Source organism: Apodemus sylvaticus, chromosome 1, assembly GCF_947179515.1.
Source record: "Apodemus sylvaticus chromosome 1, mApoSyl1.1, whole genome shotgun sequence".
Lineage (NCBI taxonomy): Eukaryota > Metazoa > Chordata > Mammalia > Rodentia > Muridae > Apodemus > Apodemus sylvaticus.
The window spans coordinates 129,405,375-129,475,870 of record NC_067472.1 but is presented as its reverse complement, the minus strand read 5'-3'; the positions used below and the strand labels follow the sequence as shown (position 1 = coordinate 129,475,870).

Sequence of the window (70,496 nt, the reverse complement as noted above, 5' to 3'; positions counted from 1 at the left end):
TATTAATTCATGCTAAAACATGGGTGGACCTTGAAACCATTATACTAGGTGAAGGGAACCTGATATAATTTGCCACATACTGTTTGACTCCATCATATGAAATATCCAGAACAGACAAATCTATAGAACTAGGAATCAGGTAAGGAGCTTGGAATGCTTAGAAGGGTATACAGTGGTTGCTAATCTGGATTTTTTTTTTTTGCATGGGCAGGGAGTTGATGAAAATGTATTAAAATTGGGCAATGGTGACAGCCACACTTCTGAATGTACTACAAACCGTTTTAAAATAGTAAACTCTGGCCGGGCGGTGGTGGCACACACCTGTGATCCCAGCACTCTGGGAGGCAGAGGCAGGCAGATTTCGTAGTTCAAGGCCAGCCTGATCTACAGAGTGACTTCCAGGACAGCCAGGGCTACACAGAGAAACCCTGTCTCGAAAAAACAAATCCAAAAAAAAAAAAAAAAAAAAGAAAAGAAAAAGTAAACTCTGAAATCTGCAGGTGGCTCAAAGAATCTGATGGTTTTTCTACAAACAATTTTTCTACAAACAAAATAATTGAGTTCTTCTTCACAGCTGGGGACGTTCCCGGTTCACACACGCCATGTTTTCTTTCTCCAGTCCTCTGTTGTTGCCCACCCAGGTTGGTTTCATGATTTAGTGAATATGAATATTGCTAAAATTGATTGATGTGCAAGTAGAGATAAATTAGCTGAACAAACAGGCCTGGGGATGTAGCTGGGGGTGGGGTGGGGGTGAGGTGCTTGCCTAGCATGTGGGGAGGCTTTAGATTCCACCAAAAGGAGGAGGAGCAGTGTGGGGGAGGGGAGGGCAGAAAGAAGGGGAGTCATCCTGCCCCTGTCTGCAAGGGACAACGGAGAGATGGGTAGTAGCCTCCTCTTCCCCAGTGGCCTTCCTTGGGGTCTACATTGTCCCTAAAAGCCCATTCCTTGAGCTCAAAATGTGACGGAGAATGACCTTGAACTTCTGTCCCTCTGTTCTCAACCACCCTGGTAATGGGGTTACAGACATGCACCACCATGCCTCATTTACTTGTTGCTGGGAGTCAAAACCAGGGCCTCAAGAGGGCAAGGCACTTTCCTGACTGCGCTATACCTTTACACTCATTTCCTTTAAAAGATGTCTTAAAGGAGTGGTGAGACTCGTTCACTTCATCCTTCTTTCTTTTCTTTTCCTTTTTTTTTTTTTTTTTTTTTTTTTTGGTTTTTCAAGACAGGGTTTCTCTGTGTAGTCCTGGCTGGCCTGGAACTCACTCTATAGACCAGGCTGGCCTCGAACTCAGAAATCTGCCTGCCTCTGCCTCCCAAGTGCTGGGATTACAGGCGTGGCCACCACACCCAGCTCACTTCATCTTTCAAACCTCCTCCCCATGACTTCCTTAACCTAGCTGCATCTTGACCTTCCCACCTAGACAAAGAGACTAATAAAACTACAGGACATAGATCATGGGGTTCAGGGCAGTGAGTAAAATTAGTTGTATTAATAATTATAATTGGGATGTGAAGTTCTTACCACTCGGCCTGAGAAAGCTGGTTATGCAGCAAAAGACAGCCTCATGATCCCCCTACCTCAGCCCCTCCAGTGTTGGGATTATAGGTAATGTCACCTAAGTGAGATTGGTGACTCTTATTTGGTTGTTACCAGTTTAGACCACTTTGCCTTTAAATACTGAGGGTTTGTTTCCCCGTTGAAGTACTCCTCACAGGTCAGGACGGCTACAGACCCTACTCACCACTCCAGACCAAAGACTCTGACTTCTCTGTGAGTATTGGCTCCTTTGCTATATTCCCAGATGTGAAACCTCAGTAAAGCACTTATTCCTAGTTGCTTTTGCATCTGTGAAATGGGTACATGTGGGGCTAGGGTATGGGAAAGCCACTGACTGTATTTATGAAAGAACCAATTTTTATATGAGTTTTAAATTAGTCAAATATAAATATGTGTCTTAGGGTTTCTATTCCTGCACAAAAATCATGACCAAGAAGCAAGTTGGGCAGGAAAGGGTTTATTCAGCTTACATTTCTGCATTGCTGTTCATCACAAAAGAAAGTCAGGACTGCAACTCAAGCAGGTTAGGAAGCAGGAGCTGATGCAGAGGCCATGGAGAGATGTTACTTACTGGCTTGCTTCCCTGGCTTGCTCAGCCTGCTCTCTTATAGAACCCAAGACTACCAGCCCAGGGACGGCACCACCCACAAGGGGCCCTCCTATTATTCACTAATTGAGAAAATGCCCCTCAGCTGGATCTCATGGAGGCACTTCCCCAATGGAAGTTCCTTTCTCTGTGATAATTCCAACCTGTGTCAAGTTGACACACAAAACCAGCCAGTACAATATGCTTACAGTTTTTTTTTTTTTTTTTTGTATAGTGGGGATGGAACATGGGGCATTATATATACAGGGAAATGTATTTTTACTTTTAATTTAGAGATAGAGTCTTACTATGTTGCCTAGGCTGGTCTTGAATGCACTCTGTAGACCTGGCAGGTCTTGAATTTGTGATGCTGACTCTTGAGTAGCTAGGATTGCATGTTTGTGCTAACAGCAAAGTTTTGTTTTCTTTTGAGACCAGGTCTTCTGTAGCTCAGGTTAGTCTCAACTCAGCAAGATCCCAGAGGGCTTTCAGCTTCTGATTCACCCTCAACCACCTCCCAAGACCTGAGATTACAGGTATGAGCCACACCATACCTATTTCCCACCTAAAGTTTTAACTACAAAAATAGTGCAACACCACGTTACACTGGTAAAGTGTAAGTAGAAGCAGAGACAATAGAACACCCCCCTCACATGACAGGCCTGCCCCTCCCTCTGTAGTTAGAACCAGCTACCCCTGCAGGCCGTTCTATGAATTAACCTCTTCAACGTATGAGCACACACAGTTCTATTTAATAGTTTTCTTTCACTTATGCTCTTAATTATGAAAAAGATTCTGACGTAGACGCTGTTTTGCAACCAGCCTTTTTTGAATATCAGTGTGTTTCTAAGATTGCCCTTTGCTGCTACCCAGAGACTTAGCTCAGGCGCGCTGCTCCACAGAAGCAGTGCCATCCGCAGGCCTGATGGAATGATTTTTCCTGGGGCTCAGTGGGTAAAGGCACTTGACACACAACCCTGAAGACCTGGGCTCGTCTCGACTCCTGACAACTGTGATCTGACTTTCACATACATGCCTGGCAAGCACATGCCAACACCATATATGGTAGGCATGCGTGTACACACACACACACATACACACACACAAACAAACAACTTTTGTTTTGAGATAGAGAGAGAAAGAGAGAGAGAGAGAAAGAAGAAAGAAAAGAAAAGAAAAGAGAAAAGAAAAGAAAAGAGAAAGCTCTCCTTCAAGCATTAAAGTTTCTTCCAGAGCCGGGCGGTGGTGGCACATGCCTGTAATCCCAGCACTCTGGGAGGCAGAGGCAGGCGGATTTCTGAGTTCGAGGCCAGCCTGGTCTACAGAGTGAGTTCCAGGACAGCCAGGACTATACAGAGAAAGCCTGTCTTGAAAAAAAAAAAAAAGCAAATTCAAAAAAACAAAAAAACCAACCAAACAAACAAAAAAAAGTTTCTTCCATAAGACTAGGGACATAATGACTTTCTTCAGCTGGTAGAAAGCTTGCCTAACATGTATGTAAGCCTGAGGTGGGTCTCCACCACTGCATAAAACCAGCATGGCAGGAGGACATCTTCCAATACAGAGTGAGGGACAACCTGAACCACACAAGACCATCTCTAACGATGAAGAAGAAGAAGAAGAAGAAGAAGAAGAAGAAGAAGAAGAAGAAGAAGAAGAAGAAGAAGAAGAAGAAGAAAAAGAAGAAGAAGACAAGAAGAGAATGAAAAAAGGAAAAAAGTTTTCTTCTATTTTCACTATTAAAACATTCTTCTTTTCAATGAGTGTCTTTGGTTATAGACAGCATTATTACAAAGTTACAAGGCACAGGGTTATGAAATCATGCCTGGTGGTGTAGCTCAATTGGTAGTGTTTGCTAGCACATACAACCCAGGTTCAATCCCTGGTCCCACATAAACAGGGCAAGATGATGGTGCATTCATTTAACCCCAGGATTCTGAAGACAAATACTGCAGGAGGATCAGAAGTTCAAGGCCCTTCTCAGGTACATAATATATAGATTATGAAACTTTAAAATTAGACATTTAAATAAAGTTTTAGCTCGTTCCCTCGATGCTGTCTTTGGAAGTGGTAACTATCTGCTACTCAGCAGCAGGGCGGCCCTCAGAATTCTGGTGAAGATCATAAGAAAGAGGAGCAAAAATTCCACCTGTCATAGTCAGTCAGATATGTCAAAATTACGGAAAACTGGCAGAAACCCAGAGTTTTTATCAACAGGGAATGGAGAAGACTCAAGGGCCAGACCCTGACCACCAACACTGGTACAGGAAAAACAAGGAAACAAAGCACTCGCTGCTCAGTGGCTCCCAGGAATTACTGATCCACGGTGCCACGAAACTGGAAGGGCCCCAGGTGCCTATGAAATCTTACTGTGCTGAGATCATGCATGTTTCTTCCAAGAACCATCGTGGAAAAAGAAAACCATCATGGAACTAATAGCCCAGCTGACCATCAACACTGAGCCCAACACCAGGCTGCCCAGTACAGAAAATGAAAAGACGACTCACATGTGCACTTTATTTATGCTTAAATACAGCCACAAAATTGTCCCCCAGAGATGCCGATGTAGCACGAAGGATAATAACCTTAATTGAGTGTGTTAATTACAAAAAGATTGATTCAATTTGCACTCTCATTTCAATTGTTCTTGCTCATTCTTTATATCGCAAATCTTTCTAAAAACTGTATCACAATTATTTGTATTGTCTGTCTGTCTGTCTGTCTGTCTGAGTTTATGTGTCACAGTGAGAGAACAACTTGCAGGAGTGGTTTCTCTCCTGCTCCGTGGGTCCCAGGAATTCAACTCAGGTCATCAGGGTTGAAAGCAAGCACCTTAATCTTCTGAGCCATCTCCCCAGCCCCACGTCATAAACCTTCTTATTTTTGGCAGTTGCATTAGCAAAAGAAAACATCATATTGTTCAAATGTGTGTCTCCCTGATTCCCGGTGAGGTAAGCTCTTTTTTTCTCTCCTAGATACATTCAGGATATTTAATTTTCTCCTTCGAGTTATTTTTGCATTGACTTCTCCCTGTTTTTTGAGTGACACATCTTTTTACTATAGGCTTATGGGAGCTATTTATATATTAAGGTGTGTTAGTATTGCACCTTTTTCTATGTGAAGCTTATTCTTATCTTTAAACTTTCTCTTTAATTATGTCTTTAGAAACATCTGACCTCTCATTGCCTGTCTTGCTGTTAGCCAATTTAGTTCAGGGCCCAGTGTAGGGAAACCACAGTGCTACACTTCCTGGAAGTCTGCTAACAGGAGGGGAGGCCCACACTGTTTTTGCTCCCTGACTCTTCCAAGAAGTGGGTTTTATTTCATTGTAGCAGATGTTACTGCTGTCAGAGTACAATGGGGCTGACTAGAGAGCATCCCGGGCCAAGGCAACCTTACAGGTCACTAGAGGGACTTGGTTTTCATAAGGAAGTAAGAGAAGGAGTCGTAGGAATACTTGGAGTTGGGAATCGGCATAAGAACGTGTGTTTTGGGAGATTTGTGTTGGCTGCCATGGGAAGAGGGGGCCTGAGAGGACAGGCTAAAAGCCAAGAGCATCTCAGAGACCCTGTAACAGTCTACAGGATGCTGGCGACCAGGATTAGGGTGACAGGATGAGAAGTGGTCCAGATTTTTGATAAAGTGAAGATGGAGCCAGCGGGACTTGACAATGGATTGGATAAACACCACGAGAGAAAGATGTCAAGAATGTTCCGATACTTGACCTAGGTAACTAGGAGTGTTCGGACTCAGAAAAGAATAGGACATTTCCTTTGGGCTAAATTTGATGTCACCTTCTTGAAGATTGGTCCCTCCTCTTTCTTTTTTTTTTTCTTTCTCCCCCAGCTGCATGCCCCAAGCCCAATGCAATCCAGGGCACACAGACACTCAGTAACTATTTTCTAGATGCTAAGTCACAGCCTTTTGTACAAACAGGCAACAGGGTGGCCTTCAAACACACCAGGTGACACAGTGGCTCTCTACATCCCTCCTGCTTCCTCCTCTGTGCCCAGAAGATGCCCCAGCCTCAGGAATGGCAGAGGGGGTGGCAAGGAGGCTTGAAGGATTTGCAAACCTTTTCCATGCTCGCTCTATTCTTCTGCCAAGGCTTTTAGCCTGCATTAGCCTCACAAAGGGCAGACAGGAACAGCAGGGTAAGAGGCTCTTGTCCTTCCTCCCTCTCTGAAGAGGCCACTGAGTGCTTCTTGCCTCTCCCTGTTTCTTCCCTCAGCATTATGGAACTGCCACCATCCTCAGAAGTCTGTGAATCCTAATAATCACAACCATCATTTAGTAAGTATTTTCAGGATGCCGGATCCTCTGTAATTACCTCACCCACATTATCATGTTTAATCCCCTTGATGACTCAGCGAAGCGGGTGTCATTATCCCCATTTTACAGATGCACCTCTCCAGCCTCCTTTCCCAGATCTCCCTGTCTCTGCTTCCTTTCCATCTCACCTCTGTCCTCTCTCCCAGGAAGGAGGGGAGACCCACCAAGACCTGACCCCCACCCTGCTCACTTCAAGCATTAAGAACTACTCAAAGGGCAGCTGGGAACCATGGGTAAGAGGTTCTTGCACTGTCCGTCTTTCTAGAAGAGGCAGACACTTGACCCTGCCTGGCTTGCCTGCCCTGTTCTTCTGTGCAAGACTCATCTCTTCTTTGCTATTTGCAGAAAATGTCAGGCTTCTGCTTGCCATGGCTCCGCCTTCAGATTTCAAAACAAATTATTGTCGGCTGTATGAAGACCTTCCCTCCCGAAATGCTTTCTGTTCAGTGCTCACTGCCCTTGATTTGCTCTGCCTTGTCTTTAGTGACCCTGAGACTTCGGTCTTTGTTAGATACTCTCATCCCATGTCTTTTATTGATCGGTGCTCAGGGAAAGCAGATGAGTTCTGTTCTGTTTGTTCTGTGGAGAGAATAATATCTGGTATGGGGGTCAAGGGAAAATGGAAGCTCTGGTTTAGGACATTCATTATTTTATTAGTTGCTTTCCCTAGATGATATTTCTCTGTCCCTGTCTCTGCCTCCCTCTCTCTGTCTCTCTGTCTGTCTCTCTCTCTCTCTCTCTCTCTCTCTCTCTCTCTCTCTCTCTCTCACACACACACACACACACATTTCTCTTCACTGGAAAATGCCACAGTTGAGGGGTCACTGTAAAGAAACTGACAATATGCGCTTCATGATTTAGTCAAGGTTTTTATTGTAGGAGAGAGAGAGACAGAGACAGAGAGAGAGAGAGAGAGAGAGAGAGAGAAGTAGATGGCAGAACATGGGCAGACTGGACATAGCCAAGACTGGAGAATGAGGGAACAGGAGAGAACAGGGGTGACAGTGAGGTAGCAAGAGATGGAGACTGGAACGTGGCAGGAGACACTAAGAGAATGGGTGGGAGTAAGAATGAGCGTCTGGGAAGGAGCTGGGGGAAAGGAGGAGATGAGAGGGGCTGGGATGGCGGCGTGGGGTTTGAAATATATAATAGATGCCTATAAATAGGGCCTGGGGGAACCTGAAGGCTGGCAGGGGCTTCGATATGCAGCCACCGGTATACGTCAATGGAGCCATATGTCCCTTCTGCCAGAGGTGAGGGAAACGGCTCCTTTTAGCAATTGACAACCAGTTTCACAAGTTCCTGGGGAAAAAAAATGCTGCCTTTTATTGAGCCACCCGCAATCCTCCTATAGTCCAGCTCGAGGTCATTTCTGGATATTTGGACAGCCACAAATGCTGTTTCATTGCCTCCGCTCTCTCTCGGCACAGAAGAAAAGCGTGGACTTCGGTATCAAGCTGAGTTGCATGTGAACAGGCTGCCTCTTGCCATTCCTAAGATAGGAGCTCAGGCCTAACAACATTAGGAATGAAATTAAGTCCATGCTGCTTCAACCTGGGGTCTGACCAGGGGTGTGTCAGCTGGGAAAGGTGTACCTCACCCACTGGTCCCCCAAGAAAACCTGCTTTGCAGCCCATCCCCTCTGGAGGCAGCCTTTTCTTAACTCCAGCAGGCAGGACAACCGTGGCTCCAAACAGCCAATGACTTCAGCTCTTGACTGCTCAGCCCATAATTTTGGAAGCCAGGCTTTGTGCTGGGCTGAGGTGGCAGAAAACAGTTGAGAAGGTCACAAATCTACTCCCAGGTATGGAGAAGGAGGTTTATTAGAGATCAAAGGAAGAGCATCGTCAGAGGCGGGGACATCTGGGAAAATCCAGAGTGAACATGAGCCTGGCCATGTGAAGAGAGGGGGTAACGACTAGAGATTAGCCAAGAGAGGAAAGGGTAGACAAAAGGGATGGGTAACCAAAATGGCTGGATTATATAGAAAAGGGCAGCTCAGATGCTGGGCTGGAAAGGTTTACAGGGGTTGGAGATGAGGGTGAAGCACGGCATGCTTACCAGAAGGACTCTATAACAGCTATAATCAGCTGTAACAGGTAGGGACCCAGGGACGCTGGCAGAACCTGGCAGCCAGGTCCGCTTTGATATATTACATAGGCACCTCAGCCATTCGTCCCAGGTTTCAGACCTAACATCACATAGCTCCCCTCCATCAGCAGGTGGAAAGCACCAACCAGAGACACTTATAGCCAAGTAGATGGGTAGATGGCCATTTAATCTAATGCTCCAAAATAGATGCTAAGGGGACTGAGGGAAGGCCCGCATTAATAGAATGTTTGCCTAGTATTTGTGAAAACCTAGATCTACCCTTCACACCAGTAAAACTGGATGCTGTGGTGCAGAGTATACACACACAACGGGGGTGGGGGGGAACAGAATCAAACGTTTAAGGTTTTCCTCCCCAGAGTTTCAGATTTGAGGTCAGCCTAGGATACGTGGAGCTCTATCTTAACAAGGGGGCGTGGGAAGGAAGACACTGAAATACGTAGAAGAGAGCACTGGAGAAGAAAGCACAGACCGGGGTTCCTGTAGTGACCTGGGCAGAGGTGTGAGAGAGGTCTAGCGCTCTAAGGCTCACCTTCCTCTTTTCAAACAGGTAGCGCTATTGCCTCTTGACTATGCTGGGCCAAACTAATAGTTCCACACCTGCATAGGCTTGAAGCTCCTCCAAAATGGAGACCAAGTCTTAGAATTAAGGCTGTGACTTTGCTTTACCCATGACTTGTGTGCTAAGTGGCTTTTGATTGACTGGTGCCTCTAATGTGTATTAGGTGAGTGGTGGGTCTACTAGCTTCCTTCATCCAGTTGCTGTGTCAAAATCTCATGACCAAAAGCAAATCTAGGGGAAAGGTTGATTTCCAAGTATGGGTTGCATTTTATCATTGAGGAAAGTCAAGATGGAAAACCAAACAGGAATTTGAAGTGGGACCTATGGATGAAATCTTCTTGCTGGCTAGTATAGGTTCATACTCAGCTATCTTCCTCCTATAGCTTAGGACCACCTGCACAAAGAAAGGTACCACCCACCACGGGCTGAGCCCTCCTAAATCGACTAATAACAAAGACAATCCACCGCAGACATGCCCACCGGCCAATCTGATCTGAGCAATGCCTCAACTGAAATTCCCCTTTCAGGTGACTCCAGGGAGTGTCAAGTTGACAGTGCTAACCAAGACACCAGCATGGTGGGTCACCTTTGTAATATCAGCATCTGGGAGGCAGAGGCAGGAGGGATGCTACACGTTGGAGACCAACTTATATCCTGTCCCAAAGAAGTCATAAAATAAACAGCGTCACAGGCACCTGTCAGACAGATGGATCAATGGAGCCAGTCTGAAGGCTGGTGATCACCTGTTTCGAGATCCACCTAGGATGCAGGTCTCTAGAGAATCCTGTGAAGTGTTTTACTTAAACCTGGGTCCCAGGGCACTTCAGCGACTTTCCTTCCCCTTCCCCTCTCAGGGACAGGATGAGGAATGAAGACTGAGCCTTAAGAAGCCAAGGGTGAGGAGCAGGGGGAACTCCAGGGTAAGGACGGCTCATGCTGCTTATGGAGGGAAAGGAAGAGGCTGGGGCTGAAGAGACAAAGAGCAGGGAACATAACATAATCTTAGCTGCAGGAAAAAGCTCTCTTCTACCCAATGAAATTAGAGGCAATTGTAAGACACTAAAATTCGATAAGACCTAGAGAGGCCATCAGGTGAGGGTAGCCAAGACTGGCTGGACGGTGAGCAGCTGTTCTTCCCCTCCGGCACTGGTAATCACTGTTCCTATGAAGACTGAAAAAATAGTCCTCTCTGGATCAGCATCAGTGCTGCCTATAATGGAGGCAACTCTGAGAGCCAGAGGAAGCAGGCTGATCTGGATGCCCACAAAATACAAACCTTCCCCCAACCACTACCACAGGTCTTGCCTATGAGCCCCCAGAATATGTCCTGCTCTCGGGGTGGGAGGCAAACAGGAGTGGTTAGGCTAGAACTAACATACTCTCCCTCTATAGTCTGCAGGACACCAAAGGCCCTGGGAGGAACAAAGTGACACTGTGTGCTTGGTGGCACAGGACATTTTCTCCTGGTCTGCCCCTCTCTTGTCGTATTTTTCACTTTCTGAGGATATAGATGGGAGCAACTTACAACATAAAACAGATGGAAATACAGAAAGCATTAGTTAAGAAGCACAGGGCCTTGTAAACATGTAGCAGGGACAAGCCACCCCTATGGCCCTTGGTTCCAGCAAATGTCCAAGAAGAGAGGTCTCTAATCAGGTCTGAGGTGCACCTATGTGGGGATAACAAGGGGGACCTTATGAGAAAAGGCACAAGATACAAGACACCTTCGAGATATTGTAGCTGACTCTGAGAGACAGATTTTTGAAAGACATTGCTGAAGCGACCTCAACACAGTTTGAGGAAAGGTACCACTAACTGTCCAGGAATCATAGGCTCGACTTCAAGATGATGGAACTGTGGGTGCCAAATCTGCCAATAACCAAAATATCCCACAGCAGGAAAGGCATGTTAAAGACCCAGCAAAGCCAATGATGTGGGTTTTATTTTATGAGTTTATGGTGAGCTAAGTGACAACGTGGAACCCAGACCGTATACACACACCAGGTCTAAAATACGTTAACAAAAATGTATACGGAAGTTCTGCCATGGTGACACATTCCTATAATCCAAGCACTTGGAATGCAGAAGCAGGAAGATCAAGAGTTCAAGTTAATCCTCGACCATAGAGCAGGTTGGGTTGGGTCAGCCAGGGCCACGTGAGACTCTCCCTATAAAAATATTAGCAAAGCCATATAGGAAGACAGCAAATTGACTTTAAATGTAACTGGATGTGGTAGAAAGCAGAGAACAGGGAACATTGGTGCTCTGAAATCTCTCTCCTTCCCCCTTTCATTCTGCCAGGGCTTCTATCACACAGTGTTGCCACGTTCTGGATGGGTCTTCCACCCCTGAAAACACAGAACAGACACAGCCAGACTCATGCCTCACTAGTGAAAGGGTTTTGCTGTAAAAGAGTATCTTGGCCATTAGGCCATGGAATGCCACCAAAAAAAATGTACCATGCAACAGACCTCATGCAAGAGATTTATTGAAGGAAGGGGGAGACAAAATGGCCGCCTCTAAGATGAGAGAGGACCAGGTCATGAAGGTGGACTTCATATGGGGTATGGAGCATGCGCATAGGGGAAAATATGTATTAGCCTTTAGCAATGATGGAGCCTCATCACTGAAGACAGGGTTAGGGAGCACCTCACTCTGGAATGTGGTCCATTCTTAGTTGAGAAACAACTGGTCTCCTAGATGTTTCTAAATCTGGTCAAGTTGCCGATGAGGGCAAACTATCACAACACTACAAGAGAAAAAGGGGGTACATTCAGTGTAGGGTAGAGCCATCAATGGTCTTAGTTCAGCTCTTTACAACAAGGTAGGCAAGGTAGTTTAAGTACCAGAAATTTATTTCTTATAGTTTTGGAGGCTGGAAATTCTGAGATCAAAAACAAAGCCAAGATCCCATTTGTGATTGGATCCTCTTCCTGGTTATTGTTAGATTATTTTTTAAAAGGTAGTGGAATGCACAAATTTAACCTGTGAGCCTCACATGCCCAAGGACCAGGTAACTTCCCTGGAATGCTGGGAGTTGTAGTTCTTGGAAAGTAACAAGCGCTTCATGGCGAAGAATGTTGTCTTCATAAACCTCTGCAACAAGTGTCTCAGGGCTACTCAGCTGGAAAATTCCAGGGAGTGGCTCTGACCAAAGTTCATCTCTTAGTCAATATTTAAATTTAATTTTAGCCCAAAATGGTAGAATTGGGTTTTTCCCCCCATTGAATCTCAGGATTAACAACTGTAGAGAGATTAAACAGAAAGAAAGAGGCTTGGTCTGACCTTGTTTAAGGTCAGGGTGACCATGCTTATTTACAGGAAAGAGCCATCTTTGTCACTCATGTGTGCGGACAGCCAAAATGCCTACAAAGGAAGAGGGAAGGTGGTCCTTATGGGGCAGACATGACTCCTATCATCTGAAAAGGGAAGCTGGGAAATTATCAGTTATGACCTAAAGTCACTAGGGCAGGGAGTAAATGGATCAAGTTCTCCGGTCTCTTCACACAAGGTCACTGCTACCATCCTGCAGATGCTGCTTTCATGGCCTAATTACCTTCAACCACCAGTGTATTGGACATTAAGATCTAAGCAAATAGATTTGGGAGGTCATACAAATATTGTTTCACAGCACATGGGTCATAAACTGTCAGCACATTTAGACTGGGGTCTGTTGACCGACTGTAACTAGTGAGCAGAAGAGTGAGCGTTACTTTCACTTGATTGACATCTCTGTGTTTGTTGTTTGCACATGCGCATGGATGCCTGTGTGTTTGTGAGGAGAGTACATGCTGTAAGAAGGAAACCAAACTGAAGCCATTCTGAATAATGGAGTCAAATAAAATTTGAGTTCCCACGACCACTCTGGGTAGCTGATAATACCGTGGCTTGGCAGAAAGAGACATGTATATGGGTAACTGACACCCTGGCTGGCAAGTTGGGACATGGATGCCAGAGAAGCCACCCTGCCACAGATGAGTAACCCAACCAATGGGAACAGGATAAATGTACCACAAAGATCTGTTCCTGAGGAAGTCCCTTATCTCTAAATCCTGATTGGTGGACTAACTTGGCACAAATGTTTGTGGATTTCATGCTTAAAAATTCTGTAGAATTCTGGCTCTGGCTTGCAGTTCAGCTCTAGAGTCTGTTCTGTGGCCCTGATCAACCAGCACTGGCCCTGAGTACAATAAAATTTTATCATCTGCTTGAATGCTCACTGAGACCAATGTTCGAAGGCTCAGCTACCAAGTCTCTGCTGCTGTTGTCCCTTATTGGTTGGTTTTTGCTGCCTGATTCAAATCAAAACCTTGCTTTGCTGGAATCTTGAGCCTGCTTCAGTTGATTTGGATTTTCGGACTCCAACAATGTATGTACATAGGTGTACATGGTGGACAGTTTCAGGTGTTATTCTTTGGGAACCACCCACCTTGTTTTTTGAGGCAGAGTCCCGCACAGGTCTGGAGCAATCTGATTAGGCTAGGCTTGGGAGCCAGACAGCCTTTGGGATGTTCCTGACTGCCTATTCTATTTCAATAATCAATAAACTGAGTAAGATATGCTTAGAATGATTTTAAACACTAAAAGAATGTAGATTTGGAGAATATATATATATACACACACATATATACATATATAATATATACATATATTAATACATTTCCTCTTCTTCTTTAGGACAATGCCATTCATGAACACAGTGTCTCAGCAATGACAGATCTTTCCTTCCATTCTGCAATGCAGGCACCCTGTGTTAGGCTAAGCATCAAGTCATCTGGCTAGGTATTATTATACCTAGCTACGCCCCCCCCACCTCATCCCCAGGTGGGAATGAAGACAGGATACAGGAAGACCAAGAGGGCCCCCACATCCAGTTGACCTGATACAGGATAGGGGAGGGGATTTAGTTATCAAAAAAAGGGTGAGAATGGTGGGAGATCATCCTTGCTAGGTCTCAGAAGACTGCAAGGAGGTCAGAGGTGTGAGCGACAGGGTTGGAGCTGGTCCTCAGGAAGAGCAGGCAGGGCCCCTGGAGAAACACTGGAATACCCAGTATGGATACTTCCTCTTCTGCTCCCTCAATACTGCACCCACCATTCAGAGAGGCAGAAGCTAAGGGTGTTCTGCATCCTAGGTGAGCCTGGCATGCGGGTTCCGGAGGGAGGTATCCTAGCAACCTCTGTGATTGCCTAGCAGGCTTCCCTTAGGGCAGCAGGCAGGGGGCTGGCTGATTCATCCACTTCCTGGCGCTGGATGTTTGTGAACTAGGTGCTTCCCAATCTTGGCTAACCAAAGGACTCAACGGAAGTATTTCTAAAATACTGAGTCCTAACTGGGACTGTAGCACAGTGGTAAGGGGGCCTTCTTAGCCTGCATGAATTATTAGGTTAGATAGCCAGCATTGAACAAAACTGAGGTGTGGTGGCAGATAGATGCCTGCAACCCCAGCACTCAGGAGGTGGAGGCTGGAGGATCATGCTCAGCTACACAATGAATTGAAGGGCAGCCTGGTATACACGTGACTCCAGCTCACAAAGAAAAATGGAGAGAAAATAGGCAGCCAGAGTTCCAGCCCAGGGCTCACTGGAGAACTTCCATGGTTTCTTGTGTGCAGTTAGGAGCCACTGCCTTAGAACACTGTCAAACACATGTAGATTCCATGGCTTTGTCTCAAATTATCTCTTCCACCTTTTCCTGGAGTACACACCAGGGACTGAGTTGCTCTTTATATGAGCCTGAACCTGGAAGCTTTTAGGGGAAGTAACAAAATCCACTGCAGCATTCATAGCTCAGCAGCCTCTGCCTACTATTGCCCCGAACTTTCTGCCCTTGCCCCACCCCCACACTTCCCCACCCCCCAGGCCCTGATCCTTCCTTCATTCCGTGTATATTACTGCCTTTCCCATAGAACTTGATGAGGGAAAGTGTGTGTGTTCCCAATGCCACCTAACAACTCTCAGGTCCCCCTTCAGCAGCTCAGCAGTCTGTGGGAACTGGAATACTGAGAGAGGTTGTGGCCCTGGAATCCAGGTGAATGCCTACATATGCAATAAAAAAAAACCTTTGATATATCCACTAAGAAGCTGGGTTCAACCATAGCGAGTTAATATTTGTGGTAGATAGCCAATAACTACAGTAACTGGACACAAAACTTGGTCTCTCTCCTTAAAGTGAGGCCATCTACAATTGTTCCCCTTTGCACCCACCCAACATTTCCAAGTGGCCAACAAGAAGTCAGAGGCCAGGTCTAGCACAGAAGAACAGAGAAGCAGAAGAGTAGAAGTTTGGGCAACAGAACTCTTGTCGGGTTTTTTTGGTCAGCCAGAAAGGGGTTTTCCCCCACCCCATTTTCCAGTCAGTTTGTGAGTGGGGAGCTGAGGAGACCACCAAAGTTCTTCTAGAGGCCAAGTGGTGGATGGGGAAAAGTAACAGTGAACGATTGAGATCCACCTGGATGGTCCTCTGCTCAGCGTGGGAGGGGCACGGAGAGGAGAGGGAACACCTTCCCCTTCACTAATCAGGATTGTGTGTGGGGGCTGGGCCCAGAATGCATCTGATAAGGCTGTTATGTTAGCAGGCACACCTGCCTGGCCATCTGGCACTTCCATTCTGCAGACAAGCCACCCTGGGCCTCCTTTGGCCCAACTCTTCAAAGGTCAGGGCTGGAGAGAGGGTCCCGAAACACCTGCTGGGGGAAAAGAGGGGGTCTTTCTAAACCCCAATGTTGTAAGTCAGCCTTCTGGGTCCCCAGTTAACACTTTGGAATTGATTCTTGGCTTTGTCAGAAGATGTGTGTCCCTAGCTGTGAAGTGGTGGGGGTGGAGTCTGAGCAAGCCACCCTCTCCCCCCCCCACACACACACCACCCACCCCTAATAGTTTAAGCATGGATTGATTCTGACCTTGCTGAGATAACAGAGTGTGAGCTGGGAGCAGGGATAGTTTAAACAAGACTCCCCTCTCTTCTAGCCATATCAGACTGAATCAGAGCCGCAGCCTGGGGACCATTAATCATCTCAAAAGCTGGGTTTCTGGAGCTTATCTACGGTACAATCTCCATATCCCCTCCTCTTCTGCTCTCTGGAAACCATAGCGTTTAAGAAGAGAGCTTGGTACCTGTGTTAGCAAATCATGTTAGCTTCTGTCTGGCTGCACATGAGCCGTTAATGCATACATTTAACTGTTTCAATAAAGATCTGATACGAGTCACAGAAGACAAGGGGGGTCTGCCGTATCTGTGCCACATCCCGACCAGATAATGGTTCTTCAGGTTTGCGAGAGCTCAAGAAGGAGCCAAAGTCATCAGTGAGCGGCTGAGAACATTACAAATTACAAATCACATCATATGCTTGTATGTAATGGTTTTGTTGTTGTTGTTGTTGTTGTTTTTCCAGGACTGGAGATTCAACCTAAAGGCCTCGGAAATGCTAGGCCAACACTCTATCACTGAACTGCATCCTCAGTCATTTAAACTATATGCTTAAGAACCCTCTCCCCATTTTGAGATAGAGTCATATGTGACCCAGGCAGGCCTCCGATTTGCTAGATGGCCTAGTGCTGGGATTATGGGTAGCCCAATGCTGGGGTTAAGGGTGTGTGCCACCAAGTTGATGTGATGTTTCAGACAGAATCCAAGGCTTCCAGCATCCAAGACAAGCATCCTATCACTTGAGCAACATCTCCAGTCCCAGACCATCATTGAGAGTTCACTTGAGCCCTCTGCTATGTCGGATCCTGGGAAGAGGAAGCCACCTAGGAACCAGGAAGCAGCTCTCCCCAGACACCAGAGCAGCCAGCACTTTATGATTTCCCTGCATCAAGAACTATGAGGAACAAATTTCCATTGTTGATCCACTACCTAGTTTTGGGAGTATTTTTTTTTAATAACTGCCCAAACAGACTAAGAGAGGGTCAGATCCTTTGCTCTCAGCCTGAATATTAATGTCCATTCAGGAATGGAGGCTGTCTGAAGAGTGGCATCCCAGAGCCTGCTCGTACTTGATGAACGCATCAAAAGCATCCAGCCCATCAGTGCTCACTCTTTTCGGGCTCCTGGACCTGTGCTACATGGACTCCATACCTTTCCAAGACAGACGCTTCCATGAGGAGCCACCTATCCATGAGGAGCCACGTATCCAAACACGCCCCTGGGCTGGGGATGCCGCTCACTTGGTTGGGCATTTGCCTAATATGCATGAGGGTCCTGGGTTCAACTGTCAGCACCATATAAACTAGTGTTATGACACGTGACTGTAATCCCAGGGCGCAGGAGGCTCAGAAGTTCAAGGTCATCCTCAACTGTCTACAGACCTCAAGACTAGGCTGGCCTCTAAAATTAAGAACATGTTCCCTCCTTCTGAATCTGCATTTCCAAAATTGCCATGCTGCCCTTTCAACCTCTAAGTAATTTAAGTCAATCATGACTCCCAGTCTCACCAGGAGCCTTGTCTGGTTATAGACCCTATATTCTTTCCACAGTAGGTCAGCCACGAGCCTCCAAAGCCCCCCTTGCTGGGCCCTGTACCATGTTCTATCTTGGAGGCAGTATGAAGAGAATTTATCTGTGGGTGGTTTTTCATATACAGACCTTTAAGAAGTCATGGCTATTGTCGTGCCAGCTCCCAAGTGCGCCTTGCAGGACGAGCCATGCTCTTCACACTTTCCAACCGCCCTGCGTCCCTCCCTCTCCCAGCATTGATTCTGGTTCACACTAATTAGGCCCATCTTGGACCGTAACCGGAAGGAGAGCTTTGCCATGTTCTTTAAGGAAACCATGTGAGAGTTCGACCTGCTGGTGGTTGCCAGGCAACCTGGATGATCCTACAGTAAAAACAAACTCTTGAGTGAGTGTGCCAGGGCCAGTGAGCCTAGTTAGTAGCTATTGAATATGAATCTGTAAGGCGCTAAGAGGTTCGAGAAAGTTCTGGATGGTATTGGCTCCCACTGAACCACTCACTATCTTTTGTTTTTGTCTTTAGATTCTCATGTAAGTCTAGCTGTGCTTGAAGTACCTATGTGGGATTACAAGTGTGTGCTACAAACATGGAATTTCCACTGTCTTTTCATATTAATTGCTCCTTGATCAGGAGTTACAGGCTGTTGTGATCCTATGTGGGTTCTGGGAACCAAATTCAGGTCCTGTGGAAGAGCAGCAGGCACTGTTAACTGCTGAGCCATCTCTCCAGCTCAGGGTCAGCTTTATCTGAGTGAGGGATCTGGGTCAGGAAAACTGCTCAGTCTGCTGGACATAGTCCTCCTGGGTTGCATCCATCTCTAATGCCAGAATTTACCACAAAAATAATACACGGTCAGCACACACACAGACACATGCATGTATAAACACATGCATACATACACACACACACACCTGTAATGTCAGCATGCAGGAAATTGGGGCAGGAGGGTCATGAGTTTAGGGCAGCCTGGGTGAAACAGCAAGACCCTGTATCAAATAACCTTGTCACTGTTAGTAGCACTTGCACCAAAGCTGTAACCTACCATGACGGTTACATGTCTAATGTTTTACTCCATGATGATAGAAGAATGATAGCCACTCAACAGGAACCACACTTCAACACTGTGAGTGTGACAGCGTGACAGTGTGACAGTGTGTGTGTGTGTGTGTGTGTGTGTGTGTGTGTGTGTGTTCCCAGCTCCTGGGAGGTAGAGGAGGTTCTGGTTATCCTCAGCTACACAGGGAGGGTGAAGCCAGCCTGAGCTTTGTAAAACTCTGCCTACCCTACCCCCACCCCCAAAGACACCATACTCTAAATTTTGAATTTTGATTTTTTTTTTCCTAGGCAGGGAATATGGACATGAAATCTTTTGTGATGCCAAGAGGCTGCAGCAAGCTGCAACTGCCAGTAAGCCAAATGCAGTCAGTAGTCGCAGGGGAACAGAGCAAGCCGTGTCCCATGTGCTGTTCTGCTGAGCTAACAGAGATCAGTGTCAGTAGATCAGGTGTGTTAGGTGCTTTTTTGACCTATAACATTTACAACTTAAAGATGGTTTTATCAGAAGGCAATCTGTCACAGCCCAGAGCATCTGCCCAATGCATTGCCAAACCATTGACCCCCCCACAAAAGATCAAAAGCTAACTGAATACTAACTGAACAGGGGAAACTGATAACTGTTCCAGTGGAAGCCTTCCTAAAAAGGGCTCTGCGACCTTTTGACCTAATTAGTCCTATATACTAACATGGGATGATCTCCAAGGTGTACATTATACAAAAGCAAAAAATAAGGCATAGAACCGTATGTAAGTCATACAACCATTGGCATAGGGAAGAAAACCATCAACAGTAGCTATAGATACACTAAATATTTGAGAAAGGTAGTGAAGAAGCTAAGAACATACGCTGTCTACCGAGAGAGCAAGGCACCTCTGAGGGACAGGAATCAGAAGAGCTGCTCCTGATGTACATAAAAATCACACCAGAAAGACACCATTGAGCAGATTTTTGTCTCTGGGCTGGAAGTGACCCTGTGTGGCAAGAGCAAGAACGACTTCACAACTGTCCTCTGCGTACTGAGCCTGAGATTATATTTTATACAGTACAGAACCTATAACTAAAACATCACCTTAAGAAATCAAATGTCTCCTGTAGCTAAAATCAGGGGACAAAAGTTTGATAAGGATGCAGGATAGTATAGCCTCAGAGTATCTCTCCAAGAGGCTGACTCAGCAGGTAGAAGGTGCTTGCCAATAAGTCTGAAGATCCAAGTTAGATCCCTCCCTCCCATCCACCTCCCCATTCCATACTCCAAGATACACATAATAGAAGGAGAGAACCAATTCCACCAAGTGCACCAAAGCATAGACACATGTACCCACACACAAACAAATGAATAAATACGTAAGCAAATCAATAAAAATGTAATTTTTGAAAGCATCTGTTAAAGATATTTAATCACAAAGTTGTAGATGATTTTCTAGTAGAGAAACGCTTCAGGACCACTCTGAGTGTTCGAGGCAAACAATAGCCAGAGAAATAAGATATCAAAAATGTGGACTTCCTGAAATGGTGGGCAGAGAAAACACACTGCTTCTTCTGTGTGTAAGACCCAGATGTCTTCTGTAAGACACATTACCTCCTCCTGAAAATATTTGCCATCAACTTCAGCACACTATTGACACATGGGAAGAGAAATAGACATTGGTTTTTTTTCTACTGTTCTTATAATTATTATTTAAATTTAAAGAGATTTTAAAAGAGAAATTGGACCAAGATAGAGTCAGCAGAAGAAAAAAAATAAAGCAAGGAAAGTCAGAAAATCCAAATTTAATAGTGCCTTAGGTAACCTTTGTTTACTGAGCAATATCCTGACTCTAGGAAATGACTCAGCCACTTACGGGTCTTATGCTATTGAGGAGAGAGATGTCCAGCTACCTGGTGTTGATGCTAAGAAAAGCTACAGGTCTCTCTCAAAGCTTGAGAAGCAACCACGGGGACCTGTCCACAGGAAGAAAGCACACTAACTGGATCTCCACACCCAATCTCTTTGCAAGACTTCTCTTGCAAGACAATCTCTTGCAAGACTTCACATTTATAAAAATGTGTTTTCTTTCTTTCATATGTTTTCATGGTTTTTTGTCATAGGGTCATGTAGCCCAGGCTGGCCTCAGACTTGCTACGTACTTAACTACATTCAAGTATTGACCTTGAATTCCTGCCTCTGTCTCCTGGGTTCAATTCCTAGCACCCATATGGCAGCTCAGGTTGGATTTACCGGCTGTAAATCCAAGATCCAACACCCACACACAGATATATATGCAGGCAAAACACCAATGCACATTTTTAAAAAACCATTTTTTTTAAGTAACAGTTTATTTCTGAAGAGTCTCTTTGTCTTCCAGCTTCTAGCAGTGTGGCTGCTTTGTGTCCCAAGGTATGGGGGAGCAGAAGGCTGTATTGTGTTCAAATCACATTATCACTGTTTAAGGAGAAACCAGTTAACAAGATAGTCATCCCTATGTTTATCCTAAGGAATTACACAAGAGGGTCATCACAATAAATTATACAGACATGTAGTACATTTATCTGGGAATGGTAAAAATAATCCTTAAAAAAATCTATGCACATATATTAAAGGGGCATATCATTACAGTATGCTTAAAACAACACAAAATGATAAGTATGTCCACTGTTTTCTTATAAATATGTTGCTTTTACTCACACAGTGAGTGGGAAGAGCCTGTCTCCCCAGCCCCTTGGGTAAGAAAATGTGACTTCACAGGGAAACATGGCACCCTTAACCCCAGCAGGGCTTATAGTTAGAAAGCAATGGAATAAGACTCTCTAGGCTTGCGGTGTTCTGCCCTCAAGAATGGACCTTGATGACTCCAGAACATGATGGTGCCACTTATTTTTTTTAGATGTCTGTGATCCCCAGGCAAGCAATATGGCTGAAATATTGTTTGAGGATCAGTTTCCTCCACTTACAGTAAACAATCCTATCAGCAGCAGGGCTTAGGCAGATGCAGTTTCCCTTGTGAGGTAAACCCTGGCACCTCAGCATACCACTGCCACCAAAATCAGGCAGAGGATGAGCTGCTCTGACCATTCCCTGCCTTGCCAGAAAGCTGTTTGAGGGTAGTTTGGTTTTTTGTTTTTGTTTTAATAATAAAGCTTTTTATTTAAAAAATATTTAATTTGACGCAAAATACTTTAAGTTTATCTCTCTGGGTATTTTTGCATACATTCACATCTATGCTACCTATCTGTGCCTGGAGCCCTCAGGGCAGAAGAGGGCAAAATAGTTAAACCTTGATTATACCCTTGAAGAAGGAAGGAGGGAAGGAAGGAAGGAAGGAAGGAAGGAAGGAAGGAAGGAAGGAAGGAAGGAAGGAAGGATAGACAGAGTGCTATAGATACTTTTCTAGTTTCTGTTTTATTTGTTTTTGTTTTTGAGAGGTATTTAAGGCTGGTCTGAAATTCACTATGTAGTTGAGAAGCACTTATTTCCATCCTCCTGTCTGCATTTCTCAAGGGCTGGGATTAGAGTCACCCCCCTAGCCTATGCTCACCAGATAAGCCCTGTTTCAATCAACTCTAGTCTCAGCACCTATTTCATACAGTTTAAATGACTCCTGTATTAGTCAGAGTTCTCTAGAGTCACACAACTTATGGAATGTCTCTATAGATTAAGGGAAATTATTGAAATGATTTACAGTCTGCAGTCCAACTAACCCAATGATGGCCAGCTGTGAATGGGAAGTCCAAGAGTCTAGTAGTTGCTCAGTCCCACGAGACTGGGTGTTTCAGCTGGTCTTCAGTACAATCTGGAATCCTGAAGAAGTTGGTTCCAACAGATGTACAGGCAAGTAAGTGCAGGAAGGCAGAGAAGGAAGCCTTCCTTCTTCCACTGTCCTTAAGCAGGCCTCCAGCAGAAGGTGTGGTCCAGATTAAAACTAGGTACCCCACGCCTGGACCTAAACTGGTTTTACTTGGAACTTGCTCTGACCCAGGCTGGTCTTGAACTCAGAGATCTGCTTGCTTCTGTCTCCTGAGATTTAAGGTGTGTACCACCTCACCCGGAGCTAAGCTTTTCATGGCTACTGTGCCTCAAGATCGCAATCAAAAGCCTGAGTCTTCCAGACTCAAGATCTGAACCACGGTGAGCGTGCCCTCCATTTCTGGATTGTAGCTCATTCCAGATGAGAGTCAAGGTGACAACTGGGACTAGCCTTCACATCTGCAAAAGTCTTAACAATTAATTTTATTTTCATTTTTTATGATTTGTGTGGGGGAGGTTGTACTTGCCAGGGAACACGTGCCAAAGTCAGAAGACAGCTTGTGGGGCTCCCAGTTCTCTTCCTCTGCCATGAGGGTCCCAGGGATTGAAGTCAGGCTGTCCGGCTTGGTGGCAGATGACCTTGATCTGCTGAGCCACCTTGCCAGCCCTAATAACTCATTTTTAAATAAAGCAGGCAATGATTTTTGCACAAGATTTGTTTGGTGGTAGAAACTGGTGTTTGGTCTTGGGGAGTTCTTTCTCCCCAATCCTATTGGTTCTCTTCCCAATGGGATGGTGACCCTTCATTTTCTATGGAGCAGTGGAACAGGGCTTTGGTGGCAATCAAATGTGTGGAGGGGGAGAAGGAGGGAGAGGGAGAGCTGAGAGAGGAGAAAGTGCAGAGAGCAGAGAGAGAGAGAGAGAGAGAGAGAGAGAGAGGAGAAAGGGAGGGGAGGGAGGGAGAGAGCAGAGTGGGGAGAAAGGAGAGAAGAGAGGGATCAGAGAGAGAAAGGAAAGGGGAGGGAGGGAGGGGGAAGGAGGGAGGGAGGGAGGGAGCACTCGTGGAAGACCATAAGTTCTGCCTAATGCATAATGCTATTGTTATCTCATGAAATGAAATGGCGAAAGCATAAGAAGCAGAGACTCAATCTGAGATTTATACCCACAATCGTTCTAATTTTGAATTAGGTTATATAGAAGGAACTCAATCTTCCTTTGTGTTCCCCAGGGTGTTCTAATAGTACAGATAAAAGCTGCCTGCCCAGGGAGGGGCTCCTGCATCCTCAGTCCCAGCAGCCCACGGGGCTTGTCCATCACTAAAGCCTTTTCCCAGAGACTGACTGATAGAGGCAGCCACCCAAGGCAGTTGCTAGGAGTCATGCAGAGGTAAGTCATTCTAGAAAGGATGGGGGGTGAGCCGTTGACATCCCGAAAACAGGGAAACCACAGGAATCCCCTCGAAACAGCTCAGTGCTGCCTGCCCCTCTGAAGATAATGGAGGGGTCCTATGCCCATATCCCGCTACTGCTTCAGGTCCTAAGCTTTCATCAGATGTCCTCAGCCTGTCTGGAAGACAGACAGGTTCCTGGGCAAGGGGAAGTCTCAGTAAAAGCAACATTTTCCCATCTTCAAGGAGAAATTAGCTTAGTGCTCCAGGAACCCTTCTCTTTGGAGGGAGTTGTCCCACAATCCCAGCAGCCTTAGCCAGGATTTTCACTCTGAAATAACATTTCCTATCTGTAAAAAATGACCCATTGCTCCAGGTGCTAAGTGCACTGCTAAGGAACTAAGTCTGCTATAAACATGTGCACAGACTCTGTGTGGACTCAGGAACATTACTACTGGGTCATGTGTGTACGTATAGGCTTGTCAGTTTGACTGGATTTACAATCATCATGAATGCACACTTCTCTGAGATATGTCTGAGAGGTGATTCCAGAAAGATTTAATTGGGGAGAGAAGACTCACTCTGAATGCAGAAGGCATTATGCTCCAGGCTGGGGTTCTGCCTGAAATAGAAGAAAAGCTAGCTAGCTAGTCGGCAGCACACATCTCAGATATCTCCTGACTGCAAAAGCTATGTGACCGACTGTCACTCTCCTGACACCACGACTGTACCCTCAAACTGTAAGCCCAAATCAATTCCTCCTACCTTAAGCTGACTTCCTCAGTTCCATGTGACGGCAGGAAGAGAAGAAATAGAGAGGGAAGCGTTTAGTCTTGTGGAAAATGATGAACCTCCTTTCAAACTGTGCCTTGTACACCCCCCCTTCTGGTTTTTTTGAGACAGGGTTTCTCTGTGTAGCCCTGACTGTCCTGGAACTTACTCAGTAGACCAGGTTGGCTTTGAACTAAGAAATCCACCTGCCTCTGCCTCCCAAGTACTGAGATTAAAGGTGTGCACCACCAGTGCAAACTGTGCCTTTCCACAGTTCTACCAGTAACAGCTGCTTCTGGACCCCATCCTCACCAGCACACGGTGGTATTACCACTGTTCCAGATGTTGGCATGTGGATAGGAATGCTGTGTTATCCTGTTGATATTTACCCAAGTATATGGTATGAAGCCCATTGACTTTACAGATCTCTGCTTTGGAGAGGTGTCTTTTCAGATCTTTGTCTTGGTGTTGCATTAGTCTGTTTTCTTCTTGTTGAGGATTAAGAGTTCATTATAAGTTTTTGGACAACAGGTCTCTATCATATAGCCACAAAATTGACTATGCCTCCCAGTCAACGGCTTCTCGGCTCTTTCTCTTCCTTGAGTTAGATAGTGCAGAAGTTTATAACTTTGATTATGTTTAGTTTATCAGGTTTTTTTTTGCATAAATTGAGTGCGCTTTTGGTGTTTTTAAAAAACCATCACCAGGCCAGAGATCTAGCTCAGCAATTAAAGGCTCTCCCTCAGCAAGTCTGATGGCCTGAAGTTCATCTCCAGAGCTCACCAACTCCTGAAAGTTGTTCTCTGCCTTCCACATGCACACCATAGCACTGTATGCCCCCTCCACACACAAACACATACACACAAATACACATACACACACACACACAAATACACACATACATTCACAAATACACACACATATACACACACACACATTTTTTTTTAAAAAGTCATAGCCTGACGGTGGTGGCACACGCCTTTAATCCCAGCATTTGGGAGGCAGAGGCAGGTGGATTTCTGAGTTTGAGGCCAGCCTGGTCTACAAAGTGAGTTCCAGGACAGCCAGGGCTACACAGAGAAACCCTGTCTCAAAAAAAAAAAAAGTCATTATCTTGTCTAGGTTTTCTACTTTGGTTGAATGTTTTGAGATCAATGAGGAGAAAAGTATCTAACTTGCCCTGTTTCCAAAACCAGCAAGGGACAAGCCCTTGTCACCACAGCCTCGTCCCTTCAAGTCTGAAGGGGAACAGTGGTCAGAAACAGAGAGAAGCTTTTTGGAGAAGAGGCTGAGGCCAGATGGGCAGATGACGTATCTTAGCTAACTAGCAACCAACTGGGTCTTATCAGCCTTTCTGCTGACAAACTCAAGCCATGTCATGGTCACTGAACACCCCAGGCCAGATCTGAAGCAACCTCCACACCTGTCCCAATTGCGTCCATCTGGACCAGAGCAGCGTAAAGAGTGGCTTCACGATGTCCTGCTCCTCCCCTGTCTCTGTCATGGTGTGCTTTCACTATACAAACTACACAATCATGCTTCAGAAAATTTGAGAAACAGGATAAAAAGAAAAAACTGTAAAAGTACCTGCTGTCACTTTCCTGTAGTATAAACAGCCACGTTGGGATGTGCCCCTTTTCTAGAGTTTTAGGTCTGCATGCTGTTCTAAAATGCTGCAGCTAGAACCCACTGGGCAGACATTCAGCAGCCCGGTGTGTGCAGTCTGATGACATTATTTTCACTATGACCTGGGCTTCACATGTGAATCAGAGATAGAACATTTACCCAGCGTGTGCGAGGCTCTGGGCTCAATAGTACCAGCATCTCACAAGCAAACTGGAGGAATTTCAGTTATTGCTGAGCAAGAAAGTCTGTGTCCCATTTGTTTCCTTCCATAGCATTCTGGATGGACATTTTATTCAATTATTTCAATACAAACCTAAATGTGTTGCATTTATTTACCTGGTGGGGAAGGTGCTGGGAAGGGAGATGTGTTCACGTCACATCACGAATGTTAAACTCAGAGGCCTTAGTTCTCTACATCCCCACATGGGTCCTGGGGATGAAATTCAGGTTGGCAGGCTTGGCAGCAGCTACCTTTACCCACTGAACCATCTTACCAGGGCTAAACATAGATTGTAGAATTGGTAGATTACTCCATCCACTCAGCCACTGATGTAGCATCACTGAATGTTGGTGTCTTTATGCTGCTTCCATTTTTAAAATCATTAAGCAGTGCCACAACGCACACTGTGATGGTTAATACTGATCTTCAACCTGGCAAGACCCAGCATTGCCAAGGAGGCGGATCTCTGGGCGTATCCGTGAGGTAACTTCTGGGTTGGGTTAATTGAGGTGGGTAGATGCATCCTGAAAGAGGGTAGCAGCCTTCCACAGACTGTTTCTGAACTCAATAAGGAGTGAGCTGAGCCCCAAGGTCCCCCCCCCTCTCTGATCCCTGGCTGTGGATGCCGTGTGAGATGCTGCCTCCAGTTCCTGCGGCCCCACCCTTCCCATCATGATGGACTGTACGCTTGAACTGTGAGCCAGACAAATTCCTCTTCAAGAGGCGGTGCCAGGTATTTCCTCACAGCAGCGGACACACATCTTTTGAGCATTTATCATTCCCTGCATTTAATAACGCATTACTAGACTATTCAGAACTAGCCCAAAGGGTGTGAATGAACCAATAGTTTTTGATACAAATTGTAAAAATTATCTTCCAATCAATCAACTAACCAATTTACAACCTCCACAAGGTTGTAAATTTTCATTATTACCATGCCCTCCCCCAGCACTGAAAGGTAAATTAAACATTTAAATTCAGAATGTGGGAATTCCTACTTTAAATAAAGCAGGATTTGGGAGTTTGTTGTTGTTTCGGGAGGTTTGTTTGTTGTTTGTGAATAGCCTGTTTCATATTCTTACCACGGAGCTAAATCCCAGCCGGCATCCTTAGTTATTTAATAAATGATTCAATAACTCTTATGGAGGAAACAACTGGGTCTCTTTGGTAGAAAGAGCTGTAGTAACTGTGGGTGAGACAGACTGCTGTCTCTTCATATACAGAGTGAACAGTTAGACACTGTGAAAATGTGGGTGAGGTATCCACCAGACACGCTGTAAAACATGGGGTGAGCTGTCCCCCAGATACCGTGAAAATGTTGACCTGTCCGCCTGATACACGGTGAAGATGGTGGACTCTCTGCTAGATGCTGTGAACATGTGGTGAACTATCCAGTGCAGGGGCAGGATACTAAGGTGGATTAACATGGACGTGAGTCCTGAGACTCACAAGTACAGTGCCTCCGAGAACCTGGGACTGTGTTAGGGGACAATGCAAACAGAATAAAGGAGCCGGAAGATCCTGCTGATGCCAAGAGAATCGGGCAGGTCTGTCTGAGAGGGACAAGTTGCAGAGAATCTACACTGGGATAGATCGAGCGTAAAAATCACCGTGCAAAATTCTTTTTCTTACCCCCCCCCCAATTTATGAAAGAGATTATTTCTTAAATAACAATGTAAAGAATGCCCTTTCTTAAGACTCTGGTTTCAGTCCCCAACACTACAAAAGAATGTTCTTTGTGACCAAATGCCTCAGCGATAAATGAAAAACATAATTCTTGTGTTCCCAAGCACCTGGATATTTTCACCTTGAATTTAATATGCTCCTACCTGCTTCATACCCTGAACCCAGGATAACAGACAGATAGAACCATGCCTGGTTTATGATATAAATAGTAAAAATAGAAAATGGCAGGGCCGTGGTGGCGCAGGCCTTTAATCCCAGCACTTGGGAGGTAGAGGCAGGAGGACTTATGAGTTCGAGGCCATCCTGGTCTACAAAGTGAGTTCCAGGACAGCCAGGGCTTCACAGAGAAACCCTGTCTCAAAACAAACAAACAAACAAGCAAACAAAACCAAAAAGGAAAAAGAAAAAAGAAAAGGAAGTGACCCCACCTGTGGTACAAGTGACACACACACACACACACACACACACACACATGTACCACACCCCTATCAGGACAGATCCTGCTGCTTGTGCAGTCAGGATGGAGGCAGCTGGGATATCCATCCGTGTGTTACTCCAACTTTGGACTCGCAGGGCACCTCCCAAGTGTGAAATGGAAATTGCTCCTGCCTGAGGGAAGCTACCACGAGCTTCTGAGCAGAAAATCCACATGTGTACAAGACCCCACCAGGAACATTCAGGAAGTAAGAAAGGTGAGGACAAAAGTCACACTCCCTTTTCTTTAAGGGTAGATGCATGGGATAAAATAGCCTTGGAGACCCCGACAAAAAGGAGAGGCAGCCTCGAGGCCCCAGCCCTTTCAACAAGGGAAGCATACGGTACATCAACCTTCACTGAAGAGGAAAGAAATTCTCCATTCTTTCTGCCTAGCAAATGCTCTGGACTACGGAGTTTGCTGCCACGGAGTTTGAAGCCAGAGATCCTAGGAGGGCTTGCGATTGAGGGCTTGCGATTTCCTCGGTTGGTTGGTTGGTTCTGGAGCCCTGGGGGAGCTTTCAAGCCAGACATAAGGAATGACACAGGTGGCTCTGCGTGGGCGCCACCTCGTGGGGGGGGGGGCGGGCTCAGAAGCAGGTCTGTGGAGAGTGAGTGGGAGCCTTGAGCTTTCAAGTCCTTGAATTCAAGAAAAAATGAGTGTGCATGTGGTCAGGTGAACCGGTCCTCACCGGTTGTGTAGGGATGGGGCGGGAGGCTAGAAAGGTCCTCCTGAAATGCAGGATTCTGCAAGGTTGCCCTCTGGGAGCCTAGGACAAGCCGATCTCAGGATCTTGCCAGCCTGGGCAAAGACAGTTGCCTGCCAGGTGAGCGCAAGGCTAGGTTCAGGACTCTGGTAGCAACACATGAAGTCCTTGAGGGTTGCAAAAAGGAGGGGGGGGCGAGCGCCCTGAGAGAGAGAGAGAGAGAGAGAGAGAGAGAGAGAGAGAGAGAGAGAGAGAGAGAGAGAGAGAGAGAGAGAGAGAGAGAGAGAGAGAGAGAGAGAGAAAGCACAGTGAGCAGAGAGAATGAGAAAGCAGAGAGAGCGGAGAGAGAAAACAGAGAGAAAAAACAGGAGAGGGGAGAGGGAGGAGGTAGGGAGAGACAGAGGAGACAGAAGAGGAGGAGAGGGGAGAGAGAGGAGAGGAGAGAAGAGAGAGAGAGAGAGAGAGAGAGAGAGAGAGAGAGAGAGAGAGACTCCGGCTGGCGCTGGACCCCTCCGCCTCTCCTCCGAAGCTGTTGCCATGGCCACTGGGGACTTTTGATGCGAAACGCGATGACCCCCTCCTCTTCCTTTCCCTGCTCGCTTTCAGGATGACGTCACAGACGTCCGCGTCCCTGACAGGCCACCTGCAGGCTGGTCTCGGCTTTAAAGCAGCTGTGCCCCTGTCCCCTTGAAGTCCAGCGGGCAGCCACTGTGTCCACGTCTGGGAGTGTGCTGCGACTCCAGACCTTCCTACCTCCTCTCGGTGTGAGCGTTGCGGTGGACAAGACAGATGACCGGAGACAGGTAGGTACCCACGGAGGATTCCGCCACAGAGCATCCTCCACACCCACCCAGTCCCCGCGCCCACGCTCTCGCTCTGGGGCAAGGGATTTCTTCCAGAAGGAAGCAGAGCAGAGGCTTTCCTCTTCGGCTGCTACAAGCCTCCGTAGGTAAAAAAAATCTCAGTTAATGCCCCCGTCCCTTCCCCTGGTCAAGGGCTCCTCTTGGAAGGGCTGCCAGCACCAAGTCCCAACTGGATTCACGAGATCAAGTCCCGGGATGCCCTGGAGGGAAGGGAAAGGAGCTGCTCAGCCACAGGTGCGATGTCTCTCTTTCGCCAAACTAGGAGGTGTGAGGGGGGTGCGGGTGGTGGTGGCTGGGAACGCCGCTCTGGAGCTGGCCCTGAGCTCTCCTGCCAGCTGGAGATAGGATTACAGCGAGCAAAACCCTGCGCTGCCGCCAGGTCTCCCATGCCTTTCACCCAGACTCTAGGTGTAGCCGACCTGTTGCCTGCGGAAAAGCGTCCCACAAGATCTGAGCGCCGCCGGGGTCCGTGCTGAAGTCAGCGGCGATCCTGCGGGCGAGCATCCCGAGTCCAGCGCCCACGGAAGGAAAACGGACACAGTGCCGGGAAAAGCAGCGGGTAACCATCCCAGGACAACCAACCCTTTTGCTTACCTTTTGCGACATTTGTTGGTGGTCCTGGGAGCCGGGGGAAGGGATGAGAGAGAGAGAGAGAGAGAGAGAGAGAGAGGCTCAAGGGACTGTGAGGGCTGGGGAAGTAACTGATGAAAAGGTGCAGGCAGGGCAGATAAATCCCCGTCTAACCTTTCCACTCGCTGGGATCCTGAATGGAGCTCGGGATCCCACTACGTAAGGTCCCTACAGCTTCAGCACCAGTCATTCTTTAGGCACCAGAAGCTGGACAGCACCGGGTCCGCATAATACCAGAAGTCCGTTCCTGGGCTCTTTTCAAGCTGCCCAGGCCCATGTCCACAATCCCAGACTCCACTCAAACCAGGCCTGGCCAGGAGGTGCGGTGCGGTTTGTAGAAGAATGGGAGTGGGGGTTCGGGGAAGGGGGTCGGCTTTCTCATTTCTCCGGGGCTTCGAGTGTCTAGGGAATTCTACGTCACCTTCACTACCTAAACGAAAGGGCAATCGCCACTTTTGGGTCTGTCTTCTCCCCAAACCTTACTGGGGGTAAACGAAGGAAAAAAAACACTGAGTTGGAGAGAAAAAGAGACCGAGGCTACGGTAGGAAGTAGTACATTGTGTCTGGGGGCCGCACTCACCTTTGGGTATAGATGAAGTCTACCCCAAATGAGCACCCAGGTACACATTTTTATTCATACACACACACACACACACACACACACACACACACACATTTTTTAATCAGAAGAAACCCTAAAAGCCTTTGTAGAGGAGCACAGATAATTGTTTTGGTAGGGAGGAAAAAGCGGGGGGGGGGGGTGCCGTGAGGGGGGAGCTGTCACAAAAGGGCTAATGGAGGTGGGGGAGGAGGAGAGCAGAGCGGACAGACGCCAGCTCTAGTGTGGTTACCTAGCAACCACCCACGGGCCCCTGCTTCCTGTTGCCTTGGTAACAGTGAATGGAGGGGCTTTGGCTCTTGTTTATCTGTGAGTACCTTGATTCTCTAAATTAAATATCTCCTGGTAGCCCCCGCCTCAGTCCTGGCTGCGTGGGAGTCCCTTCCATTCTCATGGAATATTCGAGGGCACCCTAAAAGCTGATTTCCCCCTAAGTTAAGGAAATAAGACCCCTAAAATCCTTCCCAACCATACCCCAGCCCACTTGAGAGATGTAATCATAAGCTGCCCAGCCATTTTCTTGGGACTTTTATTTATCCCTTTATATGAGGAGCTGATCTGCTCTATCGTGCCCTCCCCCACACCACCATCACATTCTGTCCCCTTTAAATGACGAACAAGAGAGATGCAAGAATATTTTTCAAGCATGTTGGCTCCGCAGCCCCCTCCCATCCCTTACATGAGAGATGGGTCTCGATTCTGGATTTCCTCTCCGCTGGGACTTCACAGAGGACAGAGCTAGGTAGACACGTGTCTCCCTTAACAATTACCCTACAGCACAGCAGCACTGGATTCTTCAAACGTCTATCTATCCGTCCTTTGCATTGGCTTCCTTATAAAAGCAGCACTCGGAGGTTCAGTCCCCTGGCCTTTCCCCCTTTCCCTAGATTGACATGAGCCGACTACTTCCTGCGTCAGCATAACTTGCCTGCACTCATCAGGAACACACGGGTGGGAAGTCATTGTTATCTACAAGGTGACTGCAGCCTTCTCCTGGGTGGGATGGGAGAGGGGAAAGCTCGGAAGTTACCAGAGTGACCTGTTGTATACATTTACCACCTAGAATAGCTCTCATTAAGGGTCAAGGGTCTGTCCCTTCCGGGTCTGACACCTGACGACACAGATAGGAGAAATGTTTCAGGCAATAACTATGAGGATGCTTCGCACCAACAAACCACGTTTCCTTCAGTCTTTCTCTATACATAGTGCTAATACAATTACACATGCGCACACGCTCACACGCGCACACACACACACACACACACACACACGTCTGTTTACGTCCTCACTCCCCCAAAAGCCTGTTTAGATATACTAATATAGGCATTTAGATCAAAATTCCTTTCCTTTACATGTTACTATAGAAACTTCATTTACACTAAACCAGACAGCTGGTCTGCTTTTTGAGTTTTCTGCTGGGGGGTGGGGGGAGAGGCTCTCCCTCCCTAATTCTCTGGGCCAGCTATCACTGATCACATCAGTAATTCCCCATAGCAACTATAGTCCTTTTTTTTAAAAAAAAAAAAAATTCTCTCTCTCTCTCTCTCTCTCTCTCTCTCTCTCTTTTTTTTTTTTTTTTTTTTTTTTTTTTTTTTGCTCATTATTTCTTTATAGACAAAGGGTTTACTTTCCTTTCAAGAAGATAACTGAGACCTTATTGGCCAGGAAGGAAAACCCAGTCTCTCATTGGTTGGTATGTATCGCCTCGTCAACCAATAAGAGGATGCCATTTATCCTTTCCTGACTAGCGGAGAGAGCAGGGTACCCAGAATGATTGAATCTGCCTTAGTTTTGTCCAGGAGCAAAGGACAGGTTCTGAATTCGGGAACCCAGGATGAGGGTTTTGCTCTAGCCAGTTGAGACTGCACTTGATTTCCCTGAATCAACTTTTCTGCCCAGCAGTTTACAGCTCACCTGAGCATATCCGCAGATTACGTTGATCTGTTTTCCCATTTTCCGATGAATCACAAATCTGTTTCCAAGCCAGTACAGGTTATTCTCAGGGATCAGTTCATCAGGGGAAGGAGCAGGGGTCTGAGATCTCTCGAGACACAGACTTGGTCTTTTAGTGGGAGGGGTTTGAGAAACTTCGGCGGGGTTGGGGGTGGGATGGGGAAGTAGAGGAGGGACGTGTCCCTCCCCCGCAAAGCAAGGAGAAGGCCTCTTGGTGTTTTGGACTCACTCTGTTCGGCTGCCGAGGACAGACAGACAACGGCCCTAACCTAAGGCGGGCGAGGAGCAGATGGATCACTTCCTAGGAAGGGGACGGACAGGTAGGTGCCAAGAGTTCATGGAACTCCTCTTTCAGCACGGTTTGTTTCCTTTCTCTCTGCTCCAAGCCCTGAAATACTGATGCGTATTTCCACTCCTCAGGAAAAAAAAAGAGGGACAGGAGAGCCCACTGAAGATCCTCCTCTTGAACACACATTCCGACGACAGCCTGGAGGATGTCTGACGGTGAGTGTAGTCTCCTCGGTTTGTCTCCCCTTAGTTCTTAGGAGTACACAGACACCTGAGCAGGATGTTGGCATGAAGGGCCACCCCCTTCCCTACCTCACACCCTGTGCCCAATTCAACTGGGACCTTAGGCTCCAGTGAAGGACTGTACTACACCCCCATATTAGGGACTCAAGACTAAACCTTCCTAGAGCGTCTCTGGAAGAGCCCCCCAACTTCTCTCTGAGCGCCATAGTTCAGGTCCTGTACCCACCCCCACCTCAGATTCATCCTCCATATCCAAAGCTTCATAGTCTCCAGCCTGCCTCACAAAAGATACACGAAGGCTCAATTAATTGTTTCCATGGTTACGTGGAGTGGCCATACTGAGGATTCCTATCACCCACTACTGTCATGAAGTAAAAGAGAGGAGGGGTTTGGGGATGGTTGTCATGGAGGAAACCATGGAAACCAGGGTTGCTAAGGGGACAGCTCTAAATTCAGAGGAAAGAAATGAGAAGTGGGGAGTGACACTTAGTGGGGGCTCAAGGGCAGGTCACTTTTCCAAGATTCTATCATTGGAGACGTGGCAATGGTTTGGGCATCTTTCTCCAACGGAGAGAGAAGCCCGAGTTTCAGAATGTCAGAGGACCCGAACCACCCACCCTCAGGCCCAAACCACTGATCTATAAGGAGAAAACCAATGACAACAGATTGGTCCCAGTCACCCCACGGCCTCTTGTCGCCACTGTCTTGCCAGGCTACTTAGTAAGAACTCCCACTCGCCCACGGAGATAACATAGGGCAATGACTCAGTTGGAGGCATTTGAGTCAGGGGTGCTCAAATCTTGATCCCCAAAGTGGTATACAGATTGCTTCTGAGACTCTCTCCCAAGTTCTTCTGTCATGTCCTTTAGCACGTCTTTTGTCACCTGAAGGTCCCTAGGAAAGTACTCCCAGAAATAACTAAGTATCAACCTCTCTTGCCACCCACTCACGCCAACAGCCCTGTTAGACTTGCATTGAGGCAGGCTCTGAACCTCAGAGTGGTCCTGGGCTCAGACTGTGGAGTGACAAAGTCCCTTGCATCCTCTGCAAAGAACTTCAGTCAGGCCTGTGTAGAACTGTACCCCAGCCCAGGCCGTGGGCTCTGAAGGGGTCGGACTGAGAACCTTTCTCCCAGCATCGCCCGCCCCCCAACTCATCTGTCTCTGAATTTCTCCATGTCCAGGCAAGCCCTTCCCCAGTCTAGATGAACAGAATGTAGCATCAAAGGATGGGGGAGGGGTGGAGCAAAGAGGAAGCGCTAGCAATTAAAAAGCAAAAGAATTAAAAGCACCAATCGGGAAGAGTAATTATCCCTCAGCTGCCGCAGAAATACAATTAGAGCCATGCGCTCTCGGAGCTGCCAGGATATTGTGGCTTTTCCTAATTAAGGAGCGGATGTGCCCTGCCCGTGCAATTAGAGGCCGGCCCAGGCAGTGGGGGCCTCGCCTACCTTCTATCTGGGCGTAGTGAAAGGGCAATTACCCGGACAGCCTACCTCCCAGGCCCACTCTCCCACTTGACTTTGAATTGTGACTCATGAGCCCTGCGAGGTTGTTCATCTTGGGCCCTGGGGACCCTTGGGAAGGGGAGAAGGAGCCCCGGGGTGGGCACTACCTGTCTTGCTTTTTAAAAAATCCTTTCTCTGCGACAGTCCAGGCTTTTATAATGAATGAAGAAAATACAGAGAAACGAGCTACCCACCTGCTTCTCGTGAGAAATAAGATTTTCCTATGGTTAAAGGAAGTGTGTTCAGGGTGGAGAACAGAATATGCCAGGAGGGGGAGTGGGGTGGAAAGTAAGAAAATTATTTCTCCCCAATTTTGCACAGAGACTCTAGGGAATTCTTAGGTGTATGATCAGGGGCAGTCAGAGTGTAATGAGAAGACAGGCACAAAAGCCGGCCTTCCCTACAGGAGGGCCCGGCTGATGGCAGGTGGTGCACCAAGGCCTGGGGGAGGTGGCCAGCAAGACCACGGACAGGCCAGCCCCGTTTGGAAGACTAGTGATTTTGTTGTTGTGTCTCTGTATCCAACAACAAGTCCCAGTCTGCCACATGGTGCTGCTCATTTCAGCCGCTGCAGGGTTGGGGGGGGGGGGGGCGGCATTTCTGGATATATTTTTTTCCTGCCTTCTATGTTTCCAACAAATCCCTCCAGAAACTACCAGACTATCCAGCTCTCTCCCATGTCGGCCGAGGACACCTCAGAGGAGGACCCTCTAGAGTGGGACGGGGGACAGGATGCCTGTCCTCTGGGCGTGGTGGGCTGCTCTGTACCTGCAGACCCTCATTCGTCCTGCAAGCTCCTTCTTCGTGAGAGACCACACGGGGCTCACAGAGGGCAGATAACAGTGTGGACCAGCACGGGGACACGTGCTCCTAACCTCGGGGTCCAGGTGCAAGGCGGCCACCGGATCTTGGCTGGCCTGGAGTGTCTGTGCCTGCCTGTGGGAAGGAAGGTTATAGATACAACTTGCTAATTGCCAATAAACAACAGAAGTTTGGAAGCCCTGTCCCTGGCCTGTGCTTGGAGACCACCTTGATGGCAAAAGTAGTCAATTACCCACAATAATTAGTTAATTCCAGCACCTGGAAAAGCAGAGGCAGGTGAATCTCTGTGAGTTCAAAGCCAGCCTGGTCTCCATAGTAAACCTCTGTCTCAAAATAGAAGAAAGAAAGATAGAAAAAAAAGAAAGAGATAGAACATCTCCTAGCACACATGCTTGTACTTGGGCTTGTGTGCGCAAACACACACACACACCCCACTCCATCCTTTCTCTGGGTGTCATGTAGCCCAGTCTGGCCCTAAATCCCCCATGTAGCTGAGGGTTATCGTGAGCTCCCAATCCTGCTTTCCACCCGAGTGCTGGGATTACAGGCGTGCACCACCACCGCCCGGCTCTGAGTGCTGGGATTACAGGCATGTGCATAACCACACTTGGGGGACAAACCTGCAGCTTCACACAAGAGAAGTGAGCACTGTACTAACTGGGCCCTTCAGTTCCTTAGCTTTGCTTCCTCTCTCCTCCCCTCCTCCCTCCCTCTCCCTCCCTCCCTCTTCTTCTCCCTCCCCCTCCCTCTCTCCCTCTTCTCCTCCCTCCCCCCCTCTTCCCCTTCCTCCCTCCCTCCCTCTCTCTTTCCTAACTCTTTCTTGTTCTTTCTTTTTGTAGTACTAGAGATAGAGCCTAGGGTCTTGCATATGACAAGCCAGCGCGGTCCCCAATCTTGCCCTGTCTGGAAGTCACCTTGCCATCAGGTGGGCACCAAGTCCCGGATGTTGACACCCTTGGTAGAAATAAATTTCTGAGCAACCCTCAAGTGCCTCCTCTGTTTCTTTCCAAGCTGAGTCCCACTGTTGCCCCTCGCACATGTCAGCCACGGCAGCCTCTTACAATTAGACCGGCCCCGGGAGCCGAGCGCTTTTAGAAAACGTGAAAATGTAAGCCGGGCGGTGATGGCGCACGCCTTTAATCCCAGCACTTGGGAGGCAGAAGCAGGCCGATTTCTGAGTTCGAGGCCAGCCTGGTCTACAGAGTGAGTTCCAGGTCAGCCAGGGCTACACAGAGAAACCCTGTCGAAAAACCAACCAACCAACCAACAAACAAACAAAAACAAAACAACCCCCCCCCCCAAAAAAAGACAACGTGAAAATGCAAATGTTGACTAAGCACAGAGGCACAGTAATTAGCCCCTGGAAGCTGTGCGACCTTCGGGCAAGGGGCTTAGCCTCTCTGAACTGAGTCACTTCATGTGGCTGTCACTGCCCCTCCTACACATGGCTCCTTCCAGTTTTCAGCCTCTTGAGTTTCTCCTAGCTCCAACCCTGGCAGGAGGCAGCCGGCCCTATTGAAAATCTCATTCACACTCGAGAAGTCTATAAATTGGGTCACTCAGCAGGTGTTGGACCTGCAAGCGGCAGTGCGTATGTGCACTTACCCTAGTGGGGAGAGGGGGGGAGAGGATGCACAGAGCTGACAGAGAAAGGGACTCTCTTCCCCATACAGGGGTGACATGGCATTGGGAAGACCTGTGTTCATGAAGCAAACACGTAGAAAGGCAGAGGGAAGGGAGGCTTTCTCTCAGAGCTGGATGGAACTACTCCAATAGGTGTGGAGCAGAGTCCTGCCTCCAAAATCGAACACCTCAGCTTCAAGCTGCCGTCCGGAACTTTCATCTCTATGGGACTTAAGTCGGGCACTTGCCTTCTCTGAGCTTCAAATGTCTCAGCTGTTAGGTGTAACTGATCCCGGCTCCCTACTTACGACGGGGAGGGGTCATGACACCTTGGGTCAGTTTCCAGGTCATCAGGCAGCCTAAGGCACTATGTTTACTTTGAAGCCAGAATAAGTGAGAACTACTAGCCTCTCTTTGCATGCAGTTTTATCAGCCCATTTAAATATTAATCCTTTCCTTTCCCCAGAGCAGCACCATGTGTATTTCAAGTCAATCGATATATAATTAAAAAAAAAAATAGAGATTGGCTAAACCTCTCATTTAAAAACACAAATCAAGGTTTAGAGTGATTGCAACTTGCCCCTTAATTACTTGGCAAAATGAACAATTCTTTACTTTCTAAAGTTAGGCGAAGTTCTAGCAGCTCTAGAACACAAAGAGGTGGTTGACTCAAGAGTCTGATCATTGGTCTCTCTAACTTCATCAAAGCCTCTTCCCAGGGTTCATTGCTCTGCGGTGGTTAAATCGCCCAGCAGCACGTTTCTCGCAATATGTAGGTCCGCAGCGCCCTCTGCTGGCTATTTTGGGTACTGGTTCTTTAGCGGCTGTTCTTGGCTGGGTCAAAGAACCAATCCAGACCTTGCAAAATCAGATTCTTGGGCTGTAACCCAAACGTTTGCTAGTGTTTCAAACTCTTCGGATTCAGTCAAAACTGAGGCCCACTGATTTAAGGATTGGTTTGATACATAAAAAAGATGTGTCTTAGGACAGAACAAGCAGCAGTGAGGATAAAATTCTTCAGATGGAATTACCCTGGTCGTGCATCCATCCAGTGGTCCGTGATTAAAAAAAGTGTGATACTAACCTGGGTTGCACATTCTCAGGAGTTTGGAGAAGTATAATGGTACCTCAAATATACCATTAAAGCTCAGCCACCGTTGAATTTGGAGTGCTATTGGAAGGTGTGGTGGTGTAAGGCAATTAAGTGACTTACACGTGGTCCCTTCAGTCCTAACTCTGTCTGGGTTCAGGACCACTGCTAAACATCTTGTTAGTGTGTAGACATACTGATGGGCTGGGTGTGTGGCTCAGTGGCAGAGTGCTCACTTAGTATGTGCTAAGACCCTGTGTTCCATCCCCAGCAACACATACAACGTTGCTAGGTCCCACCTTGGTTTTCAGTGAGTCCAATCAGGTGATGCCTGTGGCCCTGGCGTATAGAGAACCGTCACTCTGGAAGCCAAACAGATGAACACCCCCTCTCAGATCTGCACCCAGTCCAGCATCAGGGGCATCCCCACAGCACCCCCACTTTGTCTCAGAGTGGGTCCATGTGGAAGTAGGACAGCACGTTGTGCACAATCATTTGCAAAAGCAAAACAAGTCTCCTGTCCCAAAAGCTTCCTTTCTCCCACTTCTCCTTGCTGTGCAGTTAATGATAAACTTAAACTTCCGATCCTCCTGCCTCCACCTCCCAAGTGCTGTGACAGCAGCCTTCCAGAAGCAGGAGCAAGTTCAAGATCTGCTGTGAGAGGGTCTGAGGGAATAAATCATTTAATGGCTTTACTCACATGGCCCCTCCCAACAGCACTCCAAACTCACCTGGTTTAGTGATGCTGGCAGTCAAATCGTGCTTCCTGGTAGAAAAGAGGAAGAGGAAGAGGAAGGGGTCCCCAGAGGCAGGGTTCTGTTGGGTCCCAGCTCACAAACTTTCTGTTATGGAAAAGCTCCAGTCCCTCAGGAAGGACAGATGTCCTCACTCCAGGTTTAGCAGAGCAAGCCCAGCGGCTTCCCTTACAGAGTTAGCATGGTCCCTGCCGTCAGACCCGCAGAGTGCCAGCTGTCACGAGTGCCTGGGACCTCCCTTTAGTTGTTGTCATCGTTGTCTGCTAATATTTCTGTCATAAATTTAAGTAGTCACAAAGATGTTCCAGAACTGTTGACATCTTAAGTGTTTCTTTTAGGCCCGTTAGATGGCTCAGCTGGTAAATGTGTCGCTGTCATCCTCGATGAACCTGAGTCGGACACCAAGGACCATGGGAGAAAGAGAGAAACACTCCTTTGAATTATCTTACACGCACACACATGCGCACTCACAGAGAAGAGAGAGACAGACAGACACAGACAGACATAGACACAGACAGACACACAAATAGACACACAGTGATACACACAGACACACACAGACAGACAGACGCAGACAGACACACAGAGAAACACAGACAGACACACAAATAGACACACAGAGACACAGACAGACAGACACAGACAGACACACACACAAACACACACACACACATACACACACACACACACACACACACACACACCATAAAATACAGGGGTGCTGAAGACAAAGCTAGGTTGGTAGAATGCTAGCATGCAGGACGCCATGAGTTTCGCCCCCTGCACCTAATACACTGCGTAAGGTAGCACATGCCTATAACCTTAATATTTAGAAGACAGAGATAAGAAATTCAAGGTCATCATGGCTGCATATCAAGTTGGAGACCAATACAGGCTACATAAGACTCTTAAAGACACGGGTGAGAGAGGTGACTCAGGAGGTCAAGGTGCTTGCTACCGTGTGTGTGTGTGTGTGTGTGTGTGTGTGTGTGTGTGTGTGTGTGTGTATGCGCGCGCGTGCGCGCACGACACTACTACCCAGCACAGTCTCTCCTCTTTAGACAGCGGCTCCCCACACAGCGCTGGCTGGGTGCCATGCCCACCGCACTATCGCTTTTTAAAAGTACACGAGGACACTCTTTGAACAGATTCTGCTGACCTTTACCCTCCCACAGTGCACTATGACAACTACACTGATTAAGAACATCTCCCGTCACTTTGAGTTCTGCGAAGGGCCTTCTATAAAGAATCGTTTCTTCCCATACAACAAGCTAAACCTCATGGATTTCCCACTCTGGCCTCTGGCAAACGAAGACCTGTTCACATTCGCATTCTTTGGTGCCTCTGTAATCCACCCCCTCATCCCACAGATCAACTGGAACACAGGGCTTGTTAATTAAAATTTGGTTTTGTCCCTCTCAGAGCTCTTGGAATTTTGGCCCATCCTCATCTTGAGCAGTCTAGATTTCTTCCAAACAACCCTCCTGGGGGGTAGGTTGACTCAAGAAGGAAAAACACCCTCTGGTCTGTTGGCTTCTACGGTCCAGGGCCACAGGCACCCATACTTATATACTGTTCATGCAACACCTGTTTACTCCTTTTGAGGGAAAAAGGCATATCTATGAGGGTTTATGTGAAAGAAGGGGATACCAGGGGCGTGGGTTGACAAGAGAGGGTGAGGACAGGCTTGAGTAAGATCTAAGTACATCGCGTACAGATCGTTTCTCTGTGTAGCCCTGACTGTCCTGGAACTCATTCTGTAGACCAGGCTGGCCTCAAACTAAGACATCCGCCTGCCTCTGCCTCCCAGAGTGCTGGGATTACAGGCGTGCGCCACCACTGCCCGGCTTGGATTGATTTCCTTTTACAACCCACAGATTCCAGTTGGTGCTGCCCAGGTTGCATGGAGGTGGAGCTAGCATCCACTGGAGCACAGGCTGACCTATCTGCAGCCTGTCCGGTTGATCCATCCAGGAAAGCATGACTCTCCCTCACCCAGCAGCCATCAACCGTCGGCAGCCAGGGATGGGGAGGACTTGTGAGCCACTCCAGGCTCCATGCTTGTGACATGGTGGCTGTGTTGATCCTGCACAGGCAGCCCCAGCTGCTTTGAAGTCAAGAGTCCTGTCTTGTCCAGGAGACATGGACATGATCCCAGGCCTCCTCCTCCTCTGGCTCTTAACAATCTTTTTGCACAGACTTCCAAGATGGTCTTGAGCCTTGAGGAGAAGAGCTGGGCCATAGATGTCTTCTCTGCGGCTGACCACTCCACAGACGCTCACTTGCAGCTTGGCCAGTTCTGAGTGTCTCTGTTAGGGGCCGCCCATGGCACAAAGAAACGTCTCTAATGAGGTCTGTGGCAGCCCCAGTCGAATGTACGAGAACACAGATTTTAAGAGCAGTTTGGCGCTGTCAGTTTAGCAAAATAGTAGAAGGTTTGCTTCTGGAGCCCGTGGGTTCCTCTAGCTTTCGCTTTCTAAATTTTTTTTTTTAAAAACCTGTTGTGTGTGTGTGTATGTGTGTATGTGTGTGTGTGTGTGTGTGTGTGTGTGTAGGGGCGGGGTCTGAGCACACACATGCAGGTTAAAGGACAACTTCAGGGAGTTTTCTTGTTGATTGGTGTATCACGTTTCTGCCTACCCTAGCTGGCCAGAGAACTTCAGTTACTTTTTCTGTTTCCATGTATCATCTAACTATAGGAGTACTGGGATCACAGATACACACTACTGCATCTGGCTTGCCTGCCCTCCCTCCCTCTCCCTGTCTCTCCCTCTTGCCCTCTCCCACTCACCCTCCTCTGCATAGCTTTGGCTATCTTGGAACTTAATCTGTTCACCAGGCTGGCCTGGGAGATCTACCTGCCTCTTTGATCCCAAGTCCTGGGATCAAAGGAGTGTGCAGCCACGCCCAGCGCTGCAGGGCTGAGAAGGTTCGGGGATCAACTTCAGGATGTCAGGCTTACCAGAGAGCAAGTAGTACCCTTTTACCTCCAGAAGCAACGCTCCCGTCCCTTTCTAAAAACTTTTCATAGGCCCAGCAGTGGGCTGTGGTGGCGCACACCTTTAATCCCAGCACTTGGGAGGCAGAGGCAGGTGGATTTCTGAGTTCGAGGCTAGCCTGGTCTACAGAGTGAGTTCCAGGACAGCTAGGGCTATACAGAGAAACCCTGTCTCGAAAAAAACAAATCCAAAAAACCAAAAACCAAAAAAAAAAAAAAAAAAAAAAAAAAAAGGAAGAAGCAAACCTATTTTTTTCCCAAGTTTAACGAATACTGTATTATTTCACTGGGTTCCCAGAACCCCAAGGCTGGAGGGGCTGCAGTTCACCTTAGGCAGATCTGGGTGTGCTTTTTGTGGCATTAGGTCTTTGAAGGTTGAGGTTCACTAGGCGTCGGGTCAGAAACCGGACGTTCCATTCAGCTTACTAACCTCCTAAACGCTGCCCTATCAGCGCTCCCGGCACAGGCCACGCCCTTCTGCTGTAGCCCCACCCCCTTTAGCTGGCACGCCTACGGGAGCAGCAGAATTAACCAATCAGAAGAGTCCTTAGGCGGGCGCTACGCCTCAGCGAACCAATAGACAGGCACCCGAAGCCGGGCTTGTCCGGGCAAGCCGGTTCCGCAGCCGGCACGGGATCCACGTGAAGCCTGGGAAAGTGCGGCCGGGTCTTCAGGTGAGCTGAGGGCGGCCACAGGGAGTCCGGGGCCGCCGGTTCCTGTCGCCAGCCGCCTGTGACTCTCGGGACGGGGTGGTGTTCAGCTGGGCCGGGGCGCGGCCTCACGCGGTCCTGGCCCGACTCGGGGCCGGTGGGCCTCGGGGGACCGCGCGGACGTTAAGCGTCCGCCGAACGCCTCGGGTGGTGAGCTCGGGTTGTCCTCGTACTTTTTTATGGTTTTTGTTGTTGTTTGTTTTTAAATTGGTCTGGTAAGCTTTTGGGTAGCATCGGGGACCTTATTGCGCCAGCCTTTCTCAAACTGGGGTGATTATCGCAATCGTGGCTTGAGGGCGGGGTCTCGGATCCTGCCCCCAAACTTTGCCTTCGGTGGATGGTTAAGGGACAGTGACTTCCTGATGTCATTTGGTTATTTTGTGCTAGAACAGGGTCTAGACAGACAGACGCCTGATCTACCGGCATGGCAGGTGGGGCCCTTACGCCAGTGACGCTTCTGGCTTTGTAGTTTCTTGGGAGCCTTCTCATCTGGAATCCTCTTGGGCCAGGGACCCTGACCTGAAGGCCAAGTGCCTACCATACTGACCAGAGTTACGATGTGGAATATTTGTACGTGGCCTTGCTGAAGCTCTGCAAACTTCTCTCCAGCTAAACTGAGCTCCATTCAGGGCTGCAAGCTGCACAAGTGCGTCCCCTTGATAATTGTTGCTTCTGACATGTCCACAGGGTCAGAGACGATAGGGAATGACTTGCTTTTATCTCTAAACACAAATTAAAAAAAAAAATACAGAGACCTTCGCTGAAGGGAACCTAATTTTACAGGAAAGTCCATCCTCCTGCCGTGATCAGCAGGGCTAGCACAGGTCTTCTAGGCCAGATTTTTCTCCCTAAGGCAAATTGAGGTTCTGAATTTGTCGGTTCTGAGGTATGGTTTGTGGAAAGGAGGGGGTTGCTGACAACCTGTGTTTTTTTTTTTAAAGATTTATTTATTATATGTAAGTACACTGTAGCTGTCTTCAGACACTCCAGTAGATGGCATCAGATCTCATTATAGATGGTTGTGAGCCACCATATGGTTGCTGCAATTTGAACTCAGGACCTTCAGAAGAGCAGTCGGTGGTCTTAACCACTGAGCCATCTCACCAGCCCCAGACAACCTGTTTTTAAAAGAGGGGGTGCTATTTGGAAAGCGGGTGAGCAGGCTGAGAGCAGTTGAGTCAGCATGGGTCACTGAGCCTCCCCCTGGCTCAGCAAACCATTACTCCTCATGCACATACTGGCATCTTGTTCATATTCTGTCCTCCCCCTTACTGCTACTTACCCCGCGTCTTAGCTAGGGTTTTACCGTTGTCAACAGACACCACGACCAAGCCAATTCTTTTTTTGTTTTTGTTTTTGTTTTTTTTCAAGACAGGGTTTCTCTGTGTAGCCCTGGCTGCCCTGGAACTCACTCTTTAGACTAGGCTGGCAGAACTCAGAAATCCCTCTGCCTCCCAAGCGCTGGGATTAAAGGCGTGCGCCACCACTGTCCTGCGACCAAGGCAGTTCTTAGAAGGACATCTAGTTGGAGCTGGGGTCAGAGGTTCAGTCCATTATCACGGTGGGAGCATGGCAGCATCCAGGTAGAAATGGTACAGGAGGAGCTGGGAGTTCTAGGTCTTCATCCAAAGGCAGGCAGGAGAAGACTGGCCTCCAGGCAGCCAGAGAGGGTCTTAAAGCCCACACCCACAGTGACACTCCCTCCAACAAGGCCACACCTAGTAGTCTGGCCACTCCCTGGGTTAAATTTATGCAAGCCTTTACACCCTGTGATAAAATTGCTCAGGCTCCTAGTCTGTCCTCATCCTCTGATGAGGTAGCTGTGCTGTCCCCTGGAGTCCTCCAGTGACTCAGGATCCTTCACCATTCCATTCACCGGTCTCCACGCCCCCTGCTGCCTAGCTGTTTACAGGCTGCACCAAGTTCTTTGCCTTCTCTCCCTGGCTTTGTGCTCGGTGCCTGTCAGGTTTCTCTTCTGAACATTTCCCACCCTGGGCTGCCTGGCCCATCCCTCTGAAATCCCGCAGCATTTCACATGTGCTCTCCAAATAGCACCCCCTCTTTTAAAAACAGGTTGTCAGCAGCCTCATTTCCACAAACCACAGCTCCTCTTGCCAGGCTCTCCTGGTTTCTTGCTGGTGACTGCCCAGGGTCTCAGGTCCCCTTCCTGTTAGTTATTGATCTGTGCTTAGGAGGACCTTGAGCTCTGCAGTACCCTCCAGGCCTGAAGCAAGTCTGCCAGGAGAGAGGGGCAGCAAACACTGGGGCCCTGCGGTTTGCTCACTAGAGGGAGCTCTGAGGAGGACTGCCTGCTGTCTGAGGGGGGAGCTCTGAGGAGGACTGCCTGCTGTCTGAGGGGGGAGCTCTGAGGAGGACTGCCCGCTGTCTGAGGGGGGGGCTCTGAGGAGGACTGCCCGCTGTCTGAGGGGGGAGCTCTGAGGAGGACTGCCTGCTGTCTGAGGGGGGAGCTCTGAGGAGGACTGCCTGCTGTCTGAGGAGGGTAAAATCCAATGTATGGAAGTACGCAGGGTGAATTTCATTGCTGCCCTCATAGACAGTTAAAGTCCTGGGTCAGTGCTGCTTGGTCCGTATTTTACTGGCCCACCTGGGTGTCTTGGCCTCCCTCACTTGACCAGCAGACACTAAGCCAAAGACACCAGTATAGGGCAAGGGTGGCTGGCAGAAGGACTGCTGACATTGGTGGCAGAAGGTGAGGTGGTAATAAGAAAGAAGTGGTCCCCCAGCTCTGACCCCCGGATACTTTATATGGTGACTGCAGGCTGCTGGTGACCCTTCTGCCGCAACATCAGGCTACTCGTTGCCAGGCCTCTGTCCCTGGCATTCCCACTGCCCGCCCCTCTTCCTTGTAGGGCTCCTGTTCCCCATTTACTCGGAAGTGACCTCTAGGAATCGTCTGCTTTTCCTCCGTGAGTGCCTAGCCGGCTCTCAGCACACTGTCTGCTGCCTTTCTGTGTCTGGTCAAGCCGAGCTTCTCGGCCCAGGATCCATCTTTATAGCTGTCCAGCACCTGGCGCAGTTGCGACCCCTTTGTAACATTGGGGAGATGCAAGGGTTCCAGAAGAGTGTTCGTTCAGTGATACAGAACTGGGTCTGAAGGCACAGGAGGGGGGTTGGGAAGAGCAGTGCCTCCAAATGGAGGAAGCTCTGGCCCAAGGATAGCTGACTGTGTGATGTAGAAAATCATCTAGATAGAGAGCTATTGAGTTTTACTGTGTGTAAGTGGGGGAGGGGGAGATAGACGGACAGACAGACAGACATGGGAGCACCACAGTTTATAAAGACTCAGGTTAAACCTTGTTCTGCTGATTGTAGATTGGGGATTTTCAGTGCGGGTGTTCAGCTGGGCTGGGTTTCTGGAGCCTTTGCTGCCCTGTGTCCATGCGTCTCACACCACTGAGGTGAGCTTGAGGTTCAGAGCATGGGCTCCGGGTTCCTGTCAGCTGTCACCCCAAGCTGCTCAGCTTCTGGGCCTCATTTCTGTACAGTAAGGGTGATGATACTCTGTGGTGTCGGTGGGAGGTGGAATATTCCATGTGACACTTGCCAGGGGGGATTCACACAGGCCAGGGATGGCAGGTGCAGTGTTGGAGTACAGTTCTTTTTTTGTTTGTTTCAAGATTTATTTACTTTATATGAGTACACTGTAGCTCTCTTCAGACATACCAGAAGAGGGCACAAGATCTCATTATAAATGGTTCTGAGCCACCATGTGGTTGCTGGGATTTGAACTCAGAACATCTGGAAGAGCAGTCAGTGCTCTTAACTGCCGAGCCATCTCTCCAGCCCTTGAGTGCAGTTCTTGGTAAAGGCGTGTGAGTGTCAGTCGGGTGCTTGAGGATGAGAGGCAGGGCGCCTTGGCAGCCTCCTCCCAGCCTGTCTTCCTATGTGCTCTCTCTTCAGCACACTGCCCCGTTGGCAGACAGCCTCCAGAGCTTCTCTTACCCCTGCCTGTGAGCTGGCTGACATGGTGCCAGGGGAAGTCCCCGAGTCTACTCAGTGTCCGTCTCTCACCAGCCTGAATGCCAAGGATGTGGTTCGGAGAAGACACAAGAGGAGGAGCCGGCAGCACCAGCGATTCCTGGCCCGCAAGGCCTTGATTACAGGGCAGAAGCTGTTGAGTGTGGCATCAGGGTCAGGAGCCTGCCCTCTGCCCTCACCATCACAGATGCCAGCAGGCACAGAGGCTTCAGGCAACAGGAGGCAACGTCCCAAGGCCAAGTCTGGCAGCAATGGCCTGTGCAGCAAAAAGCCTGTCCCCAGAGAAGCCCCAGGGTCTGGGCCCAGCAAGTGTGTGGCCATTGACTGTGAGATGGTGGGTACAGGCCCCCAAGGGCGGGTGAGCGAGCTAGCCCGCTGCTCCGTGGTGAGTTACAGTGGTGACGTTCTCTATGACAAGTACATCCGGCCTGAAATGCCCATTGTGGACTATCGCACCCGCTGGAGTGGCATTACCCGCCAGCACATGCACAAGGCTATCCCCTTTCAAGTGGCCCAGAAGGAGGTAAGGAGCCTGAGTCTTATTTGGCCAGAATGACAGGTTGGGGAGAGGAGCCGTGGTTTGAGACACCACTTTGTGACTGGGTAGTGGGGGGCCTTGAGAAGTCACTTCTCCAGATGTGTAGTTCCTTTTCCAGAGAACAGGTTAACTTAAGTCCAGGTGCTGCCGCTCTGAAGGGTTGCCAGACTGGTGGGGGGGGGGGGCTGCTTGTCAAAAGCTTATATGACAGGTAAGGGCGGATAACTTGCAGAATGGCCAGAATCTATAAACTTTGCCTACGGCTTGTCCCATCTCCTTATGGTTCTTCAGTGCTTAGAAAAATGACTACTAGTTGGGATTCCCCTATGTAATTAGAAATCTGCAAAGGCATTTGGCTACAGGAAACAGTGAAAGCCTATAAATAGACTAGAAGCTTTGACCCAGGGTCTTCCATGAAGACTCTGTTCCCCCAGATCTCTGGGGCTTTGCCATGGTTGTCTAAAAATCGTGGTTAAGCAAGCTTGCCCTATAAATAGGCCTCAAGGTTATTTAATCACCTGTTGGGTAATATCAACAGAACCATGCCTGGTGCTGGTAAGAGAAACTCTTAAAGGCTTGCAGTCCCCATCTTCAGGACTCTGCCCTGCTCATCTGCCCTCCACACCTGCTCTATGCCACGGGACTAAGGAAATGGTGTTTAGGGACAGCACTCAAAAGACTTGGTGCTGCCACAGAAACAGAGACCTAATGGAAACTGGCACTCCAGTTTTGCCTGTGGTTAGGCAATACAGTGGGTACAGTAACCAGAGCTGTGCTTAGGAAGGGCCTGAGATGGCTCGTGGAAGGGAGGGCAGGAGGACAGCCGCTGCGGTGTGTGAGCTGTGTGAGGTAGGTGGAGTTTCCGAGGCTGACACTGTAGGCTAGTGTGGCTCAGCGCCCAGGCAAACAAAACAGTTGCTGGCTCACGGTGGAGATGTGTAGCGCTGTGTGCTCCTGCTTCTGTGCAGCTTGCAGCAGTGTTCTGCATTCCGGTAGCGTTTGTTCCGGTGTAAAATGAGGCAGACACAAAGGTGTAATGCACATTCTGAGGTTGTGCCCTATCACAGTTGTATTGGAACAAATCCACTTTCTCAAAGCCAGCATTAGAACAGAACTACTTTTTAATGTCTCTGGGTTATTGGGATCAGAGAGGTTTGGGAAATTCTGATAAACCTCATCTTGTGATCTTTGTCATAGTGTGCTGGCTAGACATAAGCCAGAGTCATTTAGGAAGCAGGAATTACAGTTGTCCCCACCAGACTGGCCTGTTAGGAAGCCTTGGATGAATTTTCTTGATGTCGGAGGGCCCAGATAACTGTGGACAATGCTACCCCTAGGCATGTGGTCCTGGGTGCTATAAGAAAGCAGGCTGAGCCGGCCAGTAAGCAGTGCTCTTCCGTGGCCTCTGTATCAGCTCCTACCTCGAGCTTCTTGCCCTGTTTGAGTTTCTTCCCTGAATTCCCTCAGTGATGGAGCTGAAAGGAGAAATAAGCCCTTTCCCCACTTATTGTCATGGTGTGTTACCACAGCAATGGGAACCCTAACTAAGACATACCATATACCCAAAGCATTGCTTTGGAAAGTTTTGATCATGAATAGAAGTAGTAGGAAGGCAAGCCTGCGGTGAGCCCTCCAGTTCCAGTCCCTCCCAGCCATGTGTGTGGTTGGTGGTGATCCCTGGGCAGGCTCATTTACTTTCTGCTCAGGCTGTGTGGAGTAGTTTTGATCTCTTCCCCTGTTGAGGAAGGTGCTGGACAGGGAAGAGCAGGATGTGCCCAAACAGCTGCAGAACAGGTTCAGAGGGAGGCGAGGCGGAGCCAGAGCACACAGGAGCAGGGAACCAGTTCCTTTAGGACCAACCAGCACCAGGCACGGTTCTGTTGCTTTCATTCAGTGGGTATTTATTGATCAAAAAACAAGTTGTTTGGGAGGCTGAGGTAGGAGGATTGATCTAAGTTCTAACCTGGATCACAGGAAGCGTTGTCTCAGAAGAGCCATCCCAACAAACAGCTGTGCCCTGGCTGAGCACCAGTGTCAAGTCAAATGGAGCTTACAGTGCAGGAAGGAGGAGAGAGCGTCCCAAGAGCTAAATGTGTAAAGTGTGTAACAGCCCAATCCACACTTAGAAAGTACAGGTGGCTTGAAAGAAGGACCAGGGCTCCTGATGGATGAGGAGGTGGGAGTCTTCCAGGGAAGACTGATGATCTGAGACCTGGGCGGCATGCATGCATACACACACACACACACACAAACACACACACACACCCTCACAGTTGTTCGCTGGAATGATGCAGATAGTATTCCTTTTGCAACTGCTTAGAAGAGTTTGTATTCAACCTTTGGGCATCATGGTGGCCTAGGCTGATAGATTCTCCTCTCCCTTTCCCACTAATGCCTCCCTTTGGGGGAGGGGTGTATGCACCAATGGTAATGGAGCTCAGGTGTGCTCCCGCCTGACAGTGGGGTCTTCCCGCCTCGCCTCTCTACTCACAGATCCTTAAGCTGTTGAAGGGCAAGGTGGTGGTGGGGCATGCACTGCACAATGACTTCCAGGCCCTGAAGTATGTCCACCCTCGCAGCCAGACCCGGGATACCACTTACGTCCCAAGCCTGCTCAGCCAGCCCAGCTCCCTCACCCGAACTCGGGTCTCTCTTAAGGACCTGGCCTTGAACCTGCTGCACAAGAAGATCCAGGTATGTGGCATGGAGCCTCTTGGGAGGGAGGGATTTCATCTGACTTCGGTAATTGCTGAGATGTGGACAGCACTGTGACCTGCTGCTTGCATAGAGGCAGTATGGGCATAGCCAGCTCATTTCATTCCGTGAGAGTCCCCCAGCGAAAGTCAAGTTCTTCTAGGCTGTCTCTTTAGGTCTTTGCCCACCTACCTCCTGCCCATATCCTGTATCTCATAGGATGTATTCTGACTCACTGGCTCTAGAGGCTCAGATCAAGAGGCCTGTGATTCTTGTTCCTCGCTGTTTTGATATCCGTCTTCTAACATCTGGAGCAGGGATTTGTTTGTTTGTTTATTGTTTTTCAAGACAGGGTTTCTCTGTGTAGCCCTGGCTGTCTGGAACTCACTGTGTAGACCAGACTGGATTCCACCTCAGAGGTCTGCCTGCCTCTGCATCCTGAGTTTTGGGGTTTGAAGGCAGGTGCCACCACAGCCCAGCTTCAGGATTTTTTTTTTTTAAATATGTGTAGGTGTTTGTCCTGCACATATGTCTGTGCATCACATACATGGCACATTCTTAGGGACCAAAAGAAGGCATCTGATCCTCTGGGACTGGATTACAGACAATTTGTGAGCTACCATGTAGGTACTAGAAACTGAGCCTTGGTCCTGGGGAAGAGCAGCCAGTGCCCTTAACCACAGTTCTCTCCAGCCCAACATAAAGGAAGGAGTATTTTCGTTCATGGTTTTATAGGGTCCATCTGCTTAGGCAGAATACCATGGTGGTAGAAGCATATGAAATTACCCCATAGTGAAAATGAAGCAGACAAAAGAAGAGACAGAATATTCCCAAGGGCCTTTCTTTCCTGGCAATGTGTTTCCTTAGGCTGAGTCCAATATCAGTTGAGTACTGTTCAAGATAGCACTGTCACCTGGGGAACAAGCCCACAACACACAGGCCTTTGGGGTCTACTTTGTATCTAAATCATAACAGCCTCCATTCAGAGATAAGTGCTCTTAGTCAGGCCCATTTCACCACCTAGTGATGTTTTTGCTCCTGTCCACAGGTAGGCCACCAGGGACACTCATCTGTGGAAGACGCCATGACAGCCATGGAGCTCTACCAGCTGGTGGAGGTGCAGTGGGAGCAGCAAGTGGCCAGTTCCGCCAAGGCCCATCCTGAGGACAGGGGGCCTGACAGCAGCACTGACGTGGAGCAGTACATGGATGACCAGTACTGGCCCGAGGACCTGACCGAGAGCACCAGTGGGGAAACAAGGGGGGCCCAGGATAGTCGAGAGGAAGAGGAAGGGCAGGGAACCAGGAATGCTCCTCCCTAGTCACACAGGGTAGGAGGTAATCACCTGGTAACCAGACTCACTAAGGCAGTGTTTCTCAAAACCTGAGGGTCAGGACTCCTTTGTGGGTTGAATAACCCTTCACAGGGGTCACCTAAGACCATCAGAAGACAGGTGTTTACATTACAATTCATAACTAGCAAAATTACAGTTATGAAATAGCAACAGAAATCATTTTATTTTGGGAGGTCTCCACAGCATGAGGAGCTGTACTAAAGGGTCACAGCTTTAGGAAGGTTGAGAACCACTTGTCTGGAATAACTTAAGGCGCTGGGAGGCAAGGGCTCAGGTCATACCCTCCTCACAAGAGTCTCATCATTCCTGACACTTAGCATGGAGACATTAGAGAGCCTGTGGCTTCCCCATTGAGCCTTTTCCCCATTGTAAGTGGGAAGAGTAGCAGAGCCTACCTCACGGGTGTCTGAGCACTGTGAGCGTATCCTAGTGATGAACAGGATGGGCTCTGTTCAGTCCTGATTTCTGAGCAGCTATGGCTCAGGCCGGACCCTTTGCCTTGGCTTTTCCATCAGATGAGGTGGTGGCCTGGGCAAGGGTGTTGCAGGGGAGTTCAGAGGTCTCTGCAGGTCCTGCTGCCACTTCTGTCTCCACATCTGCCTCCTGACACTGCATTTGAGAAAGTGACAATAGTAATCCAGACGAGGTCAGAAATGAAGGGACACTACTGAGACCACACTTCCACTGTCCACTGATTACAGGAAGTGTTAGTCACGGATTGTTAGATTGCTGGCTCCTCTCTGGCAGGGAAGGAGGGAGCTGGCCAGATCATCACCACCACTTCTGGCTGGGCACCAGGGGCGAGCTCTTGTTTCCTTAAAAAGCAGCCGCTCATGCCAGCCTTGATGCTGGGCAGTAACGTTTGTGGGTTGAAGGGTGGGGGAACAGAGCTGGGAGAAGTGCACTGTGAGAAATCAGACCGTTTGCACAGGAATAAAGTGCAACTGGAAAAGTGGGTGAACTGGTCCTTTCTGGATGCTCAAGCTGGACTGAGGGTGTTTGAGGCCCAGGAAGCCTAGGGCTCTGAGCTTGCTGGATGCCGGTCTTGAGATGCCTTTCAAGGTGGTCCACGTTAGCTCTATAGCAGCTTGTGACTTCAGTTGGAGTTGGGTATTCCACAGCACACTGATTGATTTGGTCTCTTCCCAAAGCTAAGCTTTCACAAAGAAATTGTCTGGGGGATTTTTTATTTTTTTTTTTATTTTTTTTTTTTTTTTGCTGTTGAAACAGACTCTCATGATAGAGTCCAGCTGCTTATAACTCCTTATGGAGCTCAGGGGATCCATCCTCCTGCCTTAGCTCACTCAGTGCCAGCGTTGTGAGTACACATTGCTATTCCTGTAAGACTCTGCCCTTTAGGAGTAAGAGTTCTTTGTGTGTATATGAAGTCAGTCGTGGGTCCTTGTACAGCACTCCTCAGGTCACTTCCTCTTTTGCTGTTGTGAATAAGCCAGCCATATATATGGTGTGCAGATATCTATTTTCCTGCTTTCAAGTTACTTAGAGAGATTCCCAGGAGGGGAATTGCTGGGCCTGAGAGGTGTGGTGTCATCTGGAGAAGGAAACAGACAGGATCTGAGGGTAAAGCAGGGTAGCTAGCTGGTGTTTCTTGACTAAAAGGCTACACCTACTATATTTGCATAGCAACTTAATCACAGGTAATGTAGAAAGCAGACTTAATGATTCTAAGAGGTTATGATTTTTTTCACAGATTGTTTTTAACCCACCTTAGCCCTATTTTCCAACATCCAGAATGAAAGAGGTAATCAACTCTATTACAGTATTTTTCTTTGATACAGAAGCAGTCAAAGTCCAGCAAGCATCTAAGTCCTGATGGTTTTCTGAGGTTCAGGCGCCCCCCCCCCCAGATGCTCCTTTACACTTCCTCCTGCACACACTCAGCCTCTGTGGTCGGAGACGCGGGACAGAGTCCTGAGAAACAACCCATCAGAGCAGTTTGACTTTCGCAAGGGGCCCGATGCAGTGGTTGTCCCTGGTAGCATAGTGAGCATTGAGCTTGTTGATTCCTGTGTGCCTCGGCTTTGCAGTATGGGCCTGTTTGCATGCGCTCCCCAAAGGGAGAGCCCTGATATGTTATTCTTCTTTCATTTTGCCGTGCCATCTTAGTTTCTTCAGCGTACACTCCTCCTGTATGTGACAGAGGGGGTGAAGCCAGTGTAACTTCTTAACAGAAGGTGCTCCTCCCAGGGCATTCCAGATCAGGCATTCATCCTGTAAGTCATGAACGCAGAGGATCAACTATGGGGACCATTCTGTACTCATTAACTGAACTCTTGCCTTCACTGCCAAGCTCTCAGACTCTGAGTCTGCGCCCATTGTTCCTCTGGGTTGTGTGCCTCATTCTCGGGCTGTAAGTGCCTGAGAGTTCCTGGAACCGTCTTTCTTGGTGCCAACAAGGGCACAAAGGAGATTCTTCGTAGGAGTAAGCAGGGGTTATCATGCTATATGGTTCTGCTGTGGTACAGAGGTTTTCCAAAGAGTGCTTTTGTTAGAGACTGCCATTGTATACATTCACATCTTCTACCACAGCTCATACAGAATTCCCCAAAGGAAGAAGCATCAGGAGACTCCATAACACAGATTCATCAAGGACGACAGTAGACGGATGCTGGAGACCTGTGGTCCGCAATGTCGATGGATGCTGGAACTTTGTCACCATGCTGTCCACTCCAAGCAGCTGTCACTTTCCCACAGTAGCTGCGTTTACATTCTCATCAACAGTTCACAAGGATTTCAGTTGTTTCAGAGGAAGGGTCACACCATTTGACCTAGGTTGACTTGGAGTTTGTGGTGATCCTCCTGCCTTGGTCTCAGTTTAGGACAGTTGTGCTTGTGGGTAGGTTGTCACTAGGGAGAAGTGCCTCTGAGGCAGTCAATTAAACAATTGACTGTCTGTTTTGTATTCTATAACAAAACACCTGAGGCTGGTGCTTGATTAAGACTTCATAAATCGCCGGATGTGGTGGCGCACGCCTGTAATCCCAGCACTTTGGAGGCAGAGGCAGGCAGATTTCTGAGTTCGAGGCCAGGCTGGTCTACAGAGTGAGTTGCAGGACAGCCAGGGCTACACAGAGAAACCCTGTCTCAGGGAAGGAAAAAAAAAAAAGACTTCATAAATCACAGCCATGGCGGTTAGAAAGCATGGTGAGGCCCCCATAGTGATGACGTGATAACAGAAGCACTTGTGGAAGGGAACACATGGCAAGGCAGGAAGTGGGAGAGGCGTGGACAGTGAAACTACTCTAAGGCCTAGGACTTCTGAGGGACAGTATTGACCCATTCACAAAGATAGTGTGTGTGTCATTCACACACACATACCGCATTCCTCCCACCAGGTTCTACCTCATGATTCAACCACACTGGGAACTGAGCCCCTTTACCAGGGCCTTTGGGAAACAAAGTCACCAGAGCCATAGCATGAATTGTCCATTCAGTGCATGACCAGGCTCAGTGGGGATTAGAAAAAGCCATCCAGTAGCTGCCTCCTGTCAGCTACAAGCATGATGGGTGAGCTGCTGATGGGATGTGTCCTTGGAAAGCTGACAAGTTTGCCTCAAGTGACTCTTCTGCCATCAGTCCATAAGGCCTGTGGACTTGGCTTGCTGTTTGATGCTGTCAGGGGAAGCTGGAAATGAGCCCTGCTAGCTGGGGTCAGGGCTTCCCCCTTCAGGGCTGTTAATAATCAGTACCTGGGTCCAGCAGAACACACTATACACTTGGACAAAAGTTCAGCATAATTCAGGCAGGGTTCTGGGAGCTGAGGCCCAGCTCTGGGGAACCACAAGAGTAAATGGAAGGCACACTATGACTGATGTATAGAAAAGGAAAGAGCTGGAGACTGCCTCATCAGTTAATTAGGATGACAGGAGGTGCACTTACACAGAAAGGCCTGGAGGGGGAGCTGCCAGGGAGGTGTAGGGGAGTTTTCCGGAATGTTGGGCAAGTGTAGAAACCTGGCCTTCAAACAAAATCACCGCCTCTATCTTTATGGATCAGCTGTGCCTGTTTACAGTTATGCTTTTTGACTATTGATAGCGCCTCCCAGGGGGAGTGGTTGGAAGGGTCTCTGGGTGCTCATCTGAGATTTCATTTGTATGCAATTCTACCTGCCTGCATGGATCTGGGGTCTCAGGCAATGATAAAGTATATAAGCAGGGGAAGCTTGGTGCTCATGCTAAGCAGCTACAGAGATGCTGGATTGAGACTTACCAGTGTGTGTGTGCTGATGCCCCTCACACTGGATTGAGACTTACCAGTGTGTGTGTGCTGATGGCCCTCTGGGCTTCTATAAGTAACCTCTCAACGCATGCGCCATAAGTAAGCCCAATAAATCCACTGGTCCCCAAGTTGTAATCTGGTGGAATTGTTCTTTAACTTGTTGGACTTTTTAAGAAAGTAAACTTTTTAATTTCTCCCAGAACAGTAATTTTCAAAACAGGGCAGCAAATGGCAAGCCCTGAGACATGAACATGTGGGAAGGAACCCTCGTAGTGCTCTAGAGAGGGGACCCAACTGGCTCCTCTGATCTGGTGGTTCTCAGCCCCAGTGGTGTGACTCCTTTGGGGGTCAACTGACCCTTTCACAGAGGTTGCATATCAGATATCCTTCATATCAGATATTTACAGTTCATAGCACTAGCAAAATTATAGTTACAAAGCAGCAACAAAAATAATTTTATGGTTGGAGGGTCACCACAACGTGATCTGTTATATTAAATGGCTGTAGCTTTAGGAGGGCTGAGAACCACTAGAGTCGCTGGTCCTGGCACTGGGGAGACAGATAGTTAACATCGTCTGAAGGAGGCACCCGAGACCTGTGAGCTTGGGAAGAGTCACCAAATAAAGTCCCAGAACAAAGCCAGAGCTTGGGTTTAAACCAGAAGAAGCCACAGTTCAGAGAGGGTGTGAACAAGCCTGGGAGGAAGGGGCTGTGACAGGTGACCACGCATAGGAGTTGCTTTTTTTTTTTTTTTTTTTTTTAAAGACATGGTCTCACAGTAGTTCAGATTAGTCTTGAACTTGCTGTGTGACTACGGATGACTTTAAATTCTTGATCTTCTTGTCCCCATCAGCTGATGACAGGATCCTATGCTAAATCACTACATCTGGTTAATGCTGTGCTGGACGCTAAGCAAACACTCTACCAAGCTGAACTACACCCTTAACCCAAAGATTTGATTTTTGAAGTCTGTTAAAATCAGACATCTGGGAAGTTCTTATCCAAGCCACAAGTCTTTGTGATGTCTCATCGGGCTGAGAACTGTTATTCTCTATAGATCTGGGCATTTATAGACTATCTATGTTGAACGGGACGGTGCCACCAGACAGAAAATCTGGTAAGTTCAAGGAGATTCAAGAACCCCTGCAATTCTCATATTTGATATTCAAAGGCATTTAAATCTACTCCTGACTGACCATGACACTCCATTGATTGGACTGTGACAGTTATGTAGGGACAACAGCTGAGGTCCTTCCACAAGTAAATGAGGCATCTCTAACATCCTCCATGAATAAACAGTTTGGGCAAGCGATGACAGTTTCCTTCATCAAGGACCACCCCAGGGGCAAGCCTTTGTCCTACAGAGCAGTGCTTAAGTCTCTCACAGGTCTGGAGCTAAACCAGATTCCACACCCCAAGCTCATTTGGGCCCCACCCAACCTCCATCTCTTCAACTCTCAGGGTTCCCGTGCTCAGGAGTTTGAGAACCATGGTTTCTGACCCTGAGAATGGGACTCCTATCTTAGGTTTCATTTCCTTTCCCCTGAGCGGTATGTCCCACAAGCCCCGCACCCCAGCAGACAGAAAGGAACGTAGCCTAGCACCTAGCAGTGTTTTGCCTTCCTGAGTGGCAAAGCAGAACGCAGATCCACATATATTCTTCCCGTGGCCTCTCACCCTGGCATGTTCTGCAAGAGCGCCCCTCTTAGAAAGCTGAGTCTGCTTCTGATCATGCGTACCTCAGTTTATTAGAAGGATATTGTTTATTTAAAGAATACTGAACGTTCCCTGCATGATAGGTGTAAGCAGCAGGCGGCTCCATGATTCAGGGGAGGAAGGAGTTTTATTGTAGCTCTGAGAGACCAGCCAGGGGCATCCAAGAGTCCAGAGCAGAGAGAGAAAGAAGCAGACCACCCGGTGCTCAGGGCCATCTCTCAGGAGCAGAGAAAATAGGAAGGAGGGGCAAGAGAAGAGAATAGCAAGGAAAGCAGGGGGTCGGGTGGGGAACTGCTGGTTTTAAAGCAGAAAGGAGGGCAGCGAGGTGGGACAGCCTAGGAGTTCGCATAGTGGAGGAGTCAGGGAGGTAAGAAGGGTCAGGAGGCTAGGGTAGAACAGGCCCATGTGAATAGGTCCTGAAGGGGCTGGAGGCTAGCTAGCATGGGCTGCCATGTGTAACCTCAGAACTGTTCTGACAGGCAGAAACCTGACAGGTTTCTGAGGACTGGTGCATGAGAAAATTGATCTATACATCAGAAATCCTATAGTCCAGCTTGAGCTGAACCCGGACTGTCATTTTGGATAAAGTCAGTGGGCCTGCCCTTTTTTGGGAGGGGTTCTTGGGATTTTTCCTTTTGGACCTAATAATAGGTGGCATTCTAAGGATTCCAAGTTCCAGCCCTGGAGGCTGTAACCCAGGAGGAAGAACAGCCTGGCTTGAGGCCCTCTCAAGGTTTGCTGCTGTTTGTCAAGCTCTCCCAGGTAGAGCCTCCGCCCAGTGAGGACCCTCCTCCTACCCAAACCCCTGCTGCCCTTGCCAGTTAATAGTACCAGTGTCTCAAGAACAGCTTGCTCTGTCCTCAGAAAACCTCACCGAGTAGCACACTTTGACAGCAGGTCCCAGAAAGTTGCGGGACGTTCCCCAGGCTCCAATCCCGGAGATGTTTATTCTCTGGGTGGAGGGTGAAAAAGCAAAGAAAGATGTTGCAATCCACTCTGTCCACGTCAGACACGTCATCCAAAAGGGAGGAGGGCAGGGCCAGAGGAGGGACAGCCTGCCGGGGCCAGCCCTGACTCAACCTGCCAGCCCCCTTACCTGCCAGCCTTGAGGAGATGAACAGCCCAGCCTACAAGGCCTGCCCCCACTCCCCAGCTCCCCTTGATAATGAACCAGAAACTGAAACTAAAACAGGCGCCAGTTAGAGATGAGTCATTTTCCAAAGTGACTGAAGTAGCCGAGAAGTGGTAACAGAGAGGCAGAAGAGAAGCCAGGGCTCTGAGACAGGTGAGAGCAGGTACCACAATGTCGCCCAAACTGGGAGGCAATGGGAGGGGGCTTCCTAGTGGGACAGCCGGACAGGACCAGCAAAGCTCTGGGACCTATAGCACAGAGAAGCTGGAGGCTGGCACGAGGCCAGCTTCTTCTGTTGCCAGGTGGCATTGGAGATAATAGTGGGCCGGGCTCAGGGTGTAGTTTGGCAGGGTGGTGGCCCAGGATGCGTGGAGGGTTGTTGCTTCTTGACTGACAGCCTGGCTCTCCCCCACCCCCGCCTCCCCATCCTCCAGGACTTCCTGAGGGTCGCCAGGGAGCATGGCAGGCATCCCAGAGGTGGTAGCCATGGACTGTGAGATGGTGGGGCTTGGGCCTCAAAGGGTAAGTGGCCTCGCCCGCTGCAGCATTGTGAGCTTCCATGGTGCTGTCCTGTACGACAAGTACATCCAGCCTGAGGGAGAGATCACGGATTATAGAACCCAAGTCAGCGGAATCACGCCTCAGCACATGGCGAGGGCCATGCCGTTTGGGGAAGCCAGGCTGGAGGTAAGTGAACAGCCAGGAGTCAAGCCAGCAGACATTGCAGGCCCCTTGTCCTTCCTCCTCAGCTCCTTCCTAGGGTCTGTGGTCTGTGAGTCTCTCCCATGAGAAATTCCTCACATAGCTGAGGGAAGGACTCTGGGTCTCCCTATCACAGCCCTCACCTAGTTAGTTTCCCACCCAACAGAGAACCCCGGGCTCCCCTCTGGAGCTATGTTTGGAGCATCTATCAGGCTCAACTTTCCGCTCTTATGACGGGGACATTGAGTCCCACCTGATGTTCCCTCGCATCCACACCACACTGCTCTGGTGACCCTGCAGAATGAGGTTCTGAGGCTGAGCTGGTTCTGACTCAGAGGCCAGAGGCTCCCGGGGCTGAAGGAGATCGTGTTCCTGGACGATGCGCTCTGGGTCACTGAAGCCCAAGGGTCTTACCCTTTAGCCTGTGTCCATGTCTTCCAGACATGTCGGCCATGGGGCTGAGCAGTCACTCTCAGGGCTGCCCATCCTCCCACTGGGCTGCTGGATGCCTGGATCAGGCCTGCTCACCAGCTGTATGGAAATCCTAGTACCCTGATGGTGCTTAGCAAAACACTCCCCTCCCCCAAATTGCCCAAACACCAGTAGCATTTGTCTCGAGTGTGCATCTGAGGTCTGGCAGGGATAGGCAGAGGGGCAGTGTGTCAGGGCCAGCGGGCAGGAGTTATGTGTAAGTTTATTTGCCTGCAGCACAGGATTTTCTAGGCTTATCTCTGTGTATTACTTTCCTTCAGAGTTTCCCCAGCCACCGGAGTTCCATTCCCCATCCCTTATTTGCTTGCTGTTAAGATAGGGTCCCGTGTAGCTGGTTTTGATCCTCCTGCCTCCATCTGCCCCAAATTCTGGGGTTACAGGCATGTGCCATCCTGCCTGGTTTACATGGGAGAGGACCTAGGTTCTCGAATGCCAGGCAAACACTCTGCCAGTTGACCTACACTCCAGCCTAAGTTATTAATCTTTAAAGAGGACTATAAAGGAATTTGCAAATATTTAAAATGGTCAGAGACACTTTGGACAAATTCATACCATTGCTCTCTTTGGTAGAATCCTGGTAAGTCCAGGCCTCCTCCTTCCTAACTGAGCTAGTATTTGTAGCCACTGAACACACCCACCAACCTAATGCATTGAGACAATGTGGATTTATTATCTTAATGTTCTTCATTTCAGAAGTCTGGCCTGGGCCTAATGGGGCTAAAGTTAAGGAGTCTGCGAGGCTGGCTCCTCCCAGCTTCTGGGGGTGCTGGAGCCCCTTGGCCTTAGTCCTTCCTTCATATTCAGAATGAACAACAGCCCACAACTTCTCCTCACGAAGAACCCCTAATCTTCAAAAATAAGAGCCCTGTGATAATGGGGATCTGTTCTGACGCTCTCATCCTTTCTGTCCGGAGTCAGGGACTGGATCTTATAACTTTCCCGCTGAGCTACAATCCCAGCTGGAAATTTCCCTTTTTTAAATATCACCACCCAGCTAACAATTTAAGTTCCACATGCACCTAAGCCCCACCCCACCCCTGTCCCTGATCCAGGGATGTATTCACCGATCCTCCTCAGAGGGTTGTGGAGAACATTTGGGAGGTCATTACTTGCCTTGCCAAGGAGATTAAAGGACACAGTCTATGTGCTGGTTATCCCTGCAGGGGCCCCATCCCTGAACCAGGGAACAACCCAGGGTAGGGATCCTCACAGACGAAGCTGCTTTGAGAGGGGCTTCAGACCTTGCTTCCCTCCAGTGAGGGAAGATGATTTGCCCAAGGTCACCTAGCAACCCCAACTAGCTCCATGACTGTGGGGAAGGGGGATACCCTAAGGTAGACGTGTGCGAGGCCATCTGTCTTCCTGGACAGATCCTGCAGCTTCTGAAAGGCAAGCTGGTGGTGGGCCATGACCTGAAGCACGACTTCAACGCCCTGAAGGAGGACATGAGCAAATACACCATCTACGACACGTCCACGGACATGCTGCTGTGGCACGAGGCCAAGCTGCACTACTACAGCCGCGTGTCCCTGAGGCTGCTGTGTAAGCGCCTGCTACACAAGAGCATCCAGGTGAGGAGCCTCCTGGTCCCCATGACCCTTCTGCTCTTTCTCTTCTCCCTCCTCCCTTCTCTCCCTCCTCCCACTCAGATGAGGAGTGACCTGCTCTTCCTCTTTCTCCTTCCTCTCCTCCTCCAAGCAAGGAGTCCTCCTACTTTCTCCCTTAGTCCTCTCTCTCCTTCCTTGCTTCTGAAAGTGAGGATCTTCCTCTCCCTCCTCCCCATGCTTCCACTCCTCCCACAAGCAGATCAGTCCAACCCGCCTAAACTGGCTCCAGGTAAGGAGCCTCTGCAGCTTGCTGGCTCTAGGCCTCACCCATCGTCCAGGACTCCACACCAACACTTGAGGAGCCCTAGTGCAGATGTGTGACCCCCCCCCCCCAGACTCTTCCCTCCACTCCCGAGAGACTGGATGCTTGTATGTATGGTGTGTCTTTGGCTTCAGGAGACCAGAGTGCAGGAAAGGAATTCAGAAAGCCTCTTTGTGAGGTGATCCCAGGAGTACCCACGGGGAAGGAGAGGGAAAGCCCCTGGTTCAGACTTCTTGGTTTAAACCCCGTGCATCACAGGGTTCTGCCAGGACAGCCGCCCCCCCACCCCCCAATGGAGAAGTGGCAGAAAGCCTGCGCCTCCAATAGTGTCGTAGGGTCATAGTGACCTGACAGCTGGCTGCTCCTGTCTTGGATCAATCAGTGCTGTTCCTAGGTGCTACCTCGGTGTGTGGTGTAGGACTCAGCCTCACCCAAGTAAGAAGAGCTGTGGGTGGGGGACACACCCTAACAGCCAGACACTACACAAGGACCCTCCTAGTCAACACATTTCTTTTGTTTTGGCTTTGGTTTTCAAGACAGGGTTTCTCTGTGCTGCCCCGGCTTCCTGGAACTCCTGTAGACCAGGCTGGCCTCGAACTCCCAGAGATCTGCCTGTCTCTGCCTCCTGAGGGCTGAGATTAAAGGTCTGTGCCAACATTGCTCAGCTGATTTGGGTTTTTTGTTTTGTTTTTTCTTTTTTTTTCAGCCCTGGGGAATTAGACCCGGGGTTTTGAACATAACATGCGGAGCAAGTCCCCTGCTGTAAACTCTACCCCTAGTCAGTCTTTGTCCTCTTACAGTAGGATGTTATATGCGGCCTTATATTCATAAATTCATAATCCTTCCTCAGCCTCCTGAATGCTGGCACTGCAGGTGTACGATTCAGTAGGTCTTCACTGAGCAGCTACTCTGTGTCAGGCCACGGAGAGGAGCATGCTGTGTCCCTGTCCAGGAAGAGCTCTTGGTTCCCAGGGGCAGACCACCAGCACTGTCTGATAGAAGGTGGGGGGCAGTGGGGCTATAACTCAGTTGGCAGAGTGCTTTCCTAGTTTGCACAAAGTCTCAAGTTCAATCCCCAGTGCCACAGAAACCAAGTACTGTATATGCCTGATATTTATTTATTTATTTATTTGTTTGTTTGTTTGTTTTTCGAGACAGGGTTTCTCTGTGTAGCCCTGGCTGTCCTGGAACTCACTCTGTAGACCAGGCTGACCTCGAACTCAGAAATCCGCCTGCCTCTGTCTCCCAAGTGCTGGGATTAAAGGCATGTGCCACCACTGCCCAGCACCCTGGGAAATCTTGAGCCTTGATCTTGAGCCCCTCCAGCTCTGTTCCTCATCTGTGTTAGCTCTCCGGTTCGCTCTCCTCACCAGCTCCCACCTCACTGATGTCCTCAGAACATGCCCTCCAGCTCCTGCCTGAGGGGAATCACCCTGCTGATCACCTCAAGAGAGCTGGCCCAGGCTTGCTGCAGTCAGGTGCTGATGCCTCCCTTCGAGGGCTTGAGCCCCACAGGGAGGGGAAGGCCCTCGGTACTCAGCCCAAGGGCATGTTAGGAACGGCTTCGGAGCAGGTGTACCCAGGTCATTTTACAGAAGAGGAAACAGGCACAGATAGGCTGGAGACTTGCCCGAGGCCCTAGGAGGGGAGTAAAACTGGGACCAAGGCCAGAACTACCCACTTCTCACAGCTGACACCTCCCACCCCGCACAGAGGATGCTCCAGCCACCTGAAGCTTCCACCTCAGATAGCAAAGTCAGAAACCCGTCCTTAGTTTCCTTTGCTGGACAAGTGACGGTTGGTGACCCAGCAAGACCTTGGAGCCATCTTGGGATGTAGGAGACATCACAGCCACCTGCTTATTGACATCATAAGATGGGATGCTGTGGCCTACCTGAGCTGAGCCTCCCCGCAGGTGTCTCTAACCCTAGTCTGGAGGGTGGTGGGAAAGGAGCCCTTGGGAGGGAAGGCAGGCCACCTTAGCAGATGAACAGTCAAGAGTCAGGCCTGCTGATCCGTCTGCATCCAGTTGCAGGCAGGCCTGGAAAGCACAGGGGCTGAAAGACGCTGCAGGAGCTGGCCTGGCCCGTGGACAGAAGCCCCCACTCCACAGCATTTGTGGTGTCTGAGCCTGTTTCACCACTGCTAAAACTCAGGATGGTCAGATGTAGCTCTTGGAGTTCAGGAAGGTTCCACGGGCCAAGTGATTGCCCGTGGTGGCAGGTGGTAGCGGGTGGTAGGTGGCGGTCATGTCTTCCTGAATGGAAAGTGTGCAGAACCCAGTTCTACCCCATGCTCTGCTCCCCTCTTCTAAGACTCTGCTTTAGTGCCTCGCTCTTCTCAAGTTTCCCAGGTACTGGCAGGCCGGTTGGAGGGTGTGGCTTGCCAGGCACTCAGGCCTCCATTTATGGCCTGTGTAGGAATGGCAAGGATTGCTGGTCTCTACTGGCTGATGCCCTTTCCCTCTGAGCTGCCTCGCTTGCCACTGCTGGAGTGGCTTCCTCTCGCAGGCTACCATTCCTGCCCTGTCTAGCTCTAGCCACCTGCTGACACCCTCCCAAACCCGAGTCAGGGATCTCAGGGACACTGGGACAGACCCAGACCGGGCTGCTGGGGAGGCAATCCCCTTAGCTCCCACTCTCCTTGTGTCTGTAGAACAACTGGCGGGGCCACTGCTCTGTGGAAGATGCCAGGGCCACAATGGAGCTCTACAAAATCTCTCAGCGACTCCGAGCCCAGCGAGGACTGTCCTGCCTGGGGACATCAGAATGAACTTCATCCAAATCCAGGAGCAGAAGCCTCCACTCCTGAAGGACCGTAGTTTTCCATGAATGAAACTTGTTTCTACCAACTACCACTGCTACAAAATGTAAAACCAGGAACACTCCCCCATTACAGCACTTTTTGCTTTGGGGCAAAAAACCAAAAACAAACAAAAACAAACAAAAACAAAAACCGCAAAACCAACCAAACAAAAACAAAAATACCCAAAACCTACAACTTTAGTAATAAATGGCTTTGATTTTGTCTAACCAACCACCAGGACCTCTTGTCTTTTGCCCAGGAAATGGGCAAGTGCCTCTTCCTCCACTTTGTCCTCCACCTACTCTGTTTTTCCTTCCTCCCTTTTCTCTTTTCCTCTCCACCCCAAGTTTATTTCCTACATTGTAAAGAGGGCACCGGGCACGGCAGTAATAGGAAAACGGGCTTTTCCTTATTCTTCCTGAGCCCAGGCCCACCTCGAACTCGTGACTGTCCTTACTCCGCCTCCGGAGTGCGAGCATTACAGGTGTGCATTCGCACAGCCAGCATAGGCACACAGAGACTTTTGCTGTTGTCTTCTTTCTTCTGGAGATTGAACCTAAGGCCGTATGGATGCCAGGCAAGAGCTCTACCACTAAGCTACATCCCCAGCCTGCCCTCCCTCCCTTACCCCTCACCCTGTTTTGCCATTATTTTTTTTTTCTTAATTAAACTTAAGAAGTTGAAAAAAATCGCACACCCGAATCGACCAGATTGAAAGAACTCAGTGGATGTCTATTCAATTCAAGTAGTGTCTTAGTCAGGGTTTCTATTCCTGCACAAGCATCATGACCAAGAAGCAAGTTGGGGAGGAAAGGGTTTATTCAGCTTATACTTCCACACAGCTGTTCATCACCAAAGGAAGTCAGGACAGGAACTCAAGCAGGTCAGGAAGCAGGAGCTGATGCAGAGGCCATGGAGGGATGTTCCTTACTGGCTTGCTTCCCCTAGCTTGCTCAGCCTGCTCTCTTATAGAACCTAAGACTGGTTCTATAGAACCCAGAGATGGTATCACCCACAATGGGCCCTTTCCCCTTGATCACTAATTGAGAAAATGCCCCACAGCTGGATCTCATGGATGCACTTTCCCAACTGAAGCTCCTTTCTCTGTGATAACTCCAGCCTGTGTCAAGTTGACACACAAAACCAGCCAGTACAAATAGCCATTTAGAACACAATCTGCTTGGCATCCCGCTAGGTTTCAGATGCTCAGGATATATTTTTATGCACTGCCCACCACCAAAGCAAACCGTGGCAGAGTTAGAACTAGGAAAACAATCAGCTTCTCAGCCTCCTTCCTGACACGTTCCAGCCCGTGCGCAGCCTGTTCTCATTCTAGCAGGTCGCCCTTTCTCCTCTTGTCTCCCTTCCTTTCTTCCCCCCTTTCTTTTCTTTCTCCTCATTGTCTCTCTCCACTTCATCCCTCCCTCCCCCTCCCTTCCTCCCATGTGCACGGGCACTTACCCATGCCATGGCCCATGCATGGAGCTCAGAGCACCACCCTTGGGAGTCAGTTCTCCCGCTCCTACCACATGGGTCCCAAGGATCAAGCTCAGGTCAACTGTAATGACACATGCCAAAATCTGCTGCTCCACCTTCCCCCACCCCTGTCTCCTCCCTCCTTCCCTGCTTTTTTCCAGTACTGGCTACACCCCTGCCCCACCACCACCTCACCCCTCTTTTTTTTTTTTTTTTTTTTTTTACTTTTTGTTTTTACTTTTTAGTTTTTACTTTTTACTTCTGAAAGGATCCTCACTAAATTGCCCAGGTTGGCCTTGAACTTGCAGTCCTTCTGCCTCACCCTAGCTGCTAGCTGGGCTTGTAGGCCTATGCCACTGGCCTTCCTTAGCATCCTGAATCCTGTACATTCAAGGAAGCCACTTTGGAATCTGAGTAACACGAGTCTTAAGCACCCCACCACCCTGTTCCTGCTGCATTTACAGGGAGGGGCACTGTTTCCTGTGCGCCCTGCTCAGGGGTCCACCCATCTCATTGTGGGATTGGTGCTTTGAAGCAGAGGCACTGGAGGTGAAGTGGAGCCACTGCCTTCTCTTATCTGTAAAATGAGGAAGTCTGGGGTCTGAGGGAACTAGGTCAGGAGGCCAGCGTTGCCCTTCAGTAGCTGTGTGACCAACAGCAAGCAACCCGACTTTCCTGTGCTCCATTCCCTCTCCTAACTACCAGCCCCAGGTTTTCTTGGAAGCAAATGCCAAGTGTCAGTAGCTACCAACATTTCTTAGGTTGTTGTCACAATCTCCACTTGGACTCCCATCTCTAGCCTTTGTGATTTCCAGTGGAAGAATTCAGATAGGAATCACAAAGCACTGGGTAGAAGACAGAATTTATTGCAAAGCAGGTGCCACGAAGGGGCAGGGCGGGGGTATGGGGGGGGGCAGCAGACAATGGCCGGAGACCAGTGACTGGACCTACACACCAGGCAGGCTTGATGTCACTTCTACAATCCCAAGAACAAACCCCTGGCATTCCTCTGAGGCCTTTGTTCTGTTCCCTGGTGGTAGATCACTGTGGACCGGCGACATCTGACTTCCAGGAGGAGGCTCAGTGGAGTGTGTCCAGAATAATGTGTTTTTGTTCCTTACTAGAAGGCTCCCCTTCTCATGAGCTTCAGGACTCCTTGGAGCCATTTCAGTAGCTTCAGGCTGTCCAGGGGGTCACTTTTCCTCTCACAGCCAGAAATATGAATCTGGTCCTAACCTTGCAGACACCAACACCCAGAAGTCTTTGTCCTTTGTTTCATGGGCTGAAGACTAGGAGGTAGGCTCCAGCATCTCAACTTCGCAAGCCTGTTAATATCTAAGCCCCTAACAGAGGCTTCAGCCCAGACCAGCAGAACGGGAAGCTACTGGGGACGGTCAGTACCGGATGCATACTGAGTTGAGCACACGCTGCTCAAGTCCCGGGGTCCCTCAGAAAGCAGCTCATGGCTTCAAATCGCAGAGGATCAGGATCCCTCATGGAGCTCGACAAACCAGACACCTCCATGTGACCCTACTATGGGGAGTCGGGTCCTAGTTTAGTAGATAGATCTGCAGTGGGATGCAAGGTGAGAACAGTAACCTGCCCTTGACTCTAATAGGCAGAGATCTCACAACACACTCAGCATTTCCCTCAGGCAATGGACCATCCTAAGGGATCCTGGCTTTGAAAAGTACTGCTTCAGTAACAGGCAAGTGCAATATGCAGTCACAGGTGACAGCTGGCCTAGGCGAGGGAGGGCTTGGCCACCTTTCTAGCCTCTTCTGCTTGGAGTGCTCATGCAGAGGGAAGCCTGAGGCCCTACAGGTTGGGTCTTGCTTTGAAGGAGCTCATGGGAAGAGGGCAGCGGATGTGGCTAATTTGTTAAGAGTATTCACTTGGCATGAGCAAGGCCCTGGGATCGGTTCCCAGACAGGCATGGTACTGTATATCTGGGATCTCAGCACTCAGGAGGCTGAGGCAGGAAGAGCAGACGTTCAAGGTCACCATTGGCTACACAGCAAATCTGAGATTAGCTCAGCCCACTTCATACCTGTTGGGGTTCAGGAGTCGCTCACAAACCATATGAACACTGATCTCAGTCAGTCAGGGAGAGTTTATTGAACATTCACTCCAGGACTGATCAGTCGGGCACAGGCCAGACTCAGGAGCTGGCTGCAACCATGAGCCAGGATCCTACATAGCTTTTAAGCCTTGAAATCCACAAATATCTGTGCCAAGTTATTCCACCAATGAGGATTTAGGGATAGGGGATTTCTTTAGGAACATGCTCTTGTCGCACATTTATCCTGTTGTCATTGATTGGGGTATTCAACTGTGGCAGGGGACTTGTCTAACATTCATGTCTTAACTCTCCAGCCAGGATGCCAGTTACCCATATGCAGATCTCTTTCTGCCAAGAATGTCAGTTCCTAGGGAGGTCTTGGGAACGTAAACTTTATTTGACCCCTATTCAAAATGAAAGTTTCTTAAATTGGTGGAAGTCTCTTATGTTGGGGTCCATCCCAGGGGCAGTTTATAAGGGCAAGAAACCATAAGGGCTTATACACAGGTGTAGGAAATGCTGCCTACTGGTTGGTTCGGGTCCAAGCTTACTGTGGCTAACTGTACAAAGCCGTTCTAGCTGACTTCTGTCGGGATTGGTTTCCAAGAACACCAAAGAACAGAACAGAACAGAACAGAACAGAATCTGCAAACAACTGGAGCATGAGAAAGTTTCCTAGTAACAGCACAATAGAAAGTTTCCTTATACCATCAGTAACAGCACAAAATGGCAGGCCAGACAGGTAAAAGTTATCTAGGCCTTAACAATTCATCAAGACACAAAACAGTAGAACAGATAAAGTTAGGATCTGAGGGATTCAGGTCTGGTCCTGCCTCACCACAGACCTCAGGTGCTTCATTTACAATGGCAATGCCTGCCATCTGTGATACCCAGCTCAGGGGACTTGGGACTCGGGGACTTCCTCCCAGGATTGGAGAGTGTAGTTTTTATTCTCTGGGCATGCTCCCCACCCCCTCGCTGACTGCTCTTTTGTTTCCTATGAACTTCCCAAATCCCTAGTTTCATCTACCCTATCTGGCAGCCAGTAACCACTAGGTGGCAGTCATGGACCATCAGCCTAACAAGGCTGCCCTGAAGGCAGCAAGAGAGTGGTGAGGAAAACTTTAGAAAGCTCTCGGATGCTAGTGAGGGATGGCTGGTCTTGGTTTCAGAAAGAGGCTGAGCTGTGAATTCAAGTTCTTTTGAAAGGCAGGACAAACCTGGATTCTTAAAGGAGTGCTCTAATTCAATTTTCTGCCTCAGGCTGGGATGCTTGGATGCCCTGAAGCCTAGATTGTTACCCAGTGGTACTAAGCCTGCATCCCAGCTGTCCTGAGGGGACTCTGTGGACAAGACTGGGGGAAGGAGAAGGATTCTAAGTCAGCATCTGCTCCGAGGGCCCAGATGGAAATGTACTAGAATCAAGTCTAGCCATGGAGAACTGGGGTGCTCACCCGCTGGAGTGAGCCGTAGCCATCTATCCTTGGCAGGTTGTGGCTACAAAGAAAGACTGGCCAGTGGGTACAACGTCAGAGCTGCCTCTGGCCTACAAGGTGGTCAGTCTGCCATCTAAAGCTGCATTCTGCTTGCCAGCTGGCTCTGGCCTGCATTCACCTTGAGCTGTCTATCCTGGGACTGGAGGGGTCTGATGACAGGTGGACCCCTAGGTTATATGATAGGGATGGACCCTACAGCTTACACTAAGGACCCAGTGACATGCCTCCTCTCCAGGTGATTTTCTGTCTCATTCTTTTCCCCAACTCCTTGACTTTCTAAACTGTGCCTCACACTTTTTTAATGTTTTTACTCTGACCCCCTGAGCAGCTCAACTTCCCATCCTGCACCAAGCCTACTTTCCCCACCTTCCTCTGACCCCACACATAGTAGGTTCTTTAACCAATGGAGTACACTGGGGTAACAATTTGGACCCATCCCAGCCTGGAAAGAGAAGTGTCTTCTACATATCTAGAGCTGGTGGAAGGATATTTGGCATCGAAGATGAGTCACCCGCTGCCACCTAACCCTGAAGCACAGAGGAAAATCTGGGGAGCTATC

The 70,496-nt window shown here is 48.8% G+C and overlaps 2 protein-coding genes across 4 annotated transcripts; both read left to right on the top strand.

Moving 5' to 3' along the window:
- Window positions 1–43,249: 43,249 nt before the first annotated feature.
- Aen (apoptosis enhancing nuclease) lies at window positions 43,250–52,903 on the top strand. Of its 2 annotated transcripts, none has more exons than XM_052160372.1 (4): window positions 43,250–43,327; window positions 47,399–47,885; window positions 50,394–50,594; window positions 51,643–52,903. In XM_052160372.1, the coding sequence occupies exons 2-4, from the start codon at window positions 47,550–47,552 to the stop codon at window positions 51,913–51,915; spliced, it is 810 nt and encodes a 269-aa protein (XP_052016332.1). In that variant the 5' UTR covers window positions 43,250–43,327; window positions 47,399–47,549; the 3' UTR covers window positions 51,916–52,903. The 2 variants fall into 2 exon arrangements, with proteins under 2 accessions (XP_052016332.1, XP_052016326.1); XM_052160366.1 differs by having other exon boundaries at window positions 47,285–47,885.
- Window positions 52,904–58,963: 6,060 nt separating this feature from the next.
- Window positions 58,964–65,135, top strand: Isg20 (interferon stimulated exonuclease gene 20). Of its 2 annotated transcripts, none has more exons than XM_052160362.1 (4): window positions 58,964–59,198; window positions 59,470–59,722; window positions 61,600–61,800; window positions 64,754–65,135. In XM_052160362.1, the coding sequence occupies exons 2-4, from the start codon at window positions 59,495–59,497 to the stop codon at window positions 64,868–64,870; spliced, it is 546 nt and encodes a 181-aa protein (XP_052016322.1). In that variant the 5' UTR covers window positions 58,964–59,198; window positions 59,470–59,494; the 3' UTR covers window positions 64,871–65,135. The 2 variants fall into 2 exon arrangements, with proteins under 2 accessions (XP_052016322.1, XP_052016318.1); XM_052160358.1 differs by having other exon boundaries at window positions 58,966–59,188.
- Window positions 65,136–70,496: the final 5,361 nt, after the last annotated feature.

Coding starts and splice junctions, on each gene's coding strand:
- Isg20 (XM_052160362.1), top strand. CDS start 59,495: ATGGCAGGCATCCCAGAGGTGGTAGCCATGGACTGTGAGATGGTGGGG. Junction 59,723..61,599: donor TTGGGGAAGCCAGGCTGGAG/GTAAGTGAACAG, acceptor CTTCCTGGACAG/ATCCTGCAGCTTCTGAAAGG. Junction 61,801..64,753: donor TGCTACACAAGAGCATCCAG/GTGAGGAGCCTC, acceptor TTGTGTCTGTAG/AACAACTGGCGGGGCCACTG.
- Aen (XM_052160366.1), top strand. CDS start 47,349: ATGGTGCCAGGGGAAGTCCCCGAGTCTACTCAGTGTCCGTCTCTCACC. Junction 47,886..50,393: donor TTCAAGTGGCCCAGAAGGAG/GTAAGGAGCCTG, acceptor CTCTACTCACAG/ATCCTTAAGCTGTTGAAGGG. Junction 50,595..51,642: donor TGCTGCACAAGAAGATCCAG/GTATGTGGCATG, acceptor TCCTGTCCACAG/GTAGGCCACCAGGGACACTC.